Below are 71,920 nucleotides of genomic sequence, written 5' to 3'. Positions count from 1 at the left end.
AGCCTTAGAGTCCACTGTCCTTTTAGGATTACATTCATACCAGGCTCAGCCATGATTGTGGGCGATACCTTTGCTCCACTTCCTCCCCCTGCCCATTGTAATGGTCTCTATTGATACCCCCATGCCAGCCCCGTAGGCCTTGTGGTCATCCTGCAAATGCACTGAGCACTCTTGCGCCTAGGTCTCTTGCAAGGACCGTTCTGTCTGTCAGAATTGAGCCACAGACACATAGCTAGACTCTCTTCACCCTGTTCAGGTCTTAGCTCGAATGATGAGGACTTTCAGGGCACCTATTTGAAAACTGTATTTACTTCTCATACCTTCACATGCCCCACACATTCAAGGCCCTGCTCCGGGTCTCTTTAATTCTACATAGCTTTCTAACTTTATCCTGTCTTTCTTTCTTTTCTTTCTTCCTTTCTCTCTTTCTTTCTCTTTCTCTTTCTCTTTCTCTTTCTCTGTCTCTATCTACTTACTCCCTGTGAGAGCATAGATTATTTTATCTTTTTTTAAAAGTCACTTTCCTGGGGCTGGAGAGATGGCTCAGCAGTTAAGAGCTCTGACTGCTCTTCCAGAGGTCATGAGTTCAATTCCCAGCAACCACATGGTGGCTCACAACCATCCACAATGAGATCTGGTGCCCTCTTCTGGTATGCAGTACATGCAGGCAGAATACTGTGTACATAATAAATAAATTAATATTTTTTAAAAAGTCACTCTCCAAAATATAATGTGTGCTGTGTAAATAACTGTTGGTTACATATATCTTCTCCACATAGATCCTCATCCTGGGACATTCCCTCATGAATGCTAGTGTGCCCCTGAATCTACACGTTGCCAAGAGGTGATGCCTTTCAGAGACACTAGGGCTCCATCCCTAGAAATGGAATTAGTGTCATTTGAAAGAGTCCTGTGGTAACAGACAGATTCCATCTGTCCTTCTTCCTTCTGATGTGCACACAGCATTCACTACTTCTCCTACATGAAGATGAGGCAAGAAGACTCCCACTAGACAGCAAATGCCAGCACCATGATTTGGGGCATATAGCTCCTAGAACAGTTGAAGGTACATTTCTGTAGTTATAAATTAACCTGAGCTGGGTGGTGGTGGAGGCACACACATTTATTCCCAGCACTCGGGAAGCAGAGGCAGACAGATCTCTGAGTTCGAGGCCAGCCTAATCTACAGAGTGAGTTCCAGGACAGCCAGGGCTTCACAGAGAAACCTTGTCTCAAAACCACTAAATGAATAAACAAACAAACCAGCCTGTGGTATTTTACAGTAGCAGTGCAAACATATCATACAACACCTGGAAGATTCTGATCTTCTTTTAATCTTAGAAACTGAAGCCAGGATGAGACTATGTGTTAGTTTTTTATTGCTGCTATGGAAAATTAGTATGGGTCTGATAGGTTAAAACAATACAGTTTCATTCTTTAAACTTCTGGAGGTCAAGAGTCTGGTAGGAGGTTTTAGGGGTTAAAGTCAGGCCCCACAAAGCTGTGCTTATTCCGGAGACCCCAGGAGAGGCTGTTTGCGTTCTCAAGGGATGGCTGCTCTCCTGTACCTCAACATTGCGTCAATCCCATGCAGATACTTCTGGGTAATACTTTCATCTTGCGACCCTTTGTCTCATCTGCAAGATTCCACTTGCAGTTAAAGGTTGATAAGATTTGGAAATCGGGACATGAATTTCTTTGGGGGAGGACATTCTGTTGGTACCTCAGACAGAAACTACTCACCTTCTTCTTAAATATTACTTGATTGATGATGGAATATTTACAGTACGTGAAAGAGGAACAAGTAACACCTTCCACCTGAACAAGCAGAAAATGTATTGCTGTCTGTGTTTGGCCGCTTCCCAACAGCCTGAGAAATACAGCCTTAAAAATGCTGTCACCTCCTTATCTCTGGTTTCTTCCCTTCTCTTCCTCCTTCACAGCACTGCTCTGACGCTGATGGGCATACAGCCACGAGTAAGTGGTTTCTGTCCCTACATAGCAGACATACTTTTGGTTTTGTGTGCTTTAAATTTTATATAAATAATACAATACTATTCATCTCAAAACTACACTCTTTACCACTACATAGACCTAGTGGAGGCATCCATGAAATTCCAAGACCATGGATTATTTGTTCCTCCTCTTTGTGTGTGTTTTCCACTGACCTCCTATGGAACGACAGGGCACTGAGTGTGGGTGGGTGTAGGTCTCCACTAAAACGTGAGCTTCTCAGAGAATGGGCTGAGAGGAACCATAGTGACCTGTGAAATAAGTGGCCATGCCATGGTGGAGTCCCCATCCTCATGCGTCCTGGCCAGCACCTTGTCAGTCACCCTAAATTCAGAAGTGTGACGAGTTCTCACTGCAGTTTCACTTCCACATTTATTAAGGACTCAGAGAATGGCCATGTGTCTTATTTTCCTCACGTTTCTATTGGATTTGCCTTTTATATTTCCTTTGGCTCAGAGTTGCATGTCATCCAAGCTGGCCTCCGACTCACTATGCAGCTGATCATCTTGAATTTTTGATGTGCTTGCTTTTCAAGTCCTGATTTCTGGAACTGCAGGCGTGCGTCACCACACTGGTGTATGCAGTGCCCTCTGGCTTAAACCCTGGGTTTTGTGTACTCCAGTCAGGAACTCTACCAAGCTTTATTTATTTTGTTTTGTCTTGTGTGAATGTTTTGTCTGCATGTATGTATGTTCCCCATGTGCATACCTGGTGCCCTTGAAGGTTAGAAGAGGGCATCAGATACCCTGGAACTGGAGTTACAGTTATAATCAGCCATGTAGGTGCTGGTAATGGAAAACATTGCCTCTGGAAGAGCAGCAAGTACTCTTAACCACTGAGCCACCTCTCCAGCCCCTAAAAGAGACATTCTTTATAAATTTTGCCTGTTGATACTTGTGTCAGTTACATAATAACAAAATTTCTCTTACGTTTTCACATTTTTGCTGCCTCTTTGCACCCGAGTTAATAACTTTGATTGAACAACTTCATCGCTTTTATCTGCGACCTGTGCTTTTCCTATTGCTAAAAAGAAGTCTGTCTATGCTATTTTCCTGAAGACATTTTCCTGTTGCCTTTTAATAGCTTCAGTCTTGTGTTTGATGTCTATATATTTTACCATATGCAAATTGGCTTTAGCATGATGGGAGGTTAATATGACTATCCCATAGGAAGGCAACAGTGGTGGGACATAACGCTGCCTTCCTTCAAAGTGAAGATTCACTATTGTGCTAGTGTTCCTTATTGGCTAAGTGTTTCCCTACAAATTTAAAAACCACCCCTCCTACACACCAAGCTTGTACATGGACTATGGTTCTGTGTCCAGGCTGCCGGGTTCGTTTCATTGACCTCTGTAAAAGCCCACAGCTAAAGCTTAAGTGGTCTCTTTAACGTGTCTTGTGGGATTTGTTATCAAGGGACATCTTTAGGGGCTGGAAGGATGACTCGGTGATTAAGAGCCCTTGCTGCTCTAGTAGAGGATACAGGTTCAGTTCCCAGCACAGACATGGGGTGATGGGGTGCTACACCACTGTCTATAACGCAGTCTTCACTAGATCAGATGCTCTCTTCTGGCCTCCACAGGTACCTGAACACATGTTACACACACACACACATACACACACACACACACACGCAAATAAATAAATAAATATCTTTAAAAGGGCAAATTTTGTCAAAGGTAAATGTTATTACCATCTTGGTGTCTTTTTTGACGTGTCTCTGTCCTTCCCTCTTACATGTGGCTTTGGGACCAGCTTGTCAAATTCTGTGAAGAGTGGCTAGCACTTTGTATTGTTAGACTAGCAGGGATGTGTCTTCCTCATAATGTCTGTGACCAGCAGAAGTTTAGATCCCTTTTGACATCTTTTGATGATGCCTTAAGTGTGTGTGTTGCGTGTATGCACATATGTCTTTATATGTGCACCATGCATGTGTGTTACATGTGTGTATGTATAGTTCATGTGTAGTGTGTGTGTGTGTGTGTGTGTGTGTGTGTGTGTGTGTGTAGCGTATGCATGTGTATGCACAGTTGCTTGGGTGTACTCACCTCTGCACACTCATATGGATGCCAAAGGAGTATGGTCCTGCGCTATCATTCTCTGCCCTATCCTTTAAGTCAGTAAACCTGGAGGTCACTGGTTTTCGTTGAAATGCCTGACCAGCAAGCCCCATGAATCCTCCTGCCTCTGCACTCCTCTCCCCAGTGCAGGGGTTACAGGTACACATGGCCATGTTCAATGGTTTTTGTTTTTGTTTTTTAAATCTTGATGTTGGAGACCTGAACTCAGGGCTTTACGCTTACACAGATAATACTCTTACTCATGAAGACATCTCCCCAGCTCCAAAGTCTATTTTTATTTATATTTTCTAGTAGGTCCTAGAACATTGTAAGAATAGCATTCATTTCTATATTGATCCTCTGTCCATCAGTTGTTCAGAACTGTTCTGTTTTTACATACACTTTTCTGATGCACTCCAACCTTATGTGTCCACAGAAATTTAACTGCAAATAATGGGAGCTTCACTTATTTATTTATTTATTTATTTTTCTTATTTTACTGAATGGACTTAGAACTTTCTGCCCCATGCTGAACAGAATGAGGGTGACTAGTTTGAGTCCTAACCTCAAAAAGAATGTCTCTAACACCCCGGTTCTTTGGCTGATTTTCGTGTAAATTTCAAGCAGGGACTTTGAGCTAATGGTTCTCATGCCTATTAGATTGCTGTTTTGTTTAGGATAGATGAATGCCGACTCTTGAGAGTGAACATGTTCTAACTGACCATCATAGCAGGAGGGTGTACCTAGGGAATGACTCTGAAATCAATACCTGACCCCTTACAGGGGGTACCTGGCACGTTCTTGTCAAAGGCGCACAGCTCACACATGGTATCAACATCACTTCTGCATCCCCTGGAGCCTAAAGATGATATATAAATATATCTTAATAGATTATATAACATATACATTATATATATATATATATATATATATATATATATATATATATATATCATGCTAGCCCATAGAGATAGAGATATATCATGGTATCCCATGCCTGACAGTGAGATTTCCTAATGTCTTTTGGAAGTGCTTGTTTGTCTGTTTTTGGAAGAGCTTGATACATCACCCAGGATGTCCTCTAACTTGAGATGTTCCCGTATCACTGCACCCAGTTTCTATCACAAACTCTCTCTTCAAGGACAGCTCAATAGTCAAATAATAAACTGCCATCCTATAAGTTTGCATCTCCTAAGATGACATTGTAGTCATCTTAGTTTGTGTCAGTGTGCTCTGTGGTCTTGCACAGGAATGAAAGCACACAGCGATGCAGTTCTCACACGTCTTCCTGTTGCTAGATGACACATGACCATGTGGTTACATGACTTCTCCATCTGTTAAGAGTCTGTCGTACAGCACTGCCTAGCTCTCTGGCTTTCCCTCCTGTCCGTGGCCTTTCATTATTTCCTTTCTCATGACTAATATTTGATCAATGCCAACTGAACCTTTTAGCAGAGCATTGGAAAGGAGATGCCCAAAGCCACAGAGACAGCAGTGAATCGACAGTTGTCAGGGGCTGAGAGATGAAGAAATAAAAATAAATGAGGAATGGCTGCCCATAAGTACAGGGTGTCTTCTGTGGGCCATGGACACGTTCTGGAATCAGAAGCAATGATTGATCAGCTCTGAGAATATAAAATACATGCAATTCTACAACTTAAGGAGGGACTTTTATGATGTTACTTTTATTTCAAAAGAACAAAAAGAACAACAGATAGATGATTGATAGACAATAGCTAGGTAATTGATAAGTGCTAAAATACAGGTAAATAGTTAGAAAAGCCCAGGCTAGAATGACTCATTCAGCAAAACCGAAGTACCCAAGGGCCTTCAGGCCCCAAGTGATTTTTTTCTCACCAGGAAGATCTTGGCTCTCTGGATCCTGGGCCTCCTCAGAGTTTTCTTTGTGACTTTTGCTGCATGGAAGAGGCTCAGTGATGAAGAAGGGCAGGATGGCAGTGTCACTTGGAGCACTCTTAGAGAGAAGGTATTTCCACTTCGTGGAGCGTGGCATGGAGACAGAGCACCAGCCAGAGCCTTTGGGTTGACTCCTGACAGCAGGTGGTGATGGCTAATTAGAGAGAAAAGCATGCCGTTGTAATTTCAAAAACCAATACGCAAAGCCAAATGTTCACTCATCAAAAACGCACAGGTGGCCAGGCTGAACACCCCAGGGCCCCAGGCCACTAGCTGAGGGGGCACTGTCTGAGACCTGCAGACGTCAAATGAGACATCCTTGTACATGTCAACGGGCAGATGGAGCTGGGAGCCTGCAGCTCTGGGGCTGAGTTAGAGATGGCTCTGTCTCCCTCCCAGTTTCCAAATCACTCTTCTGTAAGAGGCTAGGTACTTCTGTGTTTCCATCTGTGAAACAGGACACTTCACTGCCATGGACCAGGTCTAATGATGTTTTTAAAAGGAACTGTGCTTTAGGGCTGGGCTGACAACAGTATGGACAAGGTCACACTTTTCTAGTGATAAAGGGGAAGCCTCTTTTTAAAGTACTTGGACTTCTCATGTACCTTGTCCTACACATAATCATTGCTTGAGGAGTTGTCACCTGACCGTGAGCAGGAAAATAAGCTGCTTTAATCAGCTTGTCTCAGCTGAGCAGTGGAATAGCCCTGGCCTTATGAAACAAGGTTGTTTATCTCACAAGAGAAGTTGCTATAATTAGTCAAAGCTCACTGCTTTTTTTTTCTGAAGTCATTTCTCCGCATACATTTTTTTTTCCTACATAGCACAGCCATAGCTTCTGGGAGTTTATTTTGATTTCTCTATTAGCTGGGTCAGTAATTAAGTAGATTGGTTTGAGGGAAATTATATCAAGATCATGCAAATAACAGCGAGCCCCCCTGGAACTTGTTGGCAAAAGCTTCTTAAATCACAATTCTTTGGCAGCAATAGCTGGCGACTGTGAGGGTGGGGACCCTCTCCTACCAGGAGACCCTCTCTTCCAAGACTGCATTCCTGCTCCAAATTCAGCATCCCACATCTTCACCGCCATCAGTCATGCCTGGAGAGGTGTGTCCAAACTGTGAAGTGTGTGTTTTAAGCATAGTTTAAATGCCGATTGCTATACATTCTATATTTGGAGTCTTCAGTTTATGGGGGAATGATTCGGAATAATGCTTCTCTCTTCAGAATCATGGCAAGCAGAGGAGGCCAAGATAGAGAGACCAGAACTGTGGTATGCCAGGCACTAGGGCATGCTGGGGCCTCTCCCAACTTTCTGACTCCATCTGACAAACAGGACCCCTGGAAACAGACACTTCTTCCCAAACTCCCCAGACTGACATCCAGAGTTTAGGGGACTCCACAAGTCTACATTTGAAGTGTGGATGGTGAGGACAGGGTGGGCTAGGATGGAAGGGGGAGTAGAATACAAAAAATGGGGTGCTAGAGAGGCTGCCTCAGGGCCAACTCACAAACCAGAGACCTTCGGGTCCCCCATGACTCCAGAAGTCTCTGCGAATCTATGGTTTCTAACTAGCATCTGGCAAGTTCTGGCTTTCTCCACTCGCAGCCCAGGGTCCCTATCAGACTGGAGTATAGCCTGTGGTACCGTCAGTCAGATTTACCATGTGTAAAGAGAAAAGAGTTCATTTCTTCCACTAAGATGGAGATTTTAGGACTATGGCAAAGATAAGTGTGATTTGGTGGCGGAGAAAAGCCCATTAGAAGCTCTCACAGGAGAAAGGATCAACCATCCTTCTCTGTGGGTGCCAGAGGATGACGCTCCACACCCCCAGCTGTCATGGTGCATCTGAAGGAAAGGGGGACGCATGGCACATTCATTCACATTTGGATTGAAGAATTAGAGGATGGGATGGGAGATATGCCGCACTTCAACCTCACAACCTTATTGTTTATTTTATCAATAACGTGACCTCTAAACCAAGAGAAAGCCAAGTCCCTTCTACAGACATCAGTCTTCCTACAGCCTCTTTGATGTTCGTGTCTTTGCTCCATGAAAGCTAGACTTTTAGACTTCCTACCACTACCAACCCAATTAGCTTCTGTTATCTTCTCAAAGCTTGAGACTTAACCAGAAGATCTGATTTTGAGTTCCAAAGAGGAATTTAAAAGCAGAACAGAATAAAATAACAACGACAGTAACAACAAAAACAAAAAATCAAAACCCCCATATAAGACCAAGTAGTGATTTCATTTATTGTTTGATATTTGTTTTTTATTTCCCCAGAGACAGAGCACTGTGAAGGGAAACCCCTTCCCAAACATGGAGTTCCATGCCCTAGTGGGCCATGGTGAAGTGAAAGCCGGGCCATAGGCAATTACTGCTACTAATTAAAATCTGTGACTAAATCTCTTTCTAATTGAAAGAAAGTGTATTCAAGGATGCCTTTACAGTAAAACTTTCCACTCATTTACATTTAGATGGGAATGAAAAAAGGGAGGGGGTACAAATGCACCCAACATTGTTCATCTTGCTGCAAAATTATGCTAGTTAAAAATAGTTAATAGTAAACATATCGGTCATGTCTTCCTTGGAATCTAGGTGTATCTGGGGTGGGTTAACCTGTCTTATTACTGTAACTGAAAGAATCATTGTAATTGGCATACATAGAAACCCAGGTGCCATGTCTACCCACCTTCTAGTCCCAGCCTCCCTGTACTTCAATTTATACTTGTGAAAAAAAAATGCCTGGGACATCATATAGCCTACCTCTCAGGCTGCTAGCAAAGACAATGGTAACGGGCCCTGATTTGCCACGTCCTGATGATGAATTTTCAAATGCAACAGCAAATCTATCTGCAGAGTTAAAAACCTCCAGATGAGGCTGACACCAACAGATGGCAGTGCCAGGGTCACCTACAGAGGGCAGAATAAACTAGCAAAATCCTCTGGGATGTACCCTGTTGGCCAGCTCGTGAAGGTAGGGCATCTTTAAGCTGAAGGAATATGACACATTGCTGAGACACTTGCTGCAGCATTTGATGACTTCTATGGTTCTGTATCATGAGGATGGGGCAGGGGATGGAACATGTGTCCAAGTGATGCCTCTTGTCATAGCAGAACTGTAAGTGACATCTCCTTCCATCACGCCCTGGTTTATCAGGTAAGATAACTGGTCTCACCACCCACCGAGACTCCTCATTCACTTTAGAATCAGCTTCTGGTACCAAGCTGTGCTTTGCTTTCTCAGTAAATCAGTCCCGTCCCTGCTCTCTCCATCGGCAAGGACACTGATGGAACCAGGGGAGCTGCTTCTATGAAATTGAGCCTTCCTCTGAGAATCATTTGAAAAGGATTCAAAGAAATCGAAAACATTACCTTCTTACTGAAATGAGATGTTGCTTGGTAGTGCATGTGCGACCATTAGAATAATCTCAGCTAAGTGTGCCATATGTTTTAGAAAGACCATCTTACTGAAACTTTACTGGACCATGATTGTTATTATACTCTCAGTTCTGCAGAGTTTTATGATTCGTGAAAGATCCTGCCGGTGAGGGAAAGAGCAAGGGTTGGAATCCAGGCAGCCTGGATCCAGTCCAGCGTTGATGTATTGCCTCACATTAGGAGAAGGAGGCACGGTGACATCCCTGGCGACATTTGCTGGTGATTAGCCTGACTCAGAGGCCCAGGGTCTCAGCTCAGATCCTTCAGTGGCTGTTTCTGTCTCTGGCATAGATACTTGATATTTAGTCGTTTAAAAGGGAAGAAAACGTATCTCAAGATAAATGATGCAAAAAGTGAATTTGCAGATGCAAATAATGTTTAAGCCGAACACGTACCATCATTTTGTGTCGCTAAAGTGTTGCCAATTAAACTATATCAAATTATCAGTCATGATACGTTCAGTTTCATTCAAAATACAAGAAAGGAGGGGTTAGTTAGTAAACAAAACAAAACAATATGTGTAGGTGCAGTCAGGCTTCTGTCTGCTGTTGGTAATGACAGTGAGAAGCAAACCTGATGTTCTTCGCCAGCCTCCTGGGGACGAAATGAAGCCTTGAAGCACACCACGTGTTTGCTGAAGGAATGCAGTTGAATTGGTGAGTTGGGTGAGGACAGTGAGCCTCATGGCATTCAGCTCATCCCAATCAACTTCCCACTCTCTAGCCCTTCAGCATCCTTAAAAAAATAACAGATTATATTCCCAGTCACAGACCGGAAACCACCTGAGAGAGCGGAGTGGGCATGGTCTTAGTTCTACGCTGCCGTTAACAGAAGGTCTGAATCTGGACAATTTATCAAGAACAGGAACGCATTTCTCTTTCTTCTGGGAGCTGAAAAGTACAAAATAAAGGTGTCAGTGTGAGGTAAGTGGTTTATAATGTCCATGCTATAAGGCAGGGCAGGAGAGAGTGAACCACTTCCATAATCCCTTTTCAATGGCAGCATTGATCCACTGATGGGGTGTAGATCTCATTACTTAAACATCACCTAACGGCGGGCTCGGGTCCCCGGGTTCGAAAGATGAGGTCCTCAATGCATTCCGAGGAGAATGATTGCGATCCAAAGCTACACAGAAATGTTCACCCCTGAGAGCGGACTGATTGGATGGAAACGCTTAGTGCAACGTATTAGAAATACCCAAGCTGAGATCATCCAAGATGGCGTCGATCACACACTGTGTCTGATCTGCAGAACAGCAGTAACTGCACAGCCATCAAAGGACCATACTGAGAGCTCCAAAACACAGTGCTGGTGTTTCCCAGAAAGAAATCCTGTCATGTGAATCGTCCATGCCTTCTCACCACAGGACGATGGGACCACGCTCCAGGTGAGCTTCCAGGGACCCTGGGACGCCACTTCTGCAGCTGCTGCCACTTTTCAGATTGCGGCTAACCCAGTACAATGTGGGCCAAGGAGATGGTGTTCAAGGAGGGGATGCTTGTTTGAGTTGAGCCCGATCAAGGCCTGCCCCACCCACACCACAGGCCTCATAGACCTCCTCTCACTGGCCAGGGCCATGCTCAGTGCTAAGAGCTGGATCATGCGATGGTGGATACTAAGGGCAGCACCAAGGCAGGGCCCATGGAGGATGGAGCACACAATGGAACCAGAGACTCCAGAGGCTCGAATCAACAGAGCCACAAGTTCCCAGGGACAAGAAGCTGAGCTGGGCCAACATCAATGGTTTCTGCAAGCTACTCAACGAAGACTTTGAGGGGCTTCCACTTGCCACCTGCTTGATGGCCCACAAGATCCAGTACCCACAGGAGTAGGAGGCCATCCAGGCCTTGATGTCCAGCAACAATCTGGCGAACTGAGTGGAAGCAGGAGAACTGGCCCTGAAGATGTTGGAGCAGGTGAGTCAGCCATGGGGACATGGGATCTTGAGAGCTGGCCCGGCCTTGAGGACACAGGCGCTGGAGAGCTGGCCGTGCCCTGAGGACATGGAAGTGGGAGAACTGGCCCCACCCCAAGGACCTGAGAGCAGAAGAGTGGGCCCTTCCCTGTGGACAAGGGAGTGGGCCCTGACCCAGGGCTCTGAGTGAACCCCACCCCAACATTTACCCCATGTATGACCTGCTGGAACACATGAAAGGACCAGACCTGCAGATTCAAAGATTAAGAATCTCCTTGACACATGGCGGGTAACGATAGTGCAGGCCTCAAACCAGAGCCATGTCTCATAGCAATGAACGTTTGAATGTAAACATATGCGGACAAAAGGCTACACTGTGTGATACACTACAGCTTCTGTGACAAGAATTTTTGTTTGTTTGTTTTATTTTACTGGGAGGAAGAGAGGAATTTTGGTGCATGACATATAAATCATAGACATTCAATAAAAGCAAAGCAAACAAACAACATCACCTAACTCCATTTAATTAGGAATCCAGTTTCTGACACATGAAGTTGGGGGTGCACATACATGCAGACCACATACATGCAGACCACATACATGCAGACCACAGCAAGAATTCAGCTCTCTGAGTTCTTGCCACTGTTCAACCTGTATGACGCTGTTTGAAAGACCTCACTTAGGAAAATCCGCATTGAGCCTGGTTTAGTATTTTCCCAGTGTAAAAGCCAAGGGTATTTTATTGAAATCATTTCCATGGAAGTATTTAACTTTGTAGCTGCCCAAGACAAGGGATAACAGTTGGGCATAAAATTCACTAGCTAAGCAGATTAACACAACTGGCAAACCTTTAGCTAGATGAAAGTCAAGAAGGGAAGGTGGGGTGGGAGAGAAGAGTGAGGGAGGAGGAAGAGGAAGAAAAAGAGGAAGGGGAAGAAGAAAAAGAGGAAGATAGAAGTCTCCAATCATTAATATCATTAATATTAAGAATTAGAGAGGAGACGCTGAAGATAGCGGCATCTGTCTACAATTCCTCGAAGGGTCCTGATCCACCGCACACAGTGTTGATCTGCTAGGGACTCCTATCACACTAGTGAAGTCTCAAAATGGATCCAAGGCTAGGGTGATGACTGCTTCCCCCCTCTTTACAGAAGTCTTCTGAGGTGACTTTGCACCCCCCCCATCTCCCACATTTCCTCAAAGCTACACCAACCTGATTGGTTGCTATTGGTGCTTGAAGCTAGTATGGGAGAGTCTGATTGGCCCTTTAACCTTTTAAAGGACTTTACACTGGACAATAAAGCTGGATCTGTACCTTTGAGTCTGGTCTCTGGAGTCTGATTCCTGGGATTTTGCGTGGGCTCCATTGCCATTCATCCCCTTCCTGCTGGGTCCTGATCCCCACAAGACACTATTACTTATATAAATAAAAGGGGTAGAAAGGGATTATATGAGTAATCTGATGCCAACGAATTAGACAGCCTGGATGAAATGGACAAATTCCTAAAACACAACCAAGCAAAACTGACTCAAGAAGAAGTAGAACATATGAGTAGATCAATTACAAGCTCAGGTTGCTTACATACAGGACCCTCCCAGAAGAAAAAGTAACAAATTGAAGACAAGCTTTACCAAACAGAAAAGGCTGGAGCACTTCCCAAATCATCTTCAGTGACCAGTACTTTCCTCCTATTAAAACTTGACAGTGTACAGAGAGAAAGCTGCTAACCAATACACTTCATGTGTTTGAATGTGAACTCTTTTAACAACAGACACTTAGCAAATTGAATCCAGCAACATGTAATAGGATTATTTACCATGACCAAGTTCAATTTATCCTTAAAATTAAAATTTGGTTTAGCATATAAGAAACTAAACCAAAAAAAAAAAAAAAAAGATGAGTCGAATTACAACAAAATGGCACAGAGTGGGAGGAAATTTCACAAACTAATTATAGTGTGATATTATTCCATACCCCCTAATAGGATTATGATGAAAAAGAAGAAAACAAGAGTTGACAATGTGAAAGAAAAACTGCAACTCTCATCCACTAGTGGGTAAAATGCATCATAGTGTGATCAGTTTGGAAAACAATCTGGTAAGTCTTCAAGACTTTCATCAGTAAATGAAGGGCCATGAAGATGGTTCTGTGGCTAAAACATTTGCCTTGTAAGTCTGAGGATCTGAGCTCATTCACTGGAACACATGGTGGAAGAAGAGAACCAATTCCTAAACATTGCCTTCTGACCTGCAGAAGCTTCGCACACATGTGTGCATGTCTATACACTGATACTGATAAGTAAAGTAGACCTTTAATCAATACAAAAAAAAGTATATGGGTAAGCAAATGTGGTGTTGCTATTCAGTGCAATGCAACTTGAACACACACACACATACACACACACACACAGCAAAAAAAACAGTATTCTTTTTCATTTATATATCTTTATTTTATGTGCGTTGGTGTTTTGCCTGCATGTATGTCTGTATGAAGATGTCAGATCTTGGAGTTAGAGACAATCATGAGCTGCCATGTAGGTGCTGAGAATTGAACCCAGGTCCTCTGGAAGAGCAGTCAGTGCTCTTAACCATTGAGCCATCTCTCTAGCTAAATAAAGTATTGGCATATGCTATATGGATAAAATGCCACAAACGTGCAAAATGAAAGAAGCCAACCTCAGAAGTCACACATTGTGTGATTCCATGTCTGGTATAGGAGAGGTCAAAAGTAGATTAGTAAAAAAGAGCATGTGGATGCTAATGAGTCCTGGGTTGTTTTAAGGCATTCGACCTTCCAAATTAGATGGTGTGGATTATTGAACAGGCTTGAAAAAATATACAAAAAAAACCCCAAAACAAACAAATAAACAAACAAACCGCCTCAAGTGCATTTATATTTTAAGTGTGGCAAGTGCAGGGTAATGTTTGGAAATGAGTGAATGAAGGACTCAGTGACGTATGCCATCAGGCCACACCTCCCTCTGTATAGCTCTCCTGTCCTCAGAGGTGACCGCCTTCAGGCTGCCTTTTCTACCAGGCTTATATTCACCCAGCCTTGAGGTAAGCCCCCAAAGAAAGCCTTTTAACTCTTTATACAAATGCTCAGCTTGGCTGTCTGTGCCCACGCCAACTAGCCATTGTAGCCGGGGTCTGTGCATGCCACCGTGACTTTTCTTGTTGCTGTGACAGAACACATGACAAGCAACCGGAGGGCGGGAAGGTTTAGCTTGCTCCGCACTTTGAGGGTGCAGTCATTGTGGCAGGAAAATTCTGGTAACAGGAGTGAGAAGCAGCTGATCACATGATGCCCACAGTCAGGAAACAGGAAGCACTGAATGCCAACATTCAATTCACAGTTCTGTGAACCAACCCTCTGACCAGTGCCACCCATCCTGGAGGAGGGGGTCTCACCATAGTTTACATCACAGATGTGTCTCCAAATGAGTCTAGATCCCGTCGCACTGACAGTCTGCATAAACAATCACAGTGTGGTCTTCTCATTAGCCTAGGCCTGCATCACACATGGAGCTCTCTCTGTAAGAGGGAAGAAGGAAGTTTGGAGCCTCAAGAAAATAGGGACAATTGGATACTGGGGGTAAGTAGGTCACCTGAGATACATGGGACCTTCTTACCAAAAGCAGGCAAAGAAATCCATGGGTCAGTAGGCAGCTGAGGCTGCACAGCCTGCTGTGTGACCATGAGTGAGCATCTGTGCATTAGGTTCCTCATCTGTAAAGGGAGAACAGTAGGACCTGACATCTCAGGTTGTTAACACTGAAAAGAGTTCTTATATAAATCACTGGAGGCAGCAAGGGCTGTGTGGTGTTAAATGCCAGTACTGACATTGCCTCTTCCCCAATTTCTATAATTAGCCTCAGTTATGACTTCAGTTGTTTACTGCCTCATCAAAACGAATCTCCCTCTAGTTCTAAGTTAGTAATTTTTGATGGCCCGTTTTCGAGCCAGCTCTTGCTTTTTCTGCATAAAGAGACTTGGAATCTTTCTGCAAATTCTTCTTACCCAAGACTTTGAAGCGATAATAATAAAGTAGCAATAAATTTTCTAACATTGCCAGGGTAAAGCTATTATCCCAGCCAGACTGGCAATGTCCTAAGGAAAAATTCCAGCCATTTACGGTTCTGAACAGAGTCCGGAACTATACTGAGGAGGATGCTTTATAAAAGAGCCTGCAATGGATGCGAAGTCTGGACGTCGGCCTTCCCTCTCCATGACACAGAGGCTGTCTTTGAGTCCTAGAATCCCAGAGCCTGTTTTCTTGTTTACATCCTGGGAGCTCCAGGTCACTGTGGGTCACGTGACCATACTGTCTGTATCTGCAGAGAGAGGGCTGGAAATGCCTCCCTCCACGTAGATGGATGCTGAGAAAGTGTAAGATGGGCTCTGACACTCAGAGCACAAATCCATCTTCACAACCCAGGCCTCAATGGCACTGTGCAGCTTTAGCTTTATGTCAACCTGTCCCAAGCTAGAGTCATCTGGAAAGAGGACATGTTGAAAAAGCAATTGCCTTCACAAAACTGCCCATAGGCAAGTCTGTAGGGGGAACTTTCTTAATTCATGATTGACGTGGAAGGACCTAGCCCACTGTGGGTGGTGCCCTCCCCCACCCTGTGGGCAGGCGTTCCTGGGATCTATAAGAAAGCAGGCTGAACAACCATGAGAAACAAGCCAGAAAGCAGCATCCATTTATGACCTCAGCTTTGGTTCCTGTCTCTAGGTTCCTGCCCAGCTTGACTGAGTTCCTGCCTTGGCTTCCTTTAGTGACAAACTATGAAATGGGCCTAGAAGCCAAATAAACCCTTTCCTCACCACATTGCTTTTGGTCACAGTCTTTATCACAGCAGGAGAGAGCCAATACACACAAATACTCTGAGTGATTTTTTTTTTAATGAGTAGTTTAGGACTTAGGATTATAAGATATGGCTGCTTTGGAGGATGGGAAAGGGAAGCAGGCTTATTTTATCAGGGCTGTCAGCTTTGCTATACGGTGACATGAGAGAAATTAACTCTGTGGCCTTCTTTTTCTCTCTGGTTTGGATTGGGTTGGACTGATGGAGGCAAAGTGGACATAAAAGAAAGCAGACAGCCATCTCCAGAAGCTGAATCGCTCTTTAATCAGAACAACTGAAGGGGCCCCAGTCTCTCCTTGGAGTGAGAACTGTGCAGCAGGGTTGGTAAGCGGATCACCTGATCAGAAGACTCCATAGGCATTGTCAGCCAAGTCAACTTTCCTGCCCAGAGCTTCTCTGTCCACCTGAGGCATTGGGTGATCAACTCTACTCTGCACCATGAGAAGTCAGTGGGATGACAGGTGTAAAGCTTGGAGCTTTAATGACTGGCTCACAAAAGTTGTGCCCAAGTCAACTTTCCTTCTCCAACAGTGTGTAGTGGAGTGTACAAACACAGAACATACAGTACACACACACACACACACACACACACACACACGCACGCACACGCACACGCACACGCACATGCACACACACACACAAATAATACACACACATATATGTGAACAATGCTAAGAGACTAGGGGACAGCTTGATCTCTTCTCATTTGTTTTGTGGCTTTTTAATTTGGTTTGATTCCCAGTTACCTGGATCCCCATGGCAACCTCTAGCTTTAATCACCTAGGAGACAAAACTCTGGGTGTATCTGTGAAGACGTTTCTAGAAAAGTTTAAATGAGCTGAGAATCCTCTCCCCCTGCCTCCCAAATGTCAGGATGAAGATTCTATGGGCTGGCATCCCAAGAGGTATAAAAAGGAGAAAGTGAACTAAACACCAGGCACCTTCCCTCCCTCCCTCCCTCCCTCCCTCCCTCCCCCCCCTCTCCTTCTGGATTGTGGATGCACTGTGGCCAGCTGCCTTGAGCACTTATCAGCATCTCTTCCCCCACGACAATAGACTAGATCACCTCAAACTATGAACCAAAGCAAACCCCTCCTTAAGGTGCTTCTGCCTGGCATTTTGACACCTGCCTCTGTCTAATCCGGATCCACTTTCTTAATATTTCTGACAAAACAGTTGGAATTCTCAACCCTGGCTCGGTAAGTGCTTCAGGAAAAGCCCAAGTCCAACAGATATCAAGGAAGGTCTCCCCAGGAGACCTCTTTCTTCAGACAAGTTCTGAGAGACTGATAGAAGAATTGCGCAGACAGATAAGGAGAGGAAGCTCAGTGATGGCCAATAGAAGTTCAAATCTGCTTTCCTCGGAGGCTCCTGTCAGTCTGCTGAAGGCCATTTCTTGCTAGAATCTGGGAGAAAAATAGTAGTCTGCTGAGAAATCCCAAGATAAGGTCAAAGGAGGATCAGGGGACAGGAGTGTAGGCACCTCCATGGCTGGACTCCCAATCTGAGTCATGAGATTTCTTATCAAAAGATACCAAACCGAGATAAAGGTTCTCAATGATGGAGGCTGAAAAGAAGATAAAATTCCTTTCAGATGATGTTAGTGGTCCTCCTTTCTGAGCCATTCCAGATCTTGTCTGTGAAGCAGAGGCTACATGCGCTGCATGACATACATGTGCTTAAAGATGACCTTGGCAATGTCATACTTGTTTATCTGATTTGATCACACAGCAAACAAACCTAAGTCCTACTGGTAATAGCTTAGCCAAACTATTCCCATCATGGTGGGCAGAGGTTCTCCCTCACAGAGATAGGCTCTATTTTCCAGGTTTGGTTTTGCTTTTTCCTGCTCAACCTGGATTGGTTTTGCCAGTGTCGTCGTGCTCCGTGACTTGCTGGATGCATTGTAGCTCACACAGCATTATCTCTGTTCTAGAAACTTCCACCCTGGCGGTAGTAAAAAGAATGCCCATGCCAGCGCTGATCTTTGTAACCCACCATCCTACCCACCACTCTGAATTTAATAGATGAGAAAACCTGGGGCTGGGTCCACTGTTGGGTAGAATCATATGGAAAGGATGATGGTCAACCACTTTTTTTTTTTTTTTTTTTTTTTTTTTTTTTTTAGTGCAAAGAAATAGCACTTTCACATGGCTCAACCCAACAGCTGGTGGATTTGATGAGCCTCTCCTAGGCCAGGCTATTATTACATCTTGTGGCACGAGAGAAGTGAAACTGTTAGGAGGAATTAATTAGTTGGAAGTATAAAGAGAAAGCACCATTTATGGACATCCCAGGGAACAGACCATAATACGGCTTTCACATTTTCTTTTTACTGCCCAGAATCCAAGCATGTTTTCTGTGTTGTAGAAATGCCACACGCATACCCAAGCCCCAGCCCTGCAGGTGCTCCTGCCTGGGACCTAGTGCCTTGAAGGAGTGAGATGGTCAGAATGTGTTTATGGTAGCTACTGTGAAATAGGGACCAGTGATGTGGGATGAGATCAACATTGAAAAACGAATGCTCTGGAGTGATGGGCCAGCATTGGCCAGTGTCCAGCTGAGGAGCAGTGGGGCCCTGACCTTTAGTTATATTTCATCTATCTTCAATTCCTGTTCAAGCCCTGAGTCTTCCCATTGTTGACTGATTTCATTGGCGAAAGGGGTGTCACTTTGTGTAAGCACAGGCTTACTATGCCAGCCGTTATAGTTGTCTGCTCTTTGGGTATGTCCTCATCAAAACCTGTCGGGCATGTGAACCATAGATGGGTGTGAGGGTTACACCCAGTAGATGCCCCGTGAACATGGGTGACAAGGGTGAGGATGAATGGGGTTAAGGAGAAGGGCGGTGCTCCAGAGACAAATCTGAGCAGATCCTAGGAGTCCCCGCCGGTTTCAGAGATAAGAGAAATGCCATCTTCTCCTGAGACTCTGGTATAGAAGAGCGGGTACTGCTCAGGGACAGGCAGTCGCCTCACAGCGTAAAAACTGAGGCTGCCTAATTATCGCCACCCCAAACCACCAAAATGTATGCTAAGTAAGACACTTCCTACCAGGCGCTGTGGGTTAATGAGCCCAGATCAAAGCCTGCCATCCTGATATCGCTGATGGGACCAGGCTGCCGTGTAACGACCGCTCAGAGAGCTGGGTACAGAAGAGCAAGGACAGCTTCCTCAGTCATGGGCAGCTTAAGTGTCTTCACCAGGGGACATTCTTTTGGCCTATTCTGGGGCTCTCGGCAGTGACTCCCAGCCTCTACTTCTGAGCCGCCAAAGAGCAGTCAGCTAGTGTGGGAAGGATAACAAACTAGGAACAGCGGGACATGAAAGGAGACCACTTAGTCTTTCCAGCACAACACGTTACAGGAGAAACTAAAACATTTCTTATGAAGATAAGCTTTTGTGTTTGTGGTTCACACTAGTATTTTTGTGTGTGTGATTCCTATTTGTGGCTTTTGCCTAAATGCACACATAAAATATATATCTATACTACATAAATATGTTATGTATGTAACATACAATCACAATAAAAAATCCCACTTATCACACTGCTTCTCAGTAAATAGTATTCTTACTCACACTATCTAGTTTTGTAGGTGTTCTTTTCTACCATGATGCAAGAATCTTAGTAGCATCCCCCCTTAAAAAACAAAACAAAACAAAAAACAAGAAAGATTCAAGTCTGATTCTCATGCAGAATTAATTTTCATAACTGCTAAATTCTTCTATGAATGTGGGAAATTAATTACCATTTTCACTCTCTAATTCCTGTTGAAACCCTTTGCATTAATGAAACAAACATGAGAAACTTGGCACATGGCGTATTCAGGCATCACTCCATTCATTCATTTGGCTGGGAACTCCTGGAAAATTCACTTTACCTCAAAAGAGCATCTTTAAATCATCAGAGCCAAATTCTCAGTAATTGGTGTACTGGGCAGTCACCTGCCCCCGTGTTAGGAGACAGACACATGAGTCTGGTGGGGAGTTAGGGAGTCACCCAGATGTCAAGCTTAAGTGTAGCAGCAAGGGACTAGGGAAGACAGAGTGTGGCTGGAGTATCGGGTCCCCTAAAGGCTCCAAGATATTGTGGGTAGATTCTGTGAGAGAATCACACTGTGGGGAGCCCCCAGTCGAGAACAGGTGGGAGAGACAGGTAGAGAGAGGAAGGAAATGCCTCCAGGGCCTGGTACCTGGCTCTGCTCCTGGTTGGGAACCCCCCAGACCCCCCAGAAGGCCCCTTGCCTTTATTTTCTGTAATTGGCACCTTCCCCGTTGTCAGGAGTATTATCACACAGAACCCTGTGGAGTGGAGTGGGAGTCTGACCTCTCATCAGTGACAGCCATGCATCTTCCCAGTAATAACATTGTATCTCTGTGATAGAAAGATAGAGCATGAACATAATAAACGACGGTTAGGAATGGCTACATCAAATTACTAAAGTAAAAGAGTAAAAAGTCATAAATATTTCCTTGATTTCATAAAAGCACTGTGTGTATATTTCTAAAGATATACAGACACCTAAAAGAATAACTTTGTGTGTCTATTCATTTCTGAGATCTTTTGCACTTAGAACATTTACTTATTTTAAATTTAGAACAAAATTAACTGTAAAACAAAGAGCTAGTTGAGGGCTGGAGAGGGATTGGTCAGTGACTGAGAGCACTGGCCGTTCTGACAGAGGGCAGGAGTTCCTTTCCCACCGCTCACGTGGCAGCCCACAACTGTGAGGTCTAGGTCCCAGGGAATTGATGCCCTCTCCTGGCCCCTGATGCCACTGAGTACACACATATACATAACAAGAAAATAAATCCTTAAAAATTATCAAATCATTCCAATTATGACTTATGATAAATGTGATTGTGACTGAATGTTGAAAGAAAAAGATTAACAAGATGTATATTATAAAAATATATCTTTAGCTATACAGTAACTGGGAAAATATAAATAACTTGGCAAATGAAAATTATGGACATATTTTTCCATTTTAAAACAACCCTTAGAGCTTAGCATGGTAGCTATAATCCTATCACTGGAGAGACAGAGGCAGGGGGATAGTGAATTCCAGAGCAGTCTGGGCTACAGAGGAGTGCTTACTCCAAAAAGCCAACCAAAAAATCTCAGAGATGTTTATTATCTCAAATAGAGGATTTGCCTCATATGTAGACAGTTCCCTGGGTTCAATCCCATACACACACACATGCACACACACACACACACACACTTCACACACTCACACATACTCCTGAGCTATATTGTTCCTTATATTTCAAAAGGTTGTCTGTATAGATCAGGGCGGTCTGAGTCCCAGCTCCAGTCCAACACTGGCCAGGAAAGGTCTTCTTCCAATCTGTTCACAACAGACTGATTAAAGATAGATTTCATTTGACAAGTCCTACTGTGATGTGTACAGATGTGAAAAAGAGGTTAATACTGAAGGTAGCCAAAAGAAAATGAGGCTTATCTGTAGCACAGAGTGCTACAAGTTGAAGTCAGATTGAAGTTGGCAGTTTAGTCCTCCATGTGTCACTGGCTTGGTGGCCCATGTTCCCTTAGTTGTACAAAGTCCCTTCCTGCCTATCCACACATCACCCGGACACCAGTCCCACCGCACGGCTAACCTCACACGCAGCAGCCCGCTATTCTGGACAGAGCTCTGGCTTTAGAGTGAGAAGACCTGGTTGGTTTGTCTCAGTTTGGGCTGGATATGTGGCTTGGGCAAAACACTGGACCTTCTTAAGGCCGAGTCCTTCATCCAGACAACGACACTGGTGATTTGTAGCACTTACAAGACACATGCTTTTGCCTAAATAATTAGGGACCCTCCAGCTTAAATGTTAACAGATGAAGGGGACCCACCTAATGAGTAACAATAAGTGACTGGGTGCATTTTGATCTTAAAACTGGGGGAGTCAAGAACCAGAAGAAAGTTCTGAGTAAAAACAAAGGCAAAGAAGTGCAGATGAGTGGGGCCCTAGGAGCAGACAGAGTCCACTCCATGCTGAATTTTACACTAGCGATCATTGAGATCTCTCTCCTCTCAGAATTATCCTTGAAGCCGGCGTCAGAACGCCCTCAGCAGCCTACTGGAGTCTGCGGGATGGGACTGCCAGGCTAACTATCCCTGCCCAGGGCTCTAGCAGGGGCACAGGTGGGGCCGCTCTGGCAGTTTAAGTTCCAGCTGGTATGCTCTTGCTTAAATTAGATCTGCCACAATAACAGAAGAAGAAAGGGGAGTTGTATTAGTGTGTTTTCTATGCCTGTGATAAAACACTTCGATCAAGGCAACTTAGAGAAGAAAGAGTTTCTCTGGGCTCCCAGTTCCAGAGGTATAAGTGTGCATCGGGGCAGGGAATTGTAATAGCAGGCCTGATGGTAGAGGACGTGTGAGAGCTCACATCTCAAACCACAAGCGGAAAGCTGAGGGAACAAACTTGAAATGGTGTGAGTCTTTACATCCTCAAAACCTGTCCCCAGTGACACACTTCCTCCAGCAAGGCTAGACCCCCTAAATCTACCCATCAACATTACCAACAGATAGCCAAATATTCTAATGCTCAAAATGGTGGGGAGGGGGACATCTCATGCAAAGCACCACAGGAGTTTAATGAGGTTAAAGATACTTCTCAAAATCACAGTGAACACTCGTGTTAGTAACACTAACGTCCCAAGAGTCTCTTGAAGATATGTGAAGACACGTGGCATTTTACAGGTGCAGGCATCGAACAGGACTAGCCACAGGGTGCCAGGAGTTGCTTGTTTTATGTAATTTCAGTGAATAGAAATAAAATACAGATGAAATCTACATATATAGTAAAGCATAACAAAAGAAAAATCCACAAATTTTGCCTTGGTTTCATTTTATTACTTTCTACGGTTTACTTTATGTGTCTCTGTGAGGGTATGTCCAGGTATGAGAACAGAATCCAGAAGAGGGTGTCACATCCCTGGGGGCTGGTGTTACAGGTGGTTGTGAGCCGACCGACATTGGTGCTGGGGCCACACTCAAGTCCTCTTGACTACAGCCTTTGAAGTTGCTGGGAATATTTGCTTAGTCAAGTGGTTCAAGGTCCACATGGCTACCTATAGAATGAGAGTATTTTTATAGAAATCTTATGTAAATAAAAAGGAACTTTGATTTATAATAAACAAAGAATACTTATAGACCAAGAGTGAAAAGATAAAGTGAGCTAAAACATCCCACTGGGGTATTTTTAGAAGTATATACAAATGGCTAATCAGTTGTCAAAAGACACTCGACATCTTTACTCACTGAGAAGATGCAAACCAGAACTTCAGCCTGAATGCCATCTTCACCTCACTAGTGTGTTAGTCAGATTTCCAAATCTGTAACAAGCGCCTGAGGCTCTCAGCCTCTAAAGGAAGTGTCTTGGAGCTTCTAGTCCATGCCTGGCTTGCTCCATTGCCTTTGAGCCTACTGTGAGGTGGTGCATCATGGGAGCAGTGAGGGGCAACATGTCGGAATCTTTCACCTCATAGCTGGGACAAGAAAAATAAAGAGGAAGAGACCAGGGTCTAGCAATTCCCTTCAAGGGCACCAGCACTCCTCCTAATGACCAAAAAACCTCCCAATGGGCCCTTCCTCCAAAAGCGGGGGAAACCAAGCCTTTAACACATGGTCCTTTGGGAGTTACTTATGCAAATCATAGTAGCCAGGATAGCTATCATTAAAAAATAGAAAACAAACATTAGTGAGTAGACAGATAAAGATAATCCTTACATTGCTCACACATGCCTTGACTCTGTAAAAACAATAGCACAGTTCACCAAACATGAAATATGGAGTTTTCATATGAGCCAGACGTTTAATTTCAATACATACTTAAGGGATAGGAAAACATAAACTCACACAAAAGCATGCAGAGAACCTTGTATAGCAATGTTTTAGCATTCAGAACTAGGTGGTGGTAGAAAACAAATGCTTGTTCATTGGAATGGCTAAATGAAAGGTGATATAGCCACAGAACAAAATAGTCTCCAGCAGTAAAAATGAATAACATGCAGATATACGAAACATGGACAAAACTGAAAATGTTATATAAGCAGAAGCAGCTAGGGACAGAATACCACAAGTGGCCTGGTAGCATTTACACTAAATGACCAGAATCATCAAATCTATAGATGTGTGTTTTCTGAGGGTTGAGATGAGGTTGGGAGTATTGGGCCGGGGGGGGAGAAAATAAATAGTCAACGAATGCTAATATGTATGGGGTTTATTTTGGAAGTGATGAAACATTCTAAAATTGGTTATTATTACAAAACTTGGAATATACCAAAGCCCGCCGTGCCAAACATTTGAAATGCATGAATTTTGGGACTCCTGGTTTTTTTTTTCCCCTCAGTTAAGCTGCAGCTGTTCTAAGTCTCCTGATTCCCAGGCAAGCTGTATTCAGTCCATCCAGGCCGAGGAGTGGATGGTCACTCAGAAGGTGATGCTGTGCAGTCCACAGGTGATGCATGAGTTTCAATAATCACCTAGTGATTCCTGTTCTAACGCTGGCTCCAGCTCCTCGCAACTGTATCACTAGAGGCACTCTATGAGCCTTGATTTTGACATATACAAGAGTCCTATAATAATAGTCTTGCAATGTGAGCCTAGCAAATGAGAAATAAAGGGTTTATTATCATAAACAGCTACTAGTGCTCAGTAGTAAACGATTAGCTTGTCATCTTCATCTTCTATATTTTCATCTGTGTTTAAATTTAAATTTATTTTTATTTCATTTAGTGTGTGTGTGTACACGTGTGTGTATGCACGCGTGTGCATGCACACTGGTGTGATGGTGCTTGTGTGGAGGGCAGAGAACAATGTTCAGAAATCAATTGTCTCATCCAGCCATGTGGGTCTTGGGGATCGAACTTGGGTTGCCAGGTTTAGTGGCAAGCACTTGCATCCAGGGCAGCCATCCTACTGGTCCCACGTTCAAACCTTTCAAAATCTTATTGTCTGTGACTTTTGAAGTCTGATCTAAGAAATAATTTATTTAGCTATATATTATCCTTTTCCTCACCACTTCCTCCTGCTTCCTGTGCACCCACAGTAGATATTAGAAATCTAAGCAAATGCAGAACAAAAGAGAAAACATGTTCTATTCTAGAAATACAAATGATTTAGCAGTGGCAGGATGCCCCGACTGCACATCATCAGGCTTGAGGGATCATGATATCAAGTCATTAACCAGGATCATAGTTCTGTCCTGTAAAGAAATCAACTGTCCAATGTCTTCCACAAAGGTCCAAGAAAAAATGATGCAAAGAGGCCTTAAAAGCCTATAAGCATATGTAGTTGCATGATGGGACAGCTGCTAGTGCTGTCTCAGCTGCAGCTAGCCCTTGCTGTGAATATTCAACATCCATCTCCTTAAGGTGATGCAGAAACTGAAGTCAATTAGTATCTTCCTTCAAGAGCCTTTTTCTTAACATGAGCACGGGAAATATAATGATTTGGTACCCATGTCTTTTGTGAGCTTCTGCACTATTCTTGATTGTCACCTTGTGCCTGTTTGACCTAACACCTAATGGGCGCCCATCACTTACTGAGGTCACTTACTGAGGGTCCATTGGGTTTTAGACTCTGGAAAGGAAGGAAACAGGAAATGTGGGCCTTGGTTCCTTTCTGAGAAGAGTTCTTAGTCTAATGGAGTCTGTTTGTTTCTCTACAACATAGTCCCATAAACATGTATTGCTCGCATCTATGATGCAGATACATTTGAAGACAGCAACTGTGTGAGTTTGAACACTGAAATGGCGTCCAGTGTTCACACAGGATCAGCACAGAAAGTTACCTTTCAGCATCTAGTAGAGCAATTTTCTTTTATATTTCAATGGCCTGTTCTAGTTACAAGGGAAGCTGGAAGATAAACTCACTTATCGGACTGGCTTTCTGCTCAGACACACACTGTTGTTCTATTCCTATGGAGGGAAATGTATTTGGGGAGCCAATTAACAATCCACGTTTGAGAAGTTCAAAAAATTCGTGGTTTTTAATAAGAGATTGATACACATTAGGTCTGCAGTTAAAGGATTCTCTGGGGACCCTGAGGTATTAGTAGAAATAGCAAAAGAATCAAGAGGACAATTGCAAGAAGTCGGTTAAGAGCCAAAGGTTTCACTGGCTTTAACAATTAAGATATTTGACATTGTCTTTGAGAAAGTAGTTTCCCAAGAATGGTAAGATAGGCACAATGACACTACCAATATGTCCTGGCAGCATCTGACGCCTGTAGCAGATTTCCCTGATTTGCCCTAACCCACCGACCAGATGTGTTGTTGTTGTCGTTGTCGTCGTGTTGTTGTTCTGTCACCTTAAAAACTTACTCCTTTCGAAGTGAGAGTTATTCTCCATACACTTTATGGTAACAAAGACACTGCATCTTAATGTCTACAACAAACAGCGCCTGGCAATGGTAGTTGCCCTAAACTAACAAACCAAAGGCAGAAAGGCAAGCTGGAACTTTATTTTGTTTCCTCGATTTCAGCAACCTTTCTCCCAAAAGAAAGAAAGCAAATAAGGCTAGTAGCAGAACCGGTGAGTAGCTCCAATGGGAACAGAGCATGGGACTCATTTGAGTCTCGGAACTCTGCCGTGGGAGGAACCAAGAAGCCCAAGTTCCTGGAAAGGCGACGGACTCTTGGAGGGAGGAACCTGGGAATCCCACGGAACCTGTCAGCGGCGCAGACGCGGCCACCCGGACTTTGGAACGGAAGAGCTGCGCGTGTCGTTTCCTGCCTGCCGGTGGGGAGGGCCGCAGTGCCGCCGCGATGTTACCCTACAATGTGAACTTCAAGGTGTCGGCGCGCACCCTCACCGGGGCGCTCAACGCGCACAACAAGGCGGCCGTGGACTGGTGAGGGCAGTGCTTCCGGCCGCCGGCCTGGGCGGCAGTTCGCGAGGGCACGGGGAAGAACATTGGGCTTCCGGTCTCCCTCGCCTACACTGCGGCTGGCCTTCTTTCACAGTTCGCAGAGTTTCTTTTAGCTGAGACATTTTTTTTTTTGTCGTCATATTAGTCCCAAATGCCCCGAGTGGGCAGTTCCTCGGTGCAAACACAAGTTTCCTTCCTGTGTTCTTTTCTCCGCATCTCATTCCTTTACTGCCCCCATTTCCTCTTTTCCCAACCTGGACCAGGGACGGCTTCCACTCTGTCTCCTTATCACTTTCTGGTCCTGACTTTTTCATACTTCCTCATACACCTCTTTTCAACAGTGCCCCGGACTCTGTCCTGGCAGTCACCTGTTTCCAACCTCTGTCTTTCCTGGCATCGGTGACGCGCATCCCTCTCCACAGCCCACTTTCTTTGCACAGTAAAATAAGACCCGAGTTCTGGGAACTAATAATACGAATTGAAATTCTATAGCTGTTGTGGCGCTGGGAATGTTGCTACGGAGGCTGGAAACCTCTTGTGTTTATTTACTTATTTAATCTGGTCGTGAAAGACTTAAGACTAGCCACTCTCCTTGGCACATTGTGGATTCTGTTTGCTTATTTATTTTTTTTATTATTTTTAAAGTTGACACTGAATAAGACAAGGCCTGTGCATGCAAAAATAGCCCAGATTGGCATGCACATCAAAGCTCTTATTAGAACCGTCCATCTGAGTGAAAATGAGTTTCAAATATTTATAAACTTAGGGCTTTATATGAATGGAACACTATCACAAGTAATGCTACTAATAGTGGTAATATTAACCAGAGTCGTTTATGATAGGCAGGAGGAAAGTTGCTTTGTTTTTATATTTACGCTTTAACACTGTTGTTTTGCCAGGGGCTGGCAAGGTTTAATTGCTTATGGATGTCATTCGCTTGTGGTAGTGATCGATTCCAATACTGCCCAAACTCTGCAAGTTCTAGAAAAACATAAAGCTGATATCGTTAAGGTAAGTCAAGTAGCACATCAGTTCCAGAACAGTCTGCCTCAAGTTTAATACATCATCAGGTTCTCATTGAGTCATAGGTATACACGTCAAGCAGCCTTTAGACACAGTTATTTAGGGTTGCCTAGCGTTTACGCACACATGAAGTAATGTCAACCCAGTGCAAGTAAGTGAGTTCACGTTTGCAAACTGCATATAATAAAAATTCATTACATGTACCTGCGTGCAGACAGTGTGCATACATGAGTGTCATGCCTAGCTCTTATATAGGACTCCCTGTCTCCAAATTTTAACCAAGTAAAATAAGAGCTAGGTATGCGGCTCAGTGGTAGCGTGCATGGCAAGCCCTGGAGGGCACAAGGACGCCGCAAGAAGACCAACGGAGTCAGCTAACCTCAGGCCTACAGGGGCTCACAGAGACTGAAGCACCAACCAAAGACCATGCGCGCACTGAACCTAGGGCCCTGACACATAGGTAACTGATGGGCAGCTTGGTCTTCATGTGGGTCCCCTACCCAGTGGAGCAGGGGCTGTCTCTGACATGGACTTGGTTGCCTGCTTTTAGATCACTTGCCCCTAGTTGGCCTGCCTTGTCTGGCCTCTGAGGAAGAGGATGCACTTAGTCTTGATGTGACTGGATGTGCCAGGGTGGATAATGGGGGGAGGGGCTCCCCTTTTCTGAGGAGAAGGGGAGGGGGAAAGAGGGAAGAGGGTGGGAAGGTATAATTGGGAGGAGAGGAGGGAGGGGTTGGGGGTATAAAGTAAATAAATAAATAAATTTTAAAACATTTAGAGAGAGGGTGCTGCTACATTGCCCAGGCTGGCCTTGAGCCTGGAGTCCTTCTGCCTGAGCCTCCAAATTTCAGGATTTACTCATGCACCAACAGGCCAAGCTGTATTTTTATATTTTTAATGTCTTTGGCATGTTTGTATGTACTGTGTGTGCATGTGTATATCGAGGTTTATATTTGGACACATTTCGGGCTGCTTAAGTTAGGATTTCTGTTGCTGCAATAAAACATAACTAAAAGCAACTTGGGGTGCAGAGGGCTTATTTCATCTTATGGCTTGTGGCCCATCATGCAGGGAAGTCAGTACAGGGACAGAAGGCAGTAACCAAGAGGCAGGAGCTGATGCAGAGGCCATGGAGGAGCACTGCTTACTGGCTTGCTCAGCCAGCTTTCTTACTGCACCCAAGACCACCAGCCTACGAATAGCACCATCCATTGTGGCCTAGGCCCACCCCAGAAACCATCAATCAGGAAAATGTACCACAGGCCAGGCCAGTTTGATGGAAGCATTTTCTCAATCGAAGTTCCTTCTTCTAAAACGACCCTAGCTTGTGTCAAGTAGACATAAGATATTTTTGTCATCTGAATGACTAATGTTTTCTGAGAATGATGTCTAGTGTCATCTACTGTATGTGTCAGTGATCAGGTCTCTCCTCAACACCAGGTCAAGTGGGCCAGGGAGAACTATCACCATAACATTGGCTCACCATACTGCCTGCGCTTGGCATCTGCTGACGTCAGCGGCAAGATCATTGTGTGGGATGTAGCAACAGGAGTCGCTCAGTGTGAGATCCAAGAGCATGCCAAGCCCATCCAAGGTGAGGAGCCCGGTTCCGGGGGCTTGTTGATGCGCTCGCTCTTAGAATGTTCCCGTCTTTGTTTCTCTTTCCATGAGTTTGATTTTGTTATTGCCACGTTAACTCTTGACGGTGTTTAGTCTATCTATGGGTAGGAGTTTAACATTCTTTTCCCTCCCGGTGTACCTTTGGATATTATTTTTTTAAATTTTAACGGATTCATACTATAGTAAAACTCACTAATTTCATTATCAGCCTCAGCTGTGTTGTGAGACTCTTGAGCTACCAAAGTATATACTGTCAAGTACATTTCTCTGAATGACTGCAGTAAAATAGCGACCAGTACTTATGATAAAGTAATAGAGATTAGCAAACTTTTAGTTTCATGTTCCTAACACTTGCTTGGTTTTTTTTTTCTTGTAATGTATTCATCTAAGTTATTACAGTGTTCTTTAGTTAAGTCTTTGAGAAAGCCTCCTGCTTGGCTGAAAAAAAGATACATATACACACGCATGTGAGGGGAGTGTGAGTAGGTGGATATGTTCGTACAGGTCCATGCCTGCAGTGTAGGTGACAGAGGGCACTCTGACGTCAGTGCTCAGGTGCCTTCCACCTTTGTTTGAGTCCAGAACTTTATCACAGTAAGCTTCCAGAGAGTATCCTGTCTGCCCCTGTCTAGTCACAGCAGTGCTGCAGTTGCAGGCATCAGGAACTGTGCCCAGCTGTGTACATGGGCTCTGGGGATCTGAACTCAGGTCCCATGCATGCAAGGCAAGCACTGACTACTGAGCCATCTCTAGAGCCCTGAATGATTTTTCAAATGATAAGTTTTTAAAATATTTATTGAGTACTTACCAAGTAGTAAGCAACATTGTTGTTCTAAAATAGGTTTTATTTTGAAAAATCATGAAAGCGTCAGTGTTATCAAGTAACTCCACAAAAGCGTTAGTGACGTGTGGCATCTTGACCATGTCTAGGAAAGTCTCAGATCCTGAGTTTATAGTCTCAGGTAATAATTAGTGCACATTTTCTTTAAAGGTAATATCTCAGGTTAATTTATGTGAACCAAACAATTTGTTTTTATATAAAATTATATTACATTTGGGGAGGCATTACATTTTAAGAGTTATACACTCTACAAAGTGTCAAGGACAAGGTGGCCAGGCACTTTGGAGTGGTGTCCTGTGGTTTTGCCCCTAACTTTCTGCTCTTTACAGATGTGCAGTGGCTGTGGAGTCAGGACGCCTCCCGGGACCTGCTGCTTGCTATTCACCCGCCAAATTACATCGTACTCTGGAATGCAGATACTGGCACCAAGCTGTGGAAGAAGAGCTATGCAGATAACATCCTTTCTTTTTCTTTTGACCCTTTTGACCCCTCGCATTTAACTTGTAAGTAATAGGTATTTGTAGAAAATGAGTTTAGGAGGCACTAAAAACAAAGTTAGTGTTATATGCACAAAATACAGGCTTTGCATGTCCTCAGTAACTTGCAAGCGAACACTGGGGAAGCCCAGCACATCGTCATAGAGCTGCAGTTCCCAGCGTACATACTGACTCACACCTCACACTGTTTGCAGGTACTTTGATGGCTAGAAATGTACGCCCGAGAGCCACACGCACACTGAGTTCATAGCTGAGTAGTGTGGGACTAGCTTGGTACACAGAGCTACTGCAGCAGTCTAGTTCGTACTTAAGTACACTCTGTTTACAGAACTTGAATCAGGAATTTCATTTCACCTGTAGCCAAAGTTCTTGCTTTAACAATATCATTCCAATGAATGCTATTTCATATAAAAGACAAATTAAGGTCAAGAGAATGTTTCTTGCAGAAGTGGTTTTTGCCAACATTTTCTGTTTTGAGGATCAAATAATCTAAAAATGAGACTTAGACATCTAAAAATGACTGTTTTAGACAGATATTTCTGTAGGTTTATTATTTAGAAATTATTTATTATATAGATGCTTTAGCTGGTATTGCTATTTTGGGAACCAAGATGGAGTTTCCCAACTTCATGGGGTCAGTGTTCTAGTCAGAGAGAGTCAGACTATACGCTGTGAATGGAGTGAGTTCATAAGTTCTGGTATCTTAAGAGATGTTCAGTGGGGGCTGGAGGAATGACTCCGCACATCAGAACATGTGCAGTTCTAGCAGAGGACTCCAGCGTGGTTCCTGGCACCCATGTCGGAAAGCTCACTGCCTCATGTAAATTTAGGTTCATGAGACTCAACAACTGCACTCATGTGGGGTGTGCATTTGCACCTACACACACATGTGCGCGTAGGTGTGTCCACACCTACACACATATTTGTGTGCACACACACACACACATTGAAAAATAAGTCTTTGAAAGGTGGTAAATGGCATAAGGAAGATAAAATCAGAGGAGAGGAATGGAGAGGCATGGGAACGAAGAGCTACTTTATAGCAAGTTACATTGTATCAACGGCCAGAACAAGCTTTATTTTAGTAAAGATTAGAGGCTTGAAGGAGGCAGAGGGATTGCCTGTGGTCTATAGTGATTTCCCTGGATTTGAGTGTTTTAAAATTCTGATTTTTCTATCAGCATTCATTGAGAGAGGCAGTGTGGGAGTGTTGAGAGGGAAAGAAAATTAAAAGATAAAATGAAAACCATGGCTATAAAAATAATATCTGTACATGCTGTTCAGGCCTGTCTGTGTGTGTACTTGTACACAAACACACTCACTCATTGGTTTGCTGACAAATTCAGTGCTGTGCAACACAGGCAGAGGCTGGTTCACTGTAGTCAGTGGGGGTGATGCCATGAAGGAAGCCCGGGAGACCATGGAGGATGACTTCTGGAACCTGAAAGGAGGCAAGGGTTAGGCTGAGTTCACTGTCTTGGCTCTGTGTCTCTGTGATGTGGCTGGTGGAGGCACATGTGTGTGCACATGTGTGGTGTGTAGTAGTGTTTTGAGAAAAGGTTTCCATTGACCTTAAACCCCATGGTCCCCGTGCCTTAGTCTCATCTGCTGAGGATTTCCTCTGCTTTTCACGTGTCTGCTGTGTACCATTTGTATTGAAACTTGCACTGAACGAGCCAGGCTTGCCATAACATTGTTGGATCCCTGTGTGTACAGCAGCTTCACTGATGTCAGGCTCTAACACAGGCAGTTCCTGCCATCTACCCAGTATTAGCCAGGGTGTGAGATAGAGGATTTTTCTAAGTCATGAGAATGCAGAAGTTGCAACACTAAATATGGCATGGAGGTGCTTCTGTTTCATGGACAGGAAACTTCTGATGGCATTCTGGTGTGTGTGTGTGTATTTGTATAATGTAAAATTACAATTTTATATGTATATAAAATTAGGTACAGACGTATACAAAGACTACTTTTATCTTAAGTTTCAGGCTCATGTTTGAGAGGAAAAAGATACTTATTAGACTGAGTAGTTCAGACTAGTCATAAAAAATTATTATCATTAACTATTTGAGCCTGGCTGATGGTAATATATAGTTCCTTACATGTGGATTGTGGATTCTGAAAAGTGCTTGGATCTGAAATTATAGGATATAGTGGGAATGAAAGTCTATGCGTAGAATTTTTTTTCTGAAAGAACCAGTATTTGTTCTCTATGCCAGTAATATTGCAATATCTTCTTAATATAAGATGTAATTGAGAAGCTCAGCTTGGAGGCTTCTGATGAACTGCAGAGGACCATCTGTTTCTGAGGGATAGCATTACACTGTGTGAAGAAAACAGCGTTGCCAGCTCATGCTGTTAAAGTTTTGTTATCTTGCTCTTGTGGGTTAGCGTAGAGCTGTGTGCTAAGCTCAGTTACCGTTTGATCAGAGTTCTGTTTCTCTCAATACAGTACTCACGAGCGAGGGCATTGTTTTCATCTCGGACTTCTCTCCATCCAAGCCGCCCTCGGGCCCTGGGAAAAAAGTGTACATCTCTAGCCCACACTCCAGCCCAGCTCATAACAAGCTGGCTACAGCCACGGGAGCCAAGAAGGCCCTCAACAAAGTAAAGATTCTAATCACTCAGGAGAAACCTAGGTGAGTGCAAGGGTAAGACTGCCCGGAACATGCAGCTCTCCGCCATCACTTCTGGAAGCGTTCATTTTGAGCTGCGTTAAGATAGACTTTCTCTTTTGTCTGACCTGTTCTCCTCTACTGATGTTGAATGTATAGTGGTGAAGGCAGGCATTCTTTCTGTCCTTTCCCCTGGAGACCCAGCATTAATGTCCTCATCGTTCTGCTAGTGCTGGACTTCCTCACTCACGCTACAGGTGAAGATTTATCACTTCCTAACTTACCATCTGAAACTGAGATCATCCTAAAGTCATGGTCACTGAACATGAAGGCTGGGGAAGCTGGGCTTTCACTTTGACACACTTGCTCACGTGTGTGCAGTGCCTTCTCCCAGTCCAGAGGAGGTGATCGTGTGTGTGCGCGCGAGTGCCTTCATTGCCCCGGCTGCCTGAGAGCTGGGGCTGAGGAGGTGGCCGAGCACATCTTTACCTTTGTCTAGATTTTCTCCTCCCAGGCTGTGCGTCAGGGTTTTAAAGTAATTAGAGGGTTATCACAGGGCTGACTGTTTTGATCAGCTCTTAGTATAGGGCAAGACATGTCCCAGGCATTCAGAGAGTAGGAGCTGTTACTGTTAAGAAATTGTGCATGAGTAAAATCTTAAGGAATTATTTGTATGCATTACAAATAGATTGCTGGGTTTTGCTAGAATTACAATTTTATACTTTTTGTAGCTTTAGAAGTTTTCTTGGTATTTGTTTTTTAAAAAATCTTTCATATGCTAAGATTATTCTGCTTAGATTGTGAATAATTAATTGAATTATATGTGCTAAAGTATTGTGCTATAAACACATTTTGATTTTGTGGATAAATACTGTTTTTTGTATATTATATCATAGTTTGGCTAAATTTGCTAGTTAATTTATCTTCGCCCTATGCTGAGATGGTTTAAGATTGCTTTTTAAGTGCCTTATTAGAACCTTATATTTTTGTGGATTCCTTGTCACAAGCAAATAATGTACTCATTTAGCAGACTAAATAGTTTAGTCATGCTTGCTTTGTTTCCTATCATGTGGTCCTGAGCACTGGCAAATGCTTCATTGTCCCTTAGGTGAACTGGACTGACCACTTTCACATGCACTGACCCATGTAGTCTCCTCCAGTTGTGGGCATCTGCGCCTTTCCCATTGTACAGAAGAATCTGGGTCCCAGTGTCACTCAGGCTTACACAGCTGGGGTTGGCAGCCAGGGGGTTAATGCAATATGGATTCCTCTCTTTCTAATCTCCCAAATTAGCTGTTATAACCTTTCAAAGCTTTCAGTGTAATTATGTTAGAATAGTGAATGTTTAATGAAAGATGCTGAAATGAATCTTTATACTCTTTAGTAGCTTAAAAAAACAGGTTTCATGTTATACTTGCATAGAAGAAAATGGAAGAGAATAAACTGCTCTATTTTCTTTAAGACCGCATTGAAGTATGGGGACAGAGTAGAGGAGGTGGCTGCCCCAGACCACGTGGATGGCCCAGTGCTCCTGGGTCGTGGTGCTCGTCACCCTGAATGTTTCGTGCTTCAGTCCTAAGTCTGTATTTCAGCAGTCTAGTAATTCTAATTCTAAAGGAAAAGCAAAACTGTCTTGTGAGTGTCAGTACAGCCGCCCTCTCATCATAATCAGAATTCTGTGCTGTTTACTGTGTCTGCCACAGACATTTAGGGACACTGGTGTCCTCCCTGACCATACAACGGTACTGTCAGACTCTGAATTCTGACAGTTAGCAGAGGTCTGAGTTTTGGCTGCTAATCCATTTTCGTCATTTCGGGCAACAGTTGTTCATTCTGACAGTTTTTGTGTGTTTGGGTCTTGATGCTGACATCGATGGCGGTTCGTCTTTTATGTTTTTCTCAGTGCTGAGTTTGTAGCTCTCAATGACTGCCTCCAGTTGGCCTATCTGCCTTCAAAAAGGAACCACATGCTGTTGCTCTACCCTCGGGAGATTTTAATCCTGGACCTTGAAGTGAATCAAACAGTTGGCGTGATTGCAATAGAAAGAACAGGAGTTCCTTTTCTGCAGGTATCTACGCGCACCCGTTGCTTGCCCCACCGTACTATGAGCGCTGTTAGCACACCCATGACCTTGCAGGTGCTGTCTGTCACCTTCTCTCTTCAGCTGAGATAGAATGGTACCATTCAACACTCTTATTTTCTGTGCCTCTGATTGGTCAGGCTTACCTAGAAATTGTCCTAATTGACACTGAAATATTTATTAAACTAGGTAAGAGCCAAGGATGGTGTTGTGTACTTGTGATCTCATCTCTCAGGAGGCTGAGACAGGAGGGTTACCGTGACTTCAAGGCCAGTCTTCACTGCATAATGATTTCCAGACTAGCCAAGACTATCTAGGAAGACTCTGTCTCAAAAATACACACACACACACACACACACACACACACACACACACACACACACACACACACACCCCACATACACACACAACCAAAACAATAATTCAACTTATACAGATGTGAAGGACAAGTTAATTTTATATTTGCAAATGCATATTTTAAATGTTCATTTTGTTAAAGTTTGGAGAATATGTGTATATATGTGTGTGTTCTATTTTGTTCATATTCTTTAAATGTGAGTTTGAGTTTCATGGAACATATTCAATGCTCTGTTGGGTTTTGAAAAGCAGCCTGTCTCTGTTTAAAGGTAATACCCTGTTCTCAGCGCGATGGCCTGTTCTGCCTGCATGAAAATGGTTGCATAACCTTACGTGTCCGGAGGTCTTACAATAGCGTCTTTACTACTTCAAACGATGAGCCAGGTGGGAGCGCATCTCACAGAGATGTTAACGATGTTTTTCTTCAAAATGGTCTTAAAAAGCATCGCATAGAATATTGTCGCCTGGAGAAAGTGTTAGAATGTAATTACATGTGTGACACAGAATACTGCAAACACCTAACGCCTCCTATGTACAGTAGAGAGACAGAGCTTTTTCATTCCTTCTTGATACATACACGGACCAAGTAGATGGAACCTGTTGTAAATATGCCCTCTGCTGTGTTCCTTCAGCCTTGCACTCCTTGACATTTGCTCTGTAATAGCTTTCATTGTAAAATGACAAAGGTTGGTTAGTCTTCTTGGTATCCAGGTGTCAGGGAGCTCACTTGGAGAGCATAGATAATGTTTTTGTGACGTGATGTGCCGCACACAGATGGACGACGTTTCATGAGGCACAGGTGTTTGCAGACTTCCGCGAAGCACAGGCTGCAGTGCACCCTTCACGCATGTTCTTCAAAGCATTCTTTTAAAAATTTAAAGACAGCCGGCTGGGCGCAGTGGCGCACGCCTGTAATCCCAGCACTCAGGGAGGCAGAGGCAGGCGGATCACTGTGAGTTCGAGGCCAGCCTGGTCTACAAAGTGAGTCCAGGACAGCCAAGGCTACACAGAGAAACCCTGTCTCGAAAAACAAACAAACAAACAAATAAAGACAAAGTTGTTGTTTTAGAGATGAAGACTGTGTACAGTCCTTATGTGAATTATCTTTATAATCTGAAGAAATTAGTAATAGTAAAACATGACTCTAGTTTGGGCCGTTTGCACTAGTGACAGAATGCTGTCCTTTTAATTGAGGTTTTAACACTGAAAGAGGTGGTATCTTTTTATTTGCTGTGCTTCCTCACTGGCGTCTGAAAGAAAGTTTCCCTTAAGATCCAGATCCTGTGCAGGAGCTTACTTATGACTTGAGAAGCCAGTGTGATGCAATCAGGGTGACGAAAACTGTCCGTCCCTTCAGTATGGTGTGCTGTCCTGTTAATGAGAATGCAGCTGCCCTCGTAGTGAGCGACGGCAGGGTCATGATATGGGAGCTCAAGTCTGCTGTGTGCAGTCGAAATGTACGCAACAGGTGAGTGAATGTAGTTTGGGCTCATATAAAAAGAGGAGGGCATTTTTTTTTTTTTAAATAAAAACTGTTTTAAAGGACATAGACCCTAGATCACTTGGAGATTATGTTCTGGCAGTTGCTTCACCTGTGTCCAAGATAAATAACTGCTGCTGTAAAGGAAGAAAGCTATGGCCTGGGCTTGATGTTTGAGCACCTGATGTGTAACTGTGTAACCGCCTGACCGCTGTGTCCTTGCACTAGCTCCGGTGTGTCGCCTTTATACTCGCCAGTGTCTTTCTGTGGGATTCCAGTAGGAGTGCTGCAGAGTAAGCTCCCAGACCTTTCCCTGGACAGCATGATTGGTAAGCTTGTCCCACCCCTCCAACTTGCATGGTAGATAGTCTTTTTGAAATGTGAAATTAATAGAGTAACTGACTTGGCAGTTATTATAAAGTCATGGTTAGTATTCAGGAAAAGTCAATGCATTTTGTTTTTGTTTTCCTAAATAAGCCAGTGGAGCCTAAAATATTTAAGCATGACGATATCTGAGGGGGCTGGGTTAGGCTCTGCAGTTGTTGAACTTAGAAAATCGCATCCTTGAGAGGTCCTGATCTAACTGAAGGAGGCCTAAAGACAGGAGAGGGTCACAGGTGCCGGGAATCTGGGCTGAGAGCCCTGCATGGCAGCCCTCCCTCCTCAGGGCCTGCATGACCCACGGCTTGGTGTTAACTGCTTGCCTCTCTCTCCTTTGCCGGCTACTTATAATTCACAATTCAACTCAAGTGTTGTGTCTTGATCTAAGCCTCACTTAGGTGCTTTCTTTATAGCCCCATAGTGCTGTAAGCGTGGCTTCTTTCTCTTTGTTCTAGTAGGTCTTGAGTGCTACAGGGCCAGGACAGAGACTGAGCTCTGTGTCCCCAGGATGGAGCACAGGGCTGTGCTCTGTAGATGTGCGGGGAGACTCACTGAAGGATAAATTAGCTGAGCAACCATAGGAAAAGAAAACTTTTTGATGGTCATTTTCTCTTTTGGAGATTCTTTCATTTTTATTTATTTAATCACTTTACAGCCTGATCCCAGTCCCCTCCTCCTCTCTTCCCAGGCACACCCTCAGCCACCCTTCCCCCCCAGCCCCTCCTTTTCAGAGAACGGGTGGCCCAAGGGGTATCCACCCACCCTGGCACCTCAGGCCACAGCAGGACTAAGTGCATCCTTTCCCACTGAGGCCTGACAGTGCAGTCCAGCTTTGGGAAAGGGATCCAGTGGCAATCAGCAGAGTCAGAGACAGCCCTTACTCTCATTATTAGGGAACCCACATGATAACCAAACTGCACATCTCTTACATACATGCAGGCGTCCAGGTCCAGCACTTGCATGTTCTTTGATTGGTGTTTGGAGATTCTTACTTTCAACAGATACTTACAAATAAATCACCCAGTCATTACATGATTATGGGGCTAGGATATGAAAGGAAGAACAGTGTCAAATGTTATAAAACTTGGAATTGTAGGACTTTATAATATGTCAAGCAATGTTAACATCTAATTCCTTTAAAATTATCAACATGGCTTATAAAGGATTTTCTGCATCGATATTTTTCCATAATGTAAATGAGAAATGATATTATCTAGGAAGCTGTTCCATTGCCAAGTAACAAACTACAGAGAGCATTACCTTACTGATTACAGCAATCAGCTGGCACTTTCTGTGTGCTTAGTACCAAAACTAATGCTGTGCCAGCCAGGCAGTGCATCTTATAGCCCTGCAGCATAGTTAATTATGTGGAGGAATGGGTCCCTATGTGGAGGAATGGGTCCCAGAGAGGTTTACAAATATGCCCTTAACCATGGCAGTAGATGAAAACACCACTTGTAAACCCTGTCTTCCTGGCTCTGGAGAAGGCACTTAACAGCCGTCTCCAGCTCTACCTGTTGCACTGTAGTCTGGGGCAAGACTCTGACCTGGAAGGCCTTAGCTGTGCCGTGGTTTGTCCAGTGTTGGAGTCTTTTGTTCAGTTACACCATCTTTTAGTTCTCCTTATCCTTCCAGACAAATCTCTGTGAGAAGTTTGGACATTGACACGTTTTGCAGGATTAGTTGATCATTAGTAATTTTCAGTTAATTGACTTGTCTATTTTTAGTATAAAATATTAAAGTAAAAAGAATTATGAATGCAAATGAACAAAACTAACCAGAGACTTGAAGCCCATACCAGGTGACTTTTTATGTTTAGGTATCTGGGTGACCCAAATTACAGTATTTTAAACAAAAGATACACACTGTTGCACAGCTCTTCACAGTGGAGTTTATTTAAGTATTAAATAAATAAAATGTTGTCAGTTGAAAATTCTTAATTTAAAGTTTTAATTTGAAACTCATCGTATACTTGGTCATAAGGGAAAGCAGTTCAGTGAGATATGGAGACTGGCTTCTGCTTATTGGGGAAAGGCTGCTGCTCCTTAAGGCCTAAGCTGCCCTCCTGTGTGAACGGCCTCTTACGGGAAAATGTCTGAAATGTGACAGTTCCTAGGAGTCAGCTGGTGTCATGGTACATCTGTCAAACCTCCTTTTTCACAATATTCCACCGGTTGGTCTCAATTGTATGGCAATCCCAAAGGATTGCTTTAACTGGGCAAAATAAATGATTTTTTTCTTATGGCCTCTACAGACTTCTTCTGGCATTACTAAAATAATAGGATAGCTTCAAAGGTTTATACTCACCTATTCTTAGTAATTTAATCTCAGTGTACATACATGTTCTTTATTGTGTACTATTGATAATCCAGTGTTCAATAGTGGTTTACAGGAAGGAAGTCTGTGCGTTGTCCGTTTTTAGTCTTTATTTTATTGTAGTATTGTACTTACATTTTCTTAGATTAGTTTTTTATTGGCCTCATTGTTTACTTTGAGAGGCCGGGCATGGTGGCACATGCCTTTAATGAGTAAACAATGCATATGTAAATAATGCAACTTAATACTTAAATGTCAAGCCTGTAATCCCAGAACTGTCAAACTCGTAATGTCTCAGAGGTGGGTGCAAACAGTCAGTTCAAGGTCACTCAGACTACAGTCTCAAAAAAACAAAACAAAACTTTATATGTTACATATAATCTTTATTAGTGTGTTATTTATTACTTTACCTACTTAAATATAAAGTATTTCATAAGCTGTACATTTTGTACTATGATGATATATTAAGGCTTCTTAATTAGAAACCATGTGCTCGGGGCTGGAGAGATGGCTCAGAGGTTAAGAGCACTGGCTCCCCTTCCACGGGTCAAGAGTTCAATTCCTAGCAACCACATGGTGGCTCACAACCGTCTATAATGAGATCTGGTGCCTTCTTCTGGCCTGCAGTTGTACCTGCAGGCAGAACACTATATTCATAATAGAGAAATAAAAAAAACAAAACAAAAACAAAAAACTCAGAAACTCTTTGGTTTTTGTGCTTACTGGTTTACTGTGTCATTCACAGTCCCTTTAGCCGAAAAGCAGCCCTGCATAAAGGCAGAAAGGTAGCGGTGTCTTGCAGCATCGCACTGTGGACAGTGCTCTAAGCCAGGTGTCCTGCTCTCCTCCCTAAGCACCTTCTCAGAGCCCTTCTCCCAGGATCTGTCTGAAGCAGTATTTCTCAGAAGACACGGGTCCCTGAATTCTGGGTAACATGACTGTGGAGTAATCTATTCTGATTCTATTGAAGTAAACCGTTGAGTGGTTAGTGATGTGACTTAAGAGCCATGCAGCTCTAAAGCTGTTGTGAGCTTGTATGGACCACCAGTGCTTCTGAACCTTCCTTACACTGCGACCCTTTAATACAGCTCCCCATGTTGTGCTGACCCTCAGCTCTGACATTACTTTCATTGCTTCTTCATTACTGTAATTTTGCTACTGTTTTAAACCATACTGTAAATATCTGTGTTTTCCAGTGGTCTAAGGTGATCCCTGTGAAACGGATGCTCGACTCCCCTAACAGGGTCCCAGCCAACAGGTTGAGAAGTGCTGCCCTAGAGAGATACCTCACACCTATACCTTTGTTTCTAGATCTGGTGGACATATTTAGGTTTTTAAGGACACCATACTCTATAATCAATCATTTATATTTTTCATTATGTATCAGGGCAGAGTGCCATTGCCGGGGAAGAACACCCCAAGGGCTCCATTCTGCAGGAAGTACACCTCAAATTCCTGCTGACAGGCCTGCTCTCAGGACTCCCTTCCCCTCAGTTTGCCATCCGGATGTGCCCACCACTGACCACAAAAAACATTAAAATGTATCAGCCACTCCTTGCTGTTGGTGAGTACTTGGCCTGTTCTTTTGCTAAACTCATTTTATAAAATACTTAGGTTTCTTAGTTTCTAGAAAAATCCTTCATTCTCTTTGGGGATGCTTTAAAAAAAGACATAGTTTGGGGAAATTATATAAATCACTTCCTTGAAATATACTTCTTATATATATGTTTTTCTATCTTGTTTCCTGTCTCTTTTGAATTGCAGTGAGCCCATGTCCTTGATTATCTCTTTCAAGTCATTTCTGAAATATCAGGGACTGTTTGGGACAGACAGAAGCTTGAGGAGCAGCAGTAGCTATGTGCTGTTGCTGAGTGCAGTGGCGCAGAAGAGCTGGCTGAGCTAACACCAGCAGCCGAGTGCTGTGCTCCATGCTCTGTGCACGTTTCTCATCCAGTCTCTAAACTTAGATTTGGTGTTGGGTGTTAGTGTTGGGTAAGCGGCTCCCCCAAGGCCTGAGCCAAAGCTTCTTTACCTTCAGAAATCACATGTAATCACATCATAATTTATTGTCTTGTCATGACCTGTTTAAAAGGAGATAAAACATAATGGAATACTCTGGTTAATGAGCTCACGTTAGTTGCTTTTATAATAAACAGTCTGAGTCTCAAAAATATCAACTTTCACATGTAGAAAAGTTGAAATTTTATGTATATTGATTTATATCTTAACGTTTTATGTCCCTGAGGTTAGGTAAGACTTCAGAGTGTGTGAGATTAGCCCCATTTGATAAGGAAGGTAACAGATTTTCCTTCCTTATTCTCTTTGTTTTTTAAGTATATAATTTGGATTCTCTTGTAGATGATAAATTTAACAAAAGACTTTTGCTGAAATTGGCACTCGTACTAAATTAGCACTCGTCTCTGTCATCATTTTGAAAGGTACAAGTAACGGTTCCGTCCTGGTGTACCATCTCACCAGTGGCCTGCTGCACAAGGAGCTGAGTGTTCACTCGTGTGAAGTCAAGTGAGTACATGGCTGTGATACTGAGGTTACAAACATCTGATCTCAGAACACTCTCTGCATCAAGTCTCTGAGGCTTTTCTGCAGTGGTGTGTGCAGTGCTGTGTGCAGTGGTGACGTTGCTTGCGTTTGAGTGACTAACGTATATCTAGCTAATGGTTTGTTAGGAATGGGCACTCTTTGCCTGCTTTGTACGGGACAGAATGTTTGTGAATTTCTCCTAATTCCAGCTGCTTTTCTCGCTGGAAATCACTACATTGCCAGGCTTATATAGTTTATTTCTCAATTTAATTAAGATCAGTTAGGACTACTCAGGGTAAATTTGAATAAAATCATTTTTAATTTAATCACCAGGAAGGACACAAACTGAGAAGCGTTTATTTTATTTTGAGATGCAGTCTGTATCTAAGTGTAGTGTGTGTGGAGGCTTCTGAGAGAAGGCTAAATTAGGAGCCAACAGCCTCCTGCATTTGTTTTAGGGTGCTGCTGGACACATGCTCCTGTGTCTGCTTTAGGGTGCCGCTGGACACGTGCTCCTGTGCCTGCTTTAGGGTGCCGCTGGACACGTGCTCCTGTGCCTGCTTTAGGGTGCCGCTGGACACGTGCTCCTGTGCCTGCTTTAGGGTGCTGCTGGACACGTGCTCCTGTGTCTGCTTTAGGGTGCCGCTGGACACGTGCTCCTGTGCCTGCTTTAGGGTGCCGCTGGACACGTGCTCCCGTGCCTGCTTTAGGGTGCCGCTGGACACGTGCTCCTGTGCCTGCTTTAGGGTACGCTGGACACATGCTCCTGTGTCTGCTTTAGGGTGCCGCTGGACACGTGCTCCTGTGCCTGCTTTAGGGTGCCGCTGGACACGTGCTCCTGTGTCTGCTTTAGGGTGCCGCTGGACACATGCTCCCTAGCTTTATTTTGCTGAATGCAGAGCTGGTGACCTTTTCTGCCCAAGAGTGATACCCTGTAGAAGTTGCATGTACATGTAAAATGCTAGTGCTTTAATGATCTTCTAATGAAAGTGTAAGAAAGGTTCTGTATTTTGTATATTTTATAATTTAGTCTCATGTGTACATCAAAAGCCTTAGTGAATCTAGTGAGCATACTTTAGTATAAATGTTTCTAGGTGGAGCAAGGTTAACCTTTTGAGTATCACAACTGTGATTATAATAGAGATCTCTTTCAAGAGCACTGTCTGTGGTACAGCCCAGGTGGCTATCTTTCACTGTCTCTCCAGTGTCCCTGCAAGTACCTTTACATAAACAGTAATGTCTTCTAGACCTTGAACTTGGGAGTCTGTGGCACTGTACCTGTTTGGCCTCAGGGCCTCACCTGACACTTGTCCTCTGTGTCTTCCCTTTCCCTTCCTTTCCTGTCTACGTTTCCTTTAGCCTGGTCTTTTGTGTATAGTAGTTCCTTTAATGGCTGACACCAACCAATCCGAACCTTGCACTCTTCACTGGCACTTGTTCTAAGAAGATTATGTTCTGTGTCTATATGTTGTGACCCCACCACAACCCTAACGGCTGGGTGCTGTCACCTTTCCGGTGGACAGACAAAGAAACTGAGTAATGCAAAGCCTGGGAGAACAGTGGATGGGACTCACTCTGGCCCCTTGGGCGGTGGAGCCTGAGCCCTATACCTGTGGCTATGGTCGGTGTGGTCTGTGTGCCAGGTCTCCATGGATTGGGATCTGGATGCCAGGAACAGTAAATGTTGACTGAGGCAACACTCATGCTGGGAATGTGACAGGAGCTTCCAGAAGACCAAGCATGTTGTCGTTCGTTTCGGCATCTGAGTAATTTGTCTGTCACAGGGTCAGGGTGTGCATAGAGCCACGTACTTGGACATACCGTCACAGAGTCAGGGTGTGCATAGTGCCACGTACTCGAATATACCGTGGTACTATTTGTGGCTGAGCCATGCTGAGAGTGCTATCTGGACGCTGACTACTCTGAGGGATATGCTGCTCACACAGAGGAGCTCTGTGGATGATCACATGCAGATGCCCCACTTCCCATATGAGCTTCCCGCTCTGCTGGTATTTTGAAGGTAATTCACTTTGTATTCAAAGATGTTACCCAAGAGGATGCTAAAATCCTGCTGGTTTTGTGTTTCAATTAATGCAGTTTAGTATTACAATTAAAACCATTATGAAAATTTCACAGATGTACCATAAAAAGTCTGAACCAATTAGCAATAAACCCATTGTATTCTTGGTTTTTCACATGCAAATTAAGGCTAAATTTTAGATAGTTGTTTTACCTGCACTCGAATGTCTGGCCAGGTACTGTATAATGATGAGAGTCCTGCAGGAGAAGAGACAGGAAATGTGGCATGTCAATGTTTTACAAGGAATGTTTCACAGATACCTATTGGACATTTTCTGTAACATTATAATTGGATGCTTTGGTGCTTATAACCCAGTGGCAGATACAGAAGCTACAAAGTGGAGTGGTTGACTCTACTAGATAATTAGTTTGTATCTTTGTCTAGTGGGTTGAGTTTAAAACGATACTCTGGTACTGTGAAGAACTTAAGAGCAGTAGTTTGTATAGACATAGATTGACTCAGGAGTGCTTTGATTACATTGAATTATTTGTGGAAAGTGAGATGATCTCTCTTGTTTACCTGGAAGTTTGCAGAAGAATCTTAGCATTAAGGTCTTTCAGAATTGTGTGCTCCCAGCCTCCTTCTCCGTCTCTAGATGCCCAGCATGCTCAGCTTGTGAGCCCATAGCCATCCGATGATCAATTCTAAGATTACAGTTGTTCCATGGCTCCAGATCCTACCCAAAAAGATCAGAGAAATCCTAAACCGGAGTGAGCTGCTGTCTTAGTCCTTCACTTCTTCAGTGTAGTTAAGCCTCAACAACAGTGTTCTAATCCCAAGGGCAGTGCGAGGCTCAGCTGGGTCTGACAGGAGTTTTTAATTCTTTTCTTCTGACAGCTAAGCCCTTCCTTATCTAATCCACTTTGAAATCCAGCTTGATTTTACTTTTACTTAAGAAGGTATAAGCTGCCACTGTATTCTGTTCAAAGGCAACATGGCTGCACTGCCAGCTTACAGATAAGCAGCCCCTGCAGGCTCTGCTGCAGCTCCTGGTGAACAGGGGGAAACACGCCCATGAATCTCTGTCACACTGCTGGACAGAAGAGGGATGCTAGACAGATGCCATGGTGCCCCCCTTCAGTGACAGTCTAGGGTCCTGGGAGTGTGGGCCAGCACATATGAGGCCCTGGCTTCAATCCCCAGCAGCACACAGAACTAGCCTGTTGCCTCTGTTGGCCAGGCTTAGGTCAGATGGCACCGTTTCCAGTGCCTGGCCTAGTCCCCAGCAGGTCAGAGTGTCTGTGGCTCACACAGGTCCTGTTGAGCTCTGCACTCTCTATTTTAGAGTAGATAACACAAAATAGACTTGGACGCTGTCCTTTTTCTGCTAGGATGTAAGCTCCAGATGGACAGCAGATATGTCTGTCTCATCCACAGTGCACCATCACATAGCCACTGGCATGTATGGAATACTTAATGGACTCATTTTAAAAGAGAAGTGGGGAGGCAGGTTGCCAGTGCCCGGAGCTACTGACACCACTATACCAAGTGTAATTATGAACTAGTGAGTTGATGTTGCCAGCAGCAGGACTTGGAATCCATAAGCAAACATCTGTTTGACACTACCAGGCCCATGGACAGTAGCTCAAATGCAGTGATTACTTCCTTTCACTCTGGAAAATTACCTGCTGCTGGAAGAAAAGAGAAAGAAAAAGAAAGAGAGAGAGAGAGAGACAGACAGACAGACAGACAAAAGGACTTTCCTAGAGATTGGCCCAGTTGTATGATAATCACTGTGAGTGTGATTATTTGAAGCAGGCCTGAAGAAGGAAACAAGGCTTCGGTTAGTCCCTGAGTGACTGGGCTCACCTTGCGAGTGTGACAGGGGCATGGCCTCCTGTGTACACTCAGTACTGTTTCTGTGTTTCTAATACGACTGGGGTGCAGAGGGGGAGTAAGTACTAGAGTCAGTCCTTCCAGTGTATCTGGAAAAAGGAGAGAGCTTGTGCCAGGAATGGAAATTCCCAAGTGTACTCATTCCAAGCAGCCATTAGTCCCAGTGTTTTGGTGCAGCTTTGTTTGAAATGGTTGTAATCCTAGCTGTCAATGCTATTGCTACTTGCATCAACTGCTGTTTTTAGCCGTCTATGGATTATATTGTCCTTCTGCCAAAAGACAAGTACATGCATACACAGGAACCAATGAAGAAAATGCTTATAGTTAACATAGCAGATATGAGATGCCTATGGTGTCTTAGCCCAGTAATCCCACAGTCTGGAGGCTGAGGCAGGAGAATGACCATGGCTACATATTGCACTTGAGGTCAGCCTGGGATACAGAGCAAGACTGTCTCAAAAAGAAAATAAGTGACAGCAGGGAAGCTTGGATGAGGCAAATGTCGGCTGGTCTTGAAATGTGCAAACAGGAGCTTGTATACATGGGGGATAATTGCACTGCTTGGGAAACAAGCAAAACAGGAAAAAAAGTATCTCATGCAAATCTAGTGGTTGCATTCACTGCTGTAGATCGGAGGTCAACAAACTGTCTTATTTTTGTTGTTGTTGTTGGTTTTTTGTGGGTTTTTTTGTAAAGGATCAATAATGAAGTTTTGAGGCTTAAGAGTCTAGATGCTGAAGCCTCTCACAGCTGCTAGTCTGCCATAGGTGTAACATTAGCTGCAGATGTCTCCTCTGAATACTGGTGAACAACTGTAAATGGGACCGAGCTTTAGACTTTTGTCCTAGCCAGCCTTACTACAGCCTTACTACTTACTACATGGAAGAAAATGTGCCACCCTTGCCTGCCGACCCACATGGACAAGGCATCCCATGCTGGCCTGTGGGGACCCTTGCTGAGCCTGTGCTCCCTCTGCATGGTGGAACATTTGGAGTTTCTGTGTCCTTCTCCAGTGCAGGGCCAAAGGCAGACTCTGCTTCATCAGGGTTTGCTGTAGCTTTGCAGTGGGAATTTTGATGACATCCCTAGTAGGATCTTCTGAGTGTTTCTGTGCTGCCTGTTTTAAGCCATTAGGATCTTGAAAATTGCTCTGTAATGTTTTTCCCTAGCTGGATTTTTGAATCCATTTTAGCAATAGTATGGATTATGATAACTATGTTGTCATTACATTTGGATATAAAATTGTAATTAGACCAAATTTCACATGTGTCAGAATATGCAGTAATATAGGCTAAAAGGGTACGAGTTAACATTTTCAATTACATTATGTAATAAAATGAGGTCTTAGGAAAACCCTTATTTTTCAAATAAACTTTTCAAATGAAAAAAGAATACAAAACTAAAATATGTTTGCTTTCTAGGGGTATTGAATGGACAAGCTTGACCAGTTTCCTCTCTTTTGCTGCTTCAACCCCAAACAACATGGGGCTAGTGAGAAATGAGCTTCAGCTGGTTGATCTCCCGACAGGTCTGTGTGTCACCTTACTGAAATATCGGGGTGGCGTATGTGCTGCTGGAAGGCACAGTTTGCATAAAATGTACCTGGAGCATTTTCTTTCGCAGTGGTGTGTGTTCTTCCATCCTGTTCACTAGGTCTTTCTCTGGGTCTGTAGTAACTGCCTTAGAAAAGTCACAGCATTGTTTGTGTGTGTGTACACACTGTTCATGTAGCACAAGGTAAGTAGAAACCGTTAGTGTGGACCCACAGAGGCATCACAGAAGCTGGTATCCAGTCTTCTTGTGTGTGCTGCGTTTTATGTGTAACAGCATTCCTGTGGAGGTCAGAGGACGACTTGGGGGAGTCAGCTCTTGAGCCATGTTGGCTCCTGGGATTGGACTCAATGTCCTACCCACGGAGCCGTCTCACTGGCCCTCTATCATTGTTAAGCTCTTCTGCAGTTGCAGGTTTAGGTCTCCTGCTTTAAGTTTGGAACATTGAAGGAAGGCTTCAGAAGTTGTATAGGTTAGTGATGATTTTTTAAATGTTCAGATTTTAAACTTTTGATAGCTACAGGCCTGAATTAGGGGAACTTGAATATGTGAAGTCTTTGCAATAGAAAACATTCCAGGGCTGGGGATACAGCTCCATTCACTCAGTGCTTGCCTAGCATGGGGAAGCACTGACTTCCAGCTCCACCACCACATAAACCAGGGCCGAGCCCAGCATTCAGGAGGAGGAAGGCACTCAGCTACATGAGTTCAAGGCCAGCCTAGGACACATGAGCCCTATCTCATAATTTAAAAATAAGGAGAGGGGTTTCTTAATCTCGGAGATAGCTCAGTAGGTAACCCAAATAGAGAGGTAGAGAGCTGACCCCTACAAGTATTTTCTGACATTTGTGTGTGCACACTCACAAATCTACACACTCAATAAATAACTAAATGTAATAAGTAGAAAAGAAAACATTCAGGTAAAGAAACTCATTCAGGATTACTTACAATGTGGAACCCATTGAATTTCATGAAGAACTTTAAACTGTAATAGCACATGGACTTTAAACATGGTGGTTTCAAATAAGTGAGTTCCTTCAAAATAATACAGTAACTGGGCATTGTGGCCACAGCTACATGGTGAGACCCTGTCTCAAAAAAACCAAACAAACAAGGAAATGGTAAAAATCAGTATATACAGATGATTTGACGTAATAATGATATGTAGGTTTAACAAGTATTTGGTTGTTTTTCTGTATAGAGTTGGTATTAACATAAAGAGTCAGTTGTGCCCGTACTCCAGTGTTACTGTAATATCAGGAAGTGACCTTCTCTGGGGACCTACATACTACCTCTGACTTCCTCTCATATCCAGAGTTTGAGCAATACTATTATTAGTCATTCATGGTTTTTAAAATCCCATTTGTTTTCTTCAACAGAACTGTTGTTTAGAGTCTTCGTTGTATATATAGAGTCTTGTCTGTAATAACCAGCAGTTGCTGATTTCCTGAAAGTGTGAGCACTCAGAGTGTAGGTTGCTGTAGCTGGATGCTGGAGAGCAGCGCTTCTCAGCCTTCCTGATGCTGCGACCCTTTAATAAGTCCCTCGTGCTGCGCTGACCCAGCCATTCAGTTACCTTCATTGCTACTTCACAACTGTTAGGAATCGTGATGTGTTTTCCGGTGGTCGTAGGCGATCCCTGTGGAAGGCTTGTTTAACACCCACCTCCCAAGGAGTCACAGCCTACAGGTTGAGAACCACTGCTCTGGAGGTTAGTAGAAAAGCAGATTCTAGAAAGGCCCATTTTTGGAGCATAGATTGCACTGGCTGCTTGCAGGATCAGTGGTGTATAGGTGTGTTCAGTTGTTTTTCAATTGTTATGCTCTCTTTTTAATTCAATGTAAATAAAAATCTCACAAGAAGATATTAAAATATACTTCAGATGAAAGGTAGAATTTATGTTTTTATGAAAACTGTTGTCTTTTTTGGCACTTAACTAATACAGCATATAGCTATGACTTCCAAATTTCCCTTAGAAAGGATTTTGGTAGGAATGTGCTCACCTATTCATTTAATATTTTGCACATAGGATAAGAAAAAAAATGTAATTTTGGGTTTTCAAGATAAGGTTTCTCTTTGTAGCCTTGGCTGTCCTAGACTTGCTTTGTAGACCTGGCTGGGCTTGAAGTCACTGAGACTTGCTTGCCTCTGCCTCCCCAGTGCTGGGATCACAGGTGTGCACCACTGCAGCTGGCTAAGAAATCTTAAATATTTATTTCAAAAGGATTTTTTTCCTCCCAACTAATCAGTATTTGAAAACATGGGTGTATCTTCTATGACTTCAAAAGCACAGTGAATCACTACCAGGCCACAGGTGCCTTGAAGTTTTAGATAGCCGTATATCTAAGGTTCTAAAATTGAATTATAGAATTTAAGAAACTATATAACATTAAAATACCTTTTTATAAAATAAGTGTTCGAATTTAAGTAATATATTTTGATTTCCTTTTCATATTTCAAGAACTTTTTAAATGTAATTATTAGAACTGGCTTTGAAGCAAAGGACTGAAGGAACAGGAGGCAGAGGGCGTGGCTGGCCAGATGACGTGGGCAGGGCTTCCTGTTCTTTCCTGTGGTGCAGACTGCTCACCTTCTCGGTTTTCAATTAAAGGGAGGAACACTGCTTTTCGTGGTGACAGGGGCAATGATGAATCACCCATTGAAATGATCAAAGTGTCTCACTTAAAGTAAGTATCAACCTACACTAACTGTAGTTTTATCTCAATGGTATCTTATAGTTGTTTTTTAACTTTTAAGAAATCAAGACTATGCTAGCCATTCTTAGATTTGTTAACAATAGCAAATAGTTATGTGTGGCCCTATTGAAAAGTGTAGTTTGGCCACAGATGTGGAAGACAGCCTTGAGGTGCTCTGTTTGTTTTGTTTCCCTCCTTACCCCCTTCCTTGTTTTTAGTAATCCTACTTTATGTGTGTTTTTTCTTGGAACAAAGCAATTCAAATGACTATTGGAAATAAAATGAACCTAAGCTATAAATAAAGAAAATGAGATCTTTCACAATAATCCCATGCTCAGAAGGGCACAAGAATTACAAGACACCAGTCTTTATCAGGAAAAACACATCAATTCTTAAAACTGGCTGTGCTGGCTACCTGACACAACTAGAGCTATCTGAGAGGGGGAAACTCAATTGAGAAAATGCCTCCGTAAGATCCAGCTGAAGAGCATTTGCTTAATTAGTGATTGATGCAGGGAGGCTCAGCCTATGTGGGTGGGGCCATCCCTGGGCTGGTGGTCCTGGCCTCTATAAGAAAGCACACTGACCAAGCTATAGGGAGCAAGCCAGTAAGCAGCATCCTTCATGGTCTCTGCATCAGCTCCTGCCCCCAGGTTCCTGTCGTGTTTGAGTTCCTGTCCTGACTTCCTTTGATGCTGAGCAGTAATATGGAAGTGTCAGCTAAAGAAACCCTTTCCGCTCCAACTTGATTTTGGTCAGGGTGTTTCATCACAGCAATAGAACTCTAACTAAAACAGCTGGCTTTATTAATTTCATGAAATGTTAAATTCACATCAAAGTCATATCATTTTAGAAAATAGTTAAAAATGATAGCAGTGTACTTTGGGATTTCTATATTAATTTTAGAGCCAGCTCATCTGATTTACTCAAAACACCTTCCATGAGTTTTGTTCTATATATCAGAGTGGGGAAGAACAGACATCTTAACAAATTTTGAAATTCATGAATGTGGCATATACCACCACCTACTTAGGTCTTCTTTGTCCAGAAACAGTATATAGTTTTCAATTTGATATTACATGCAATACTGTATATGATTCAATATGTAAGTCTTTACATGTCATTAAATATTTCATATCTTCTATGCTGCTGTTAGAAATGAATTTTTATCTCAATTTCCAATATTTATTATATACTGAAATGCAGTGAAATTTTTGATGGTGACCTTGAACCTTGCCATGCTAATCTGTTATTCTAGTAATATTTTTGTTGGTCTCTTAGCCGTCTCTGTGTCGATAGTCTTGTCTGCTCATAAAAACACTTCTGATCTTTCTCACCTCCAGGCCTTTTGTTTCTCTGTTGCACTGAGTAGGGCTGCAGGTCAGTGTTGAATGCCAGTGGTGAGAGCACATATTGCTGTGGGGCAAGATCTTAAACCATGGCCTTTACCATAAGCGTTTCCTGTGGCAGGACAACGTGTTAACATGGCCTGTGCCTTTGATGCAGTATATTTTCATTTTAGTCCGTGTCATGCTATCTTAACATTCCCACAGCATATTTAGATATTTGGCTCCTCCCCACCCCACCCCCCAGATACATGTTTCTGTTGTTTTCTACTTCTGTTGTAGTCAGAGAGCATGGTTTATGTTATTTTTGAGATTTAGTGTGATTTGCCACATGGCTCAGTGTCTGAGGTATCTGAAGGAATGTCCCCTGTGACTTGAGAAGCTGTTGTTATTTACAGTCTTCTGCGGTTTGGCTCTGCTTGGTTACTGGCGTCTGCTGTGTTCTTGCTAGTTTTCTGTTGCAGTTACTCCATGTGGCCCTGGAGGTGAGTGCTCAGTTCCCTAAGTTAGTTACGGGCTCCTTGAGTTTTCTCATGAAGCACTCAAGCTCCTGTGGTGGGCATTCTGAGCTCTGAAACTGGACACTTGTAAGATCAGTGCTGTTCTGGTCTTTTAGGTTTATCATTAGGAAGGATCCTTTCTCTTGGGTAATCTCCATTTAGAAATAAGCCTGCAGAGTCTGATATTGGAATGGCCAATTCAGCTTGTTTTGAAGTATTTATATTTGCTTAGCCTTATTATACACCCTTCCACGTCTTATGCTCTGTGTGGTTTTCTCCCAGACAGTGCATGCTAGGGCTTTCCCTCCTGTACATGTTTGCTTAAGGAATACTGAGACCCTCTAGCAGCTCAGCTCAGCCCTCCTCATTGAAAAGTCCCCTCGGCTGGACATGGTGGCACACACCTGTAATCCCAACTCTCAGGGAGGCAGAGGTAAATGGATCTCTGTGAGTTCAAAGCCAGCCTGGTCTACAAAATGAGTCCAAGACAGCCACGGCTACACAGAGAAACCCTGTCTCACAAAAGCAAAAACAAAAACAAAAAAGAAAAAGAAAGAAGGAAACAAAGAAAGAAAATGTCCCTTGTTGGTAATTTTTCCCTTCCCAAAAGTAATTTTACCATTTCAGTGAAGTTGGCAGTTTCCTGTATTGTATTTCATTTCTGATCATTTTCACTAAAACTGTGACATTATATGGGCCAGTCAGTGCTAATCTTGTCCCCAACCCACTGAACTTTGTCCATGCCACCTGACTTGTCAGAGTTCTGTCTGTGCTGAAACTCCCAGCTCCTCAGTGGTTCATATTTAATGTAACCTTGAACATGACTTGTCGTCAGGGTCCCATGTGTAATTGCTTATGCATGCGACATACCATTTAAGTGTGCCCCCACCTGGGGCTTATTAACTAATTTGTGATGATTTTCATCTTTGTTGTTGTTGTTGTTATAAAAAGGGGTCTTTTCATAGCTTTTTGTTGTTGTTTATCTTAGGCAGTATTTGGCAGTTGTTTTCAAAGACAAGCCCCTGGAATTATGGGATATTAGAACTTGCACCCTCCTTAGAGAAATGTCTAAGAGCTTCCCTGCTATAACCGCATTGGTAAGTCACATCTGAGAGCTGGCCTTCGTGGGTACTGATCTGTGTGGTAGCTTGAGTTAGCATCATTCCTGCATTTATTTTCTTGTTAAAATGTGTTAATGTTTGGATATCTTGAGATATGAAAGAATATGGGCTTTAAATGGCTGCCGTTCTTGAAATAAAAAGATGAAAAAGTTGGCCATGATATTTGGTATTAGTACTTTTTATAAGCCACAGAAATAAAACCAGTGCCCTATTGACATAAGAGGAAATGGGTCAACATCAAGATGAGTTCAAAACAGAAGTTTTTTGGTTTTTTGATGGTGTGTGTGTGTCCAAATACATAGTGTAGTTATATACAAATCAAAGAGAATAGTCAGACTATTTAGGAGTTGGTGTAAGAAAACAGCCTCACCTTTTATTTTGTAAGTTGCCATACAAATAAGCATTATATGTTAAGCACCACCCCACTCCCCCTTTCCTCCACTCTTGGGCAAAAACTATTCCACATTAATAAAGGAAAATAATTAATAAAAGAATAAAAAAGGATGGTATGTAGCGCAGCACATGAAAATTGGATTCTCGTGCATATGAGAATTGTCCATGGGAGGCAGAAGTGGGAGAGCAGCACATTTTATTCAGCTTAGGCTGGACAGCAAAAGAAAGCCAGACAACTAACTGTGTGAGGAATCCTCACTTGTACAGTAACTACATGTTAAGAACGTTCATATGACATGCTGGAGACATGCATGGCTCAGCAATTAAGAGTACTAACTGCTTTTTTTAGAGGCCTGGGGTTCAATTTCCTACACCCATGTGGTGGCTCACAACTATCTATAACTCACGCATGTTGTGCCCAGTCATATATACAAACAAAACACACATATAAAACTAAACTTTAAAAAGAATTTTTACATGAGACGATAGTGGATTAAGCTCATCAGAGTAGGCGAGGGTGTGCGAACAGTCACGTAAATGAGCAGCTCTTTGTGCACCTGAGGGAAGAGTACAATCCTCTAACCCTGTGTGGGCAGGAAGGCACAGGGCTGTATGGAGTTCAAGAAAGCATGAAAGCCTGTGTCTAGAAGGTTGCCATGAAACAGTGTCCTTACTTGAAAACCAGTTGTGTGCTGATAGTAGCTGGGCCTAGCTGCTCTAAACAGGCTTTGATAGTCTGTCTGCCTCTGCTGTGCAGGAATGGTCACCATCTCACAACCTGAAGAGCCTGAGAAAGAAACAGCTTGCCACCCGGGAGGCCATGGCCCGCCAGACTGTCGTCTCAGACGCAGAGCTAGGTGCTGTGGAGTCGTCTGTGATCAGGTACTGTGTTCTGTCCCCTGTTGGCGGACCTTGTGCTGCTCATGTCCTGGCAGAGAACTCCTCAGCAGCCATGAGTGTGATCAAGCTAGCACCTTTATCCCATGAAATGTTGAAACACAAGCAAACACTGAGATGTATAAGTCAGTCACCTTCGCAGAGAATGTACTGGGAACCGTGTATTGTTATACTAAACTTCAGAGGTTTTTAAATGGTCTTGGACTTCCTTTAAATGCATCTCGATGGTGGGTATTAATGAGTGTCATTCTAGGGGGAACATTTATCTTTTTTTCTATCTTAAAGCTTATTACAGGAGGCAGAAAGTAAGTCTGAACTCAGTCAGAACATCTCTGCTCGGGAGCATTTTGTGTTTACTGACAACGATGGCCAAGTTTATCATCTCACAGTAGAAGGAAACTCTGTGAAAGACAGTGCTCGGATCCCACCAGACGTGAGTGTCGTCTTCAAGTACATCTCTGTCAGGAGTATGGTCAGGGATCGTTATCCATATTCAGCAAAGACATAGTTAGGGAAAGCATCTCAGAAAAGCCGAGTATTGTTACTATTTAAGAAGTCATCCCTGATTGAACTTGGTCCATACCACTGCAAAGTAGCACAACACTGTAGTCCTAGATCATGTGTCCTGCTCCATCTTCCCACATGGCGGTCCATGGGAATTACCTCCATTTGCTTATGAAACTGAGGACAGGAAGAGACTTTCCAGGGTTCATGGCTGAGTTATGACAGAGCATGTTTGGCACTTAGCTCTGTCTGACATCAGCAGCTATCCCGTTTCTGTTCTGTAAATGTTTATAATATACTTGGTTAGTTTGGAATAATTTTAATCAAACTGTAAGTATAGTGGTATTAATATCTTTTGTGGTCTTGTGGAATCAATTATAGTTAATAATTAGCATCAGCATCTTACAGATTGCTTTTAATAGATGAATTAATACACTGTTAACCAGTGCAGATTACAATTAAATGGAGGCGCAAAGCAGATTTTAAACAATGCATATTTAATTAAAACTTACATCTAAGAATAGATGTCCTAGAAGGAAGCTGAATCCCATGTTTAAAGTGTCTCAGGAAGGATCTTGACTCGCTGCAGTCATTCTAATTAGATGGGGCAGAGACAGTCTCAGTCAGGGTCTCCGTTGCTAGGATAAATGCCATGGCTATAGCCACCTGCACCGCTCAGGTCCCACTGTGCTACTGCGGGAAGTCAGGGCAGGAGCTGAAGCAGGGGCCGTGGAGGAGTGCTACTTACTGGCCTGCTCACCATGACTTGCCCTACCTGCTTTCTTACACAACCCAGGACCACCTGCCCAGGGATGGCACTGTCCACAGTGAGTTGGGACATAGCACACCAACCACCAATCAAGAAATACCCCCAGGCCAATCTGCTGCGGCCATGTTCTCAGTTGACCCTCACCTGTGTCAAGTTTATTTAAGAACTAGCCATCATGGGTATCCACTTCCAAGATGGTGCCATCACATGGCCTCTTAAAGTCAAAGCTGCTGTTGGTGAGAGCCAAGTGCTTCTTTGAGTACGTCTTGTGTCATCACCAATCTCGGCAACTGACTTCTCCTCAAGTGAGTGAGTCAAGAGAGCCAGGGCGGGCAACCTGCTTCCAGAAATTAGACCCTGTCACCTTGTCAGTCTGCTGTTTGTCCTTGCGTCAGTTCTACTCACTGTGGGAAGTAACTTGTGGCTCTTGAACAGATGGAGTCCTGTAGGGGCTAGCTACCAAGTCTCCCCAGTTAACAAACAGATTTGAAGGCCTTTCCCTAACACCATACTCTAAAATCAAAGTTAGCATCACAGTCTTTTCTTCTTATGCATATGTAAGAGTAAATAATATCTAAGACTTGCTGATACCTACTTTTAAGCACATTTGCTGTTACCACAGATAGGATTTGTGGGATATTGTACTATGAATGTGGGAAGTTGACGTCTGTGTTGCAGGAATGTAACCTTAAATGTTTGCAAAGAAAAGCTGTTGTAGCTAATGCTGCTAAAAGTTGGGAGACACAGAGTCACCTACAAATAGTTTGGTCTTTTCACTTTCCAGTTGCTTCATACTGGAAACTCAAAACAGTAGACCAAAGAAAAAGCTTTGAACTTCAGACATGAGTATATGTTTTCTAATTTATTGCATTATTATTTACAGCATCCATGTGGCATCCAAGACAACTTGTAGTAATCAGTCTTCTCTTTCTGTCATATGGATCCCAAGTCTCAAACTCACATTGTCAGGCTTGGTGGCTTTACTTTCCAAGCACTGCCAGCTCTGGACATGAGTTTCCTTTAAATGTCTCCTCAAGGTAGCCAGTCATGCCACAGGTCAGAAGGCTTCGCCTCTATTTAACAGGGTCTTTGAGTCAGAGTATAACCATTCTCTTTATTCTGCTGAGCTCTTTTATTTCAAATGAATGCAAGTCCTTCAAGGAATGACTTGTCAGTGAGCCTGCAGCCACTGGTGGATTTGGTATCTGCTTCAGAGAATATTGTGTTTAGGGAAGGGATTGACGTCTATAGACTATGTATGTACAAAAAGGACGTTGTTTTGATCCAGTATTTCCCTTATTGTTCTTTCAAATGGTTTGGTTTGGTTTGGTTTGGTTTTTTGGTTTTATTTATTTATTTATTTATCCATCCATTCATTCATTTATTTTTGGTTTTTCGAGACAGGGTTTCTCTGTGTAGCCTTGGCTGTCCTGGACTCACTTTGGAGACCAGGCTGACCTTGAACTCACAGCGATCTGCCTGTCTCTGCGTCCCAAGTGCTGGGATTAAAGGCGTGTGCCACCATGCCCAGCTTCAAATGTGAAGTTCTAACCATTGGCTTTTGAGTTGAAATTTTCACTCTGGATTTTGGCCCCCAAAGTATGACACACAAATTCTGCCTATTTTAAAGTGTGTGTGTGTGTGTGTGTGTGTGTGTGTGTGTGTGTGTGTGTGTGTGTGTATGTGAGATCCATAGTGGCTGGCTGCCTTTTGTCTTGGAAGCAGAAAGAGTGAGGCAGTGAGAATCTGCTGTTTGTGCATCCTGCCTGGCTTCTGGCCAGCATATCAGCTGGCAACAGGTGTTCAGAGCCACAGGAGGTGTACAGCAGGCCCTCCAGAAACACCCTGGCATTTCCTCAAGGCTCACTCCCCTCAGCACTTCAGAAGTCTGCTCAGTTGGATTAACGCAGCAATAGTAGTTTGTAGGCTTATTTAACCTATAATTCTCTCATTTTTAAATGTGAAAAGGAAAGTAAGATTTAAAATGTAAACATATTTGAGACAAAGTGAACTTAAAGGCAAACTCTTCTTAAACATTCCATTAAAATTTCAGAAAAATGGAAATAAAATCTGTAAGCGTTGCATCATATTACACAGAATCTCATGTGCTTAATGTAAGTTTTTAGTTATTAAGCTCATTTTTAATATTGGTTTTTAATTTTGTTTTTCTTAGCTTCTGGGGTATCACTACCCTGTGCCTCTGCTGGGTTGCAGGTTCTCCTGCTACACTTGCCTCTTGCAGCAGTGTGTCAGCAGTGTGTCAGCAGTGCACTGAATCTTCTTTTCCGGTAGACACACTATTACACAGTTAGTTATGAGGGTGATTGAGATTCTCTTTGAATAACTATTAACATTTATAAAGAGATAAGTTAGAGTCGGCGCTCTATACTGCAGTTTATTTTTTTCTTTCTGGAATTTTCTTTTTCCTAATGCCAACCTTTTCTGTAGATGTAGTGTAGATAGCTTAATGTCCATCAAATTGAAGTGTGTGTTTCAGTGCAGTTGAAACTGATGTGAAGTGGCTCTTTCAGTGTTCAGAGTGTTATGATTTGATGGCACTCAGATGAAAGTAAGTGCTGTTAAGTAATGCCTTCATTAGTTCAGTGTGATCATTACAGGGGTTAGTGTGCTCTGATGGTCACTCCGTGGAGACGCTCACATGTGGTTTTGTTGCTCTTGCTTCTAGGGTAGCATGGGCAGTATTACCTGCATCGCTTGGAAAGGGGATACGTTAGTGCTTGGAGACATGGATGGGAATTTAAACTTCTGGGATTTGAAAGGCAGAGTATCCAGGTAGGAGTCCAGAGAAATCTCTGTTCAAATCGAAACTTGCAGTATAAATTGGAGCTTTGAGTCCCTTGACGCCTACACTCTGGAGGGAAGGCTGGTCGTTAGCCAGGCTCTGCTCTGCAGGTAGCCATGCAGAAGCCCCGGGATCTTGGTCCAACAGATATTAATGGCAGAGCTACCTGTCAAATGTGGCTCCCAAGAGTGTGAAGTGCTTCTCCCTTCCTCATGCTGTCAGAATGGTGGACACACTGACCGTGCTCCGCTCCGTATCATGCCACTGCTTTCGTTTCTTTGTCCTCAGAGGAATACCTACACATAGAAGTTGGGTGAGGAAGATCCGCTTTGCCCCTGGCAAAGGAAACCAGAAGCTGATAGCAATGTATACTGATGGCGCTGAGGTGTGGGACACTAAAGAGGTAGGTCCACCCTGCAGCCTGGCACGGAAGCACAAAAAGCTGGCAGCCGTCAGAACGGATTCTGTTTTCCACTTTTCCTGAAGATGGACTCTCCAATAAGTATGTTCACCTTATAATCACAAGTCATTGTTAGAGAATTTTGCTCACAGTATTTCTATTGTAAGCAAGACAGTATGACAGATTGATTGATTGATTTTTAATGTCCTTACTGTGATTGCGGCCAATGGAGTGCAGTCTGCGTGTGGGATGGGCTGCCAGAGGCTCTTCACTTTCAGACATGCTCTGGGCCTTTCCCACACAGCCTCTGACCATTTAAACCAGAGTGGTAAACAACTTATCCTCTGGCAATCGTTCTCTCAGGTTCAGATGGTGAGCAGCTTAAGAAGTGGAAGGAATGTGACCTTTCGGATTTTGGATGTGGACTGGTGCACATCAGACAAGGTGATCTTGGCATCTGATGACGGGTGCATCAGAGTCCTGGAGATGTCAATGAAGTCCACGTGCTTTAGAATGGACGAGCAGGAGTTAACGGGTAAGGAAGACACATTCCTGAGAGGGTGCTTGTTGTCACAGGCCTTGGTCACCTAGAGAGAGGGTGACTGCTGTTTCATTTCAGAGAACTCTTGGGAAAACATGACTCTAATGACTTTTCAATAATAAGCTATATACGTCCTGCTGCATGTTGGGGACTGGGGGTGAGGACCGTGCCTGTAGGAAGTTATCCCCTTATCCAGTAGACTTAATAATGGACTCCTGGGAATGCCAGAGATCAGAGGCCACCAGAACCCTGCAGCAACAAACTCCTAGTGGGTGGGTGGGTAGACCACGTTAGATTAATAGTCCTAGAAAAACAGGTCTGGTGGCACAGGCATTGCAAGGTAAGTATAGTTGCTTTTAATATTTTTTTAAATGGGCTTCTCAGTATGTGTTGAGTTGAGTCATTACATTGAGTCTTTTGTTCAGTAGTACAGAGCTTTGTACCTTTCCAGGTACCTAAACTTTAAAAAGGAGAAAAAGTACGAACTAACCAAAGTTGAATGCAGAGTCTGCTCTGGAATAGACTCCCAGTTGCACCAGATTTGGGCATAGCTCTCTGCTGACTGCTCTATAAGTGGTCTATAGCCGAGGCTCTGTTGAGGTATAAAAGTTCATGTCTTTTGAGAAGTCCTATTTTGCTGTCTAGAGCCTGTGTGGTGCCCATACCTCCTTGTCCCAAGAGCCTCCCTAGCCTTGAAAGCCTTCTTACTACACCAGCCTTGGAATGGGAGATATTCTTTGGACATTTCTCACATGTAAGTTACTTTATTTTTGTTTTCTTTGCATACTGTACTTGGGGTTGAAGGGCACACATGAATATTAGCTATGGCTCGCAATCCAGAGCTTAAAAAGAACAAAGCCTTAAAAACAGTCTAAGCAAAGGCAGAGACACTAAAAGGGTTCTTCTTTCACCCCTGTTTGCACCACTGTGGGGCCTCTGTATAATGGAGCAGTGAGGACTCACGGGCTCAGAGGGTGCTCTCAGGACTGGGTGATCACTGGCCAGGGGCGCATCATGACAGGGAAAGGGTGACTGTGAGGAGAGCCGAGGGGTGCTGGAGGCTCAGGGCCAGCCCTGGTTCTCTATAGACCCGAACCAGGAGTGCGCCCTCCTCACTGGAAAAAAAAAATCACAGAGACGCATTAGCAATATTACTTCAATCTACAGTTGACTGAACCTATTGTACGTGGATGCACAGGTTGGTGTGGGATGAGAGTTTTGTTGTTGTTTTTAAGGCAATAAGTATGTTACCTAAAACCTATCATGGCCATTCTACAGGGCAGAGGGAACAAGTCACTAGTCATTGATCACTGTAGGGTCTCTGTGAACAGGGACCTAACCCTGGTGCTTCTTAGAGCCAGCTAACCAGCTCTCCCCCTCTTTTGGAAGTCTGCGATTCTTTTATTTCCTTGTTTTTATTCAGTAAGGCAAAGACAGCCATAAAAATGGTCAGTCAGTGAGTTGCAGACACATCATTACTACTTTGATCTGTGGCCAAATCTTTTAACTAGAGGTTATACACTGTTATTTCTATATTAACACAACTTTTCAGTAGAGAACTACATGGCAGTAAATGCAGAGACAATGAATGATTCGAACTTTTTTCTGCACAGTGACTATCCAGAAAATGAAGAAGTAAAGAGTCTCCTTCAAGAACAGTTGAATGCATTGTCTACGTAAGCACTCCCGTTCATAGACTAAGAACATGGGACAGCGACACACATTCATTTGACTTTTTAAAAGCAAAACAGTTATTTTCCTAAGTGTTAATGGACCACAGAGAGTCCAGCTGTTGACATGGGTTTGTTCCTCTTTGTAGTCTTATGTGCTAGAAGGCCCACATTAGTAATTACAGGGACAGAGTATTGGTCTCCACCCAGTTCCCAGTGCTCAGACAGCTGTGCTCTGACAGGACTGAGCTGTGTGTAGTGAGGCTCCACTGTGAGCTTCTCTGAGCTGTGCCAGAGAGCACAGGCAGGTGACATTGAAACGGCAGGTGCCAGGTGCTGGTGACTGCACAATCCTGGCTAAGAAACTGTTGCTTCTTAGAGCAATGAGCATTTAAAAATAAACATTGAGAGGGCAGGGCATTGTGCGCATTTCTTTAATCCCAGCACTTGAGAGGCAGAGGTAGGCAGATCTTTGTGAGTTTGAGGCCAGCCTGGTCTACAGAGCGAATCTAGGACAGCCAGGGCTCTGTGTAACAGAAACCTTGTCTCGAAACCAAAAAAAAAAAAAGTAAAATAATAAAATAAAATAAACATTAAGAATTATATTACAAAGGAAGGAGAAAAATAGGGTTCCACATGAAGTTCTTGGTAAAATAGAGCATGTTTTTGCCTTGCAGACTCTGCTGCATATAATATGGCAATTTTAAAATAATTATTCATGTTTCTTCAGTTTCCAAAGATTAACATTTGTCCTGAGTTGGGAAACTGTAGACTTTAAGAATAATGTCAGTAGTGACATTCTTACTTTTGTAGTCAGGTAAACAAGACTACAGAGCTGAGCCCTGGCCCCCAGTGCTCAGGGTGATTGACAGCGTCCTTCCACTTGTGAAGTTGGGAGCCAAGACAAAGTAACTGCTCTTAGAAATTGTAAACTTGTGTTGTTACATCTCTTTGGTTTTTGTTTGGTTGGAAATGTTTGCCCTCCCTCTATCTGGCTTCCTGTCTGCAGCGACATAAAGAAACTCCTGCTGGACCCTGAATTCACTCTCCTGCAGAGGTGCCTGCTTATTTCCAGGTAATGCTCTCTGACATTTCAAGTTAACTTATTTTATTGAGGCTTTGTAAAAATTACAACTGAACATGTTTTAAAAATCTAAGCCTCTCCTTTGGAATAGACTGAGTCCATTTTAAGAATAAATACAAACCAGGAAATTCAGTTACATCTCAAAGGAGATCTAGGCTTTCTGTGCTGCAAAGACTTTCACCTATAGGCAACTTTTAAAAGGCAAGCTACAAACTTGGTATTCATAAACATACTGATGAGTTACCTTTAAAAGCAATAAGCTGTACTTCCCTGGTGCTCAGCAGAGTCACTTACCATGAAGATATCTCCCTCCATGTTCAAGAAAACAAGTAGCAGATTGTTTTGATACTTTGTGAAGCTGATGCTGGAACACAATGCTAGTGGAACACCAGGCCTACAGAGCTGTTGCAAGTGCGGCTCTGTGTGGTCAGGCCTTGTGTGGCTGGCAGCCCAGTCACCAGGCTGGAAGATGACTGCTTTGCGCTCCCCCTGATGGACTCTGAAGTGTGCACTGTGCTCCTGGCCCTTGAGGCCACTCAGACCAGTGCGTGAATTCACGGAGGCCTTGCTTCCCTCCCTCCCAGGCTTTATGGCGATGAGTCAGAGCTGCACTTCTGGACAGTGGCGGCCCACTACCTGCACAGCTTGTCCCAAGCCAAGTCTGGGGACACAGTGGAAGCCAAGGAAGATACTCCTCGGGACAGGCTGAACAACCCGCTGGACATCTGCTATGACGTGCTCTGTGAAAATGCCTACTTCCAGGTGCTGCAGCTTTCTAGAGCAAAGACTTTTCACACGTACCACCTTCATTAGTGAGCTTTTCCTGAGCGTCTTAAACTTGGGGAACTTTCGAGCCAAGTTAAAGTTCACATCCTAGAAATAAGTATTGTGGCATTTTTGTCTGAGAGAAGCCTGATTCTCTGAAAGCTTAGAAAAAATTTAATACATACAAAAATTATTATTAAACTAATCTTCATATTGCCTTAAAATTTTTAACCTGGAAGGCTCATTTTAATTTACTCACTTCAAGTTTCAATAAATCTCAATTTTTTACTTGACTTAAAAAGCTTGATAGTCCAAACTGAATCTTTTCTTTCTTTCTTTCTTTCTTTCTTTCTTTGTTTCTTTCTTTCCTTCTTTCTTTCTTCCTCTTTCTTTTTTCTTTCTCTTCCTTCTTTCCTACTTCAGAAATTTCAGCTAGAAAGAGTTAATCTACAGGAAGTAAAGCGATCAACTTATGATCACACAAGGAAATGCACAGACCAGCTTCTGCTCTTGGGTCAGGTATGTCAGTTTTGGTGCTTCCCGGAGTTGCTAGTGATCAACATTTCAGAGCACTGTTACACGTTCACTCTCACTTCTGCATCCGTGTGTATGTACCCACTTGAATGCATGGCCTGTGCACACACTTAGGCTTTCTATAACAGTGTCAGAACGTGTGAGTCACAAGGCTGCTGCAGCTCTGGCTGCTAAAACACAGAAAGTAACTGTTTGGTTTGGTTTCGTTTGCTGCCCTTGGTTGTGCACAGTCGAAGTGGGCAGTCCCCAGCAGCTCTGCCAGGCTGGGTTTATACTTGCCTTAGAGATGAAGTGTGGTACTTTAGTTAGTTTGTATATGTTAATAAAACATATTTGGAAAGTGATTGTTGCCTGTGGGCTGCAGACTTTGACATCCCACATTACAAATTCTAAAAGACTCCTTTGGAAGAAAATGTTTTCATAATGAAAGGGGGTGTTTCTTTACTAGACAGACAGAGCTGTGCAGCTGCTGTTGGAAACGAGTGCAGATAACCAGCACTATTACTGTGACTCGCTGAAAGCTTGCTTGGTCACCACTGTCACCTCTTCAGGCCCTTCTCAGAGCACAATTAAGCTGGTGGCAACCAATATGATCGCCAATGGCAAGTTGGCAGGTAAGGCTCACGCTAGCTGCATCTGTTAGTGCTGTTGGGCTGCTGAAGAACGTGTCTCTATCTATGCTGCAGAAAATTAGTGCTGCTTATAGGGTGGCCGCAGTTGCATACATAGAACTTACTTTAAGCATAAAAGGAGGCGTATTAATGGTTGCAGAGACGGTAGGCCTGGGTCCTGCGATCCTGAGCGAGGGGCACCTTCCTGATTGATGCTCTGGGCTGTTCATACTTACGACCCTGGCTGCTTGAGAGTTATCATTGTAGAGTTCTGTTCTAATACTTCATTTTAAAATTCAGTTGAGCAGCTTCCCATAGGTCCAGGCTGAATACCCGTTTTTGAGGTAATTCAGTGTACTCACCGTTTATAAAATGTACAAGGCTAAAGTCAAACATGGTTTTACTATTTAATGATTTGTTACATAGAGCACTGCAGGGTCAGATGAGGGGACTGTTCTTCTGCCTTCCAGAGGGCGTTCAGTTACTGTGCCTGATAGACAAGGCTGCGGACGCCTGCCGCTACCTGCAGACGTATGGCGAGTGGAATCGAGCGGCGTGGCTTGCAAAGGTGGGCATTTCCAGAAGGTGTCCTGCGCTTTTCCTGCAAAGCTGCTCCACAATTGGCCTCCTGCAGCTCCACCTCTGGTTGAGTATTAGCTGCTGCTCCTTATTGGAAGACAGAGCTCACCTTGGTAGCTGTCAGGGGAAAGCAGCTGACTCCTGTCTGCTGGGGTCTGCTGTGGCTGCCCCACAGTGCTGCTCATGCAGTTTGTGACAAACCGCAGCCTCTGGGCTGTGTAACAAAGCGAAGCCCAGCTGCTTGTTTCAGAGAAGCACACTTAACGTTGTTTGTACCATATGGGCCGCTTCTATTCTAACATGGACCCCTTCCTCAGGTCCGGTTAAATCCTGAAGAGTGCGCGGATGTTCTGAAGCGCTGGGTTGACCACCTTTGTTCTCCACAAGTCAACCAGAAGTCCAAGGCCCTGCTGGTCCTCCTCTCTCTGGGTTGCTTTGTCAGTGTGGCAGAGACACTCCACAGGTATGCCATGTGAGCCCTGGCCACTTGGGCTGTGCCTGGTGAGCCACTCTGCGGCCTCATGCTCTGATGGAGGAGGTGGGAGCTGAGAAGGGAGTGATGCTGTTAAGGCTTGTGAAGAACTTAAAGTGGGATAGGGCATCGTTAGTCATTTGTTCTAGAGCCTGTAATATTTGCCACCAATATGTTTGCCAAACCTAAAGGGCACGTATTTTAAGAATGCAGACATTTTTAGGCATTAGGGAAGATTCAGCCTTGAAAGGGTAGCTGAGCAGAAGCCCCAAGGACTGGGAGGTAGAGTAGGGCAAGGTGAGGGGAAACGTCTCACTCTGACAGGAGACCATTGCAGGCTGAGGCAGATTCGACAGGTCACTTGCCAGCTCTGGGCAGTGGGTGCATGATCTAGAAAAGCATGTGGTCCTGGAGTGCAGTGGTTTAAACAGTCTTCTGCAGGATCCACCATCAAGCTTGTGCTTGGAAAAGTCTGCTCTCTTCTCTATATAAACCAGGACTGAGGGCTGCTGCCGTGATTCATGGAGCTCTCCTTCCACGAGAAACGTGTACAAAGCTCCAGACAGAGTGCATGCTTGGTTCCGCCCAGCTGTGGCAGATCTTGAACACTAACTTGTCTGTTTGCTGAGAACTAACTCATTTTTGTTCTGTTGCCCAGCATGAGGTACTTCGATAGAGCCGCCTTGTTTGTGGAAGCCTGTCTCAAGTATGGTGCATTTGAAGTCAGTGAGGACACAGATATCCTTTGCAAGGACGTTTGCGCTGAATGAGTTAAAGGTGACGTGAGTGAGGTTTAGAACTATATTATATTGAGAAGGATCCATGTTGTGAGTCACCAAACCCAGAAGAGAAGGAGAAAGGGGAGGGAAAAGACTCAGAACGGGTTGCTGCTCTGCAGGCTGGCTAGAGGAGAAGCAAGGGACTGCACAGTGAAAGGAGGGAAGTAAATGGTTTAGAAAAGCAGATGCTCTTGGTACTTTAAAGTAGTATTCTTCCTAAATGAGACATTTTGTGGAATATGTTTTATGTGTTTACCTAGAAAATATAAGCTAAAAAATTGAAAATCCCCCACTGTACCCTAGTGAGAACCCCCGCTGTACCCAGGTGAGGATCCCCACTGTACCCAGGTGAGGATCCCCACTGTACCCAGGTGAGGATCCCCACTGTACCCAGGTGTGAACCCCCACTGTACCCAGGTGAGGATCCTCACTGTGCCCAGGTGAGAACCCCCGCTGTACCCAGGTGTGAACCCCCACTGTACCCAGGTGTGAACCCCCACTGTACCCAGGTGAGGATCCTCACTGTGCCCAGGTGAGAACCCCCGCTGTACCCAGGTGAGGATCCCTCCTGTACCCAGGTGAGGATCCCCACTGTACCCAGGTGTGAACCCCCACTGTACCCAGGTGAGAATCCTCACTGTGCCCAGGTGAGAACCCTCACTGTACCCAGGTGAGGATCCCTGCTGTACCCAGGTGAACCTCTAACATGAAGTAGGACTGAGCACTTGAGATGTAGCATACAGTCAGGGACACTGGATTTCTACTAGCCATTTCTACACCACTAAGGTACTTTCTTCTTTTGAAAAGAACAGGCCTTTAGAAATAGCCCCCAGGTCCTTGTGTTTACATAACTACCTTTTCTCGTTGTACTATTTTCTTGAGTACATTTGGCCCTATTTCTATATGTTGGTTTTGAAAGCTAAACTAAAGCAGAATCTTTGAACAAGTAAACTAAAGCCTAAAGTTAGACAAAGCCATGGACCTAGTCACTGGTATCAGTGTTTTCACCATGACAGAGCAGGGGCATCTGAAAAGCCAGTGCCCAGCTGTCTGGAGCCTATTACAAACTCCTATGCTCATGGCATGCTGCTCCTCATGGCCACCAGGTCCCCTGGGGCACCTGGGCAGGGCTGCCCTCCTGGCTTTAGAGTCTGAGGAAATCCCCGCCCTCCTGCTCTTTGCTTCCTTAACTGAGGGTTACAGAAGCTCATCACTGCCATCTATGCAGACTATGCCCGAAGCCTGAAGAGCCTCGGTTTTAAGCAGGGAGCGGTGCATTTTGCTTCGAAAGCTGGAGCTGCTGGCAGAGATTTATTGAATGATCTTGGATCCCCCAAGGAAGAACTAACAGAAGGGTGACGTGTTCTGTGCAGGAAATCTGATGTTGGAAGCAAGGTGTGAGGGGACCTGACCTGACTGTGCTCGTGGTCACAGTCATGGTGACTGTGGCAGTCCAGACTCATGGAAGGCCTGGCCCTTGTTAGCTGTGTCACCACCTTCCTGCTCAGCAGCATGGGCACATCTGCACTAGGAGCCAGTTCCCTGTCCGTGTGAGCTCAGAATGGGGACAAAGTGGGAAAGTGTATAGTGTCTATACTTTTGTGAATACTTGTCAATTTTTGTAACTTAAAAATTCAAGAGACTGAACTTCTGTCCTTTCTCATTAATTTAAAGATGTTTAAGAGATCTGTAGCAAGAGATTGTGGGACTGACGGATTCTCAGATGCCTGCTGTGTGTGCCTGTGTTGATAAGCATTCTTTATGACACAGCAGGGCAGAAGCGTTTGAAGAAAGCCACCACAGCACTTTCTGTCCCGTGAGAACACGGTGGGCTCCTTGCTTTAGGCATTGCTGGGTTTTGTGTTTGGGGCTCGTGGTCTTCTCAGAGCGCGTCTACACTTTATGTTTAGCGTTAGTGGCCCCGGTGCTCTGAGTTTTAACTCCCATTGCAGTAGCCTCATCTCTGGAGTCTCTTATACTTTCTGCCTTTGTTTTCTTCCACTAGATATAATTATTATGAATTATTGCTCAGAATTTAAACATCTGTGACTGTAAAAGTGAGAAATAAAGGAAAATTCCAGCCAAGACTCTACTGTTTTGATTTTTTTATCTTTTTAAGATGGGGTCTTTTGGTCCCAAATAGCTAAATGAACAACAACAACACCTTTAACCCATAATTTATTTTTTCAGGAGTGTAGAAAAATGCAACTTCAAGTCAGTGTTTACAGTTACTAGTTCCCAGCAACTGAAGTGGTTTCCAGTATACCCCCTCCCCCTTCTTCCATTGTTGAAGTTATGGAAGTCAGGAGCACTTGAGGAAGATGATTTGTTCCAGACCCCGTGTGGCACCTTAGCAAAAAAAACAAAACAAAACAAAACAAAACAAAAAAACTGGGTTTGAACAATGGCTGTAAATCTGAGTTGAGGTTAAAAAAAAAAAAAGACACATCTTAGTTACTGTTCTACATGTGTAGCTAGGGCTGCCAGCTTTCTTCCCCCCGCTGTAGCATTTGAAGAAATGAAGCCCCTGGCTGGCTAGGATAGAGGCTGGAGAGGAGGCTTCTAGGGGAGGAGGTGCTGCTGGGGCAGTGTCTGTAGTAGGTGGGGGTATTGCACCCCACATCTGCCTGTTATAGCAGTTGAAGCTTTGCTGCTGTATAGTCCAGCCCTGTGCTCACTGCTGTTGATGGTTCTGGCTGGAGGGCTGATGGGAGCACTTGGGACTGAAGGCAGGTGCCTTGAAAGGCCTAAAATGTTACTGCCCTGCACTCGGCAGGACATGTCTAGGACTCTTACTCAAAGGCCAAATTAAGGGTCTAACTGACCCAGTGGTGACAGATTGACGCACGGTCCCTTGTCACTGTTAAACAGTGAGTGTGGTAGACTCTTCCTTCAACTCCCTGTGCTCAGAGGAAAGTCAGAAGGCTCATCCCATCTGACCCTTTGCAGTCTCAAGTTCTCAAGAGAGAGGCTCTAAGAAATGTCTGTGCATGGCCTGGGCTGAGTTTTGTGTCATTTGTGACAATTCTGAGGTAAAAGGCATCAGATGATGAAAACAAAAGGCTCGGTGTCAAGAACTATCTTGAAACATTTGAAGCATGTCTGTGTGTTTTACTCCAGACACATTCTGCTCTTAGAGCCTGCCTTCATAGCTCACATGGGACAGGGAACTGGCTCCTAGTGCAGACATGCCCATACTGCGGAGCAGGAAGGTGGTGACACAGCCAACAAGGGCCAGGTCTTCCATCAGTCTGGACTTCCACAGTCACCATGACTGTGACCACGAGTCTTTTGTCATTCTCCCATCATTTTTAAGCCCAGATACGTTAAGACAGAAGACAGAAATTAGTTGTGTTTGGAACAACTGGTTGCATGGCTGATGTAGAAGATAATTTAAGAGGGGGCAGAGGCGTGTGTGCTCCAGTTGTGGAGAGGTCCTAGATGGAGAGGTGCCCATGCTTGATGACTGGGTCCCACATGGTCCCACGGAGCTGAGCCCGCACGTAGACCAATCAGAGCTCACAAGTCTGCAGGAAAACCAATGGGACAAGGTCAAGGAGGACACCAGCACCTCGTGGAGGGGGCACGCAGACTTCTGAAGACTGATGGGGAGAGGCCTTGCACTGTTTTCTCAAGTACTGCATTACCTTAGTGTGCGATTACTGCCCTTTTCATTAATCTCTAATTTACCTAAGATTGAATAGCAGAAGGCATCTGGCTTCCAGTATTTACAAACCATCCATGATGATGAGTGATGTCCGACCTACCAGGGTCTTTCTGACAGCCCTAAAAGTGTCCGTACTCCACCGGACACGGACACTAAGTCAAAGAATGTCTTAACTTCTTGCTTCTTTCTAGAAACACTTCAGAACTAACATGTCTATCTCCTGCTATCTGCAAGGAGCTTTCGTGAGTCAATACTTAAGAACTTGACTCCTTAACACATTTGATTGGCGTAGTTCTGGAGTGGGCATCTAGTTTTTCAGAAACTTACTGAGCCTGAAAAGTCTAAGTTTGCATGGTTGTGGCAGAGGTACAGTCACGTGATTTTTGTGATACTTATCCTACACTTACTGTGTTATTGTCGTTATGACTTCGTTAGGGTTTCTATTGCTGTGACAAAACACCGTGACCAAGAAGCAAGTTGGGGGAGAAAGGGTTTATTTGTTTCCACTTCATTGCTCATCACTGAAGGAAGTCAGCACAGGAACTCAAACAGGGCAGAGACCATGAGGCAGGAGCTGCTGCAGAGGCCATGGTGGAGTGCTGCTTACTGCCTTGCTCCCCATGACTTGCTCAGCCCGGCTTCTCATACAACCCGGGACCACCAGCCCAGGAGTGGCGTCACCCATAGTGGGCTGAGCCCTCTAACATCAATAACTAATTAAGAAAATGCCCTATAGCCAGATCTGATGAAGGCGTTTCTCAATTAAGGTTCCTTCCTTTCAGAGAACTCTAGTCTGTGTGTCAAGTTGACATCGGACTCGCCAGCACATGCTTCTTAATGTATGTTTCTAGAAGAAGTGTGTCTTAACTACCCCTTAACACACAGAAAAGGATCGTCCCTGATCAGCAGGATTTGAGTCCTGTTGATTTCTCCTTCCCAGTGCCCTTGAGGGATGTTCTTCAGTCTGACATGTTAACTGAATGGCAGTCCTGCTCCTAGCCTTCGGTGGCTGATGCTGTGCATACCCTGTGTGCTCTCCCTTCTGAGGACTCTCAGATCCTAGTAAAAGCATGGACTCTGTTATATACTTAGTGCGATGGGTTTATGGGAAATGGGACAGAAGGGTGCTGGACTTTGGGTCAGGATTGAGATGCCCTCAATTGGCACGTGAGGGACCACTGATGGAGGGTGGGCCCAGCTGAACATACTGCTGAAAGTGGAGCATCAGGAGGTTTGGATGCACATCTGAGACTAGCCAGCATCAGTACATTCTTGCACAAGGTAATGAAGCCGTCCCACTTGACTGAGTTTTAATAGGTGTTCTTTGACTCTGCAGAATGTTCTAGAAAGTATACTTACAGATGTATAATCATATTCCAGAAGTTTCTATTTTTTTTTCCTGCCTGGTAATCATCCTTTTCTCATTACATTTCATTTCCTTTTGCAAATGCGCATAGTATTTTA

At 43.8% G+C, this 71,920-nt stretch overlaps 1 protein-coding gene across 2 annotated transcripts; it reads left to right on the top strand.

Moving 5' to 3' along the window:
• The first annotated feature begins 26,902 nt into the window (after window positions 1-26,902).
• WDR11 (WD repeat domain 11) lies at window positions 26,903-68,876 on the top strand. Of its 2 annotated transcripts, none has more exons than XM_084766982.1 (29): window positions 26,903-27,088; window positions 28,006-28,117; window positions 29,570-29,723; window positions 30,920-31,093; window positions 33,540-33,726; window positions 35,606-35,771; window positions 36,410-36,524; window positions 37,413-37,608; window positions 37,849-37,949; window positions 41,705-41,881; window positions 42,756-42,840; window positions 48,196-48,302; window positions 50,937-51,012; window positions 53,856-53,964; window positions 55,139-55,263; window positions 55,564-55,711; window positions 59,238-59,344; window positions 59,643-59,757; window positions 60,118-60,289; window positions 60,941-61,049; window positions 61,909-61,971; window positions 62,975-63,040; window positions 63,634-63,811; window positions 64,238-64,333; window positions 64,797-64,962; window positions 65,430-65,527; window positions 65,856-66,001; window positions 66,669-66,749; window positions 67,992-68,876. In XM_084766982.1, exons 1-29 carry the CDS (start codon window positions 27,003-27,005, stop codon window positions 68,146-68,148), a joined length of 3,672 nt encoding a protein of 1,223 aa, XP_084623108.1. In that variant the 5' UTR covers window positions 26,903-27,002; the 3' UTR covers window positions 68,149-68,876. The 2 variants fall into 2 exon arrangements, with proteins under 2 accessions (XP_084623108.1, XP_084623107.1); XM_084766981.1 differs by having other exon boundaries at window positions 37,846-37,949.
• The last annotated feature ends 3,044 nt before the right edge of the window (window positions 68,877-71,920 follow it).

This window comes from Acomys minous (genome assembly GCF_964271855.1).
Source record: "Acomys minous genome assembly, chromosome: 2".
Lineage (NCBI taxonomy): Eukaryota > Metazoa > Chordata > Mammalia > Rodentia > Muridae > Acomys > Acomys minous.
Note: the sequence above shows the minus strand (reverse complement) of the source record. Positions and strands in the feature narration are given on the sequence as shown.

Bases quoted from the DNA above. Each gene is read 5' to 3' on its own strand.
- WDR11 (XM_084766981.1), top strand. From the start codon at position 27,003: ATGTTACCCTACAATGTGAACTTCAAGGTGTCGGCGCGCACCCTCACC. The intron at 37,609-37,845 runs GTGAGTGAATGT...GTGTCCTTGCAC, and splicing joins AGTCGAAATGTACGCAACAG to TAGCTCCGGTGTGTCGCCTT. The intron at 37,950-41,704 runs GTAAGCTTGTCC...ATTATGTATCAG, and splicing joins TTCCCTGGACAGCATGATTG to GGCAGAGTGCCATTGCCGGG.